At 45.2% G+C, this 72,089-nt stretch overlaps 1 long non-coding RNA gene across 1 annotated transcript; it reads left to right on the top strand.

The window, feature by feature from the left end:
• The first annotated feature begins 27,745 nt into the window (after window positions 1-27,745).
• On the top strand, window positions 27,746-70,309 carry LOC138247396 (uncharacterized). The gene is made up of 2 exons (XR_011194487.1): window positions 27,746-27,909; window positions 70,115-70,309. It is a non-coding gene; the product is annotated as an uncharacterized lncRNA (long non-coding RNA).
• Window positions 70,310-72,089: the final 1,780 nt, after the last annotated feature.

Genomic DNA, 72,089 nt, shown 5'->3' with positions numbered 1-72,089 from the left:
CTACGCCCCTCCACTCTATTCTGCACCACTCCACACCACAGTACCCTACAATGCACTACTCTACTTTACACCACACCATGCCACTGCACTCTAAACCACTGCACTCTGAACCACTGCACTCTTCAACACTGCACTCTACACCACACCGGTCTAGGCCACACCAATCTACTCTGTACAACTCCACTCTGTGCCAATGTACTTTAAGCCACTCTGCAACACTGCACTCTACACCACGGCAATCTATGCCAATACACTCTATGCCACTGCACTTTACTCTTTAACACTCAACTCTGTGTTCTTGCACTCTGCACCAATCCACTGCATGCCACTCTAATCTCTGTGCCAAAGCACTCCACTTTATGTCATTACACTCTATGCCACTCTAAGCAACTGAGCTGTACCCTGCACCTCTCCACTCTATGCCACTTCACTGTTCTCTGCAGCAATCTACTCTGTCACTGCACTGTACAAACTTCTCCTTCACTCTGCACCACTCCAGTCTCTGCCAATGCACTTATGCCACCTTACTCTTAACCACTGCACGATACGCCAATGCATTCTACACAACTGAACTCTGTCACTGCTCTCTACACCACCTCACTCTACACCACTGCACTCTATGCCACTGCACTTTATGCCAATACACTATATTCCAATGCACTTCACTCTGTAACACTAAACCCTATGCCTCTGCACTCTGCACCAATTCACTGTATGCCACTGTAATCTACTGTGCACCACTGCATGCCATTACACTCTATGCCACTCTACGCAACTGAGCTGTACCCTGCACCTCTCCACTCTATGCCACTTCACTCTTCTCTGCAGCAATCTACTCTGTCACTGCACTGTACAAACTTCTCCTTCACTCTGCACCACTCCAGTCTCTGCCAATGCACTTATGCCACCTTACTCTTAACCACTGCACGATACCCCAATGCATTCTACACAACTGAACTCTGTCACTGCTCTCTGCACCACCTCACTCTATGCCACTCCACTTTATGCCAATACATTATATTCCAATGCACTTCACTCTGTAACACTAAACCCTATGCCTCTGCATATGGCTCTGCCTCTGTATGCCACTGTAATCTACTGTGCACCACTGCATGCCATTACACTCTATGCCACTCTACGCAGCTGTACTGTACCCTGCACCTCTCTACTCCATGCCACTTCACTCTACTCTGCAACAATCTACTCTACGCCACTGCACTCTACAACACTCTACAACACTCTACTCCACTCTGCACCACTGCATGCTCTGCCACTGCACTCTACACCACGATACTCTTAGCCACTGCACTGTACGCCAATGCACTCTACAAATCTGCTCTCTGGCACTGCACTCTGTGCCACTGCACTCGAGCCTCCAGGTCTTGGGGAGCTGAACCATCGGTGTCCCTTCGACCCATGGCATCTCAACATAACTGGGCAGTTGTTGGTTGAACTCTCCCAGCTTCCTGGCCTAAGCCTGCAGCCCGTTTCTGAAAGTGATCTCTGGCTTTAAATAACATTGGGCAGCTGGGGCTATGTTAGCACTCTGCAACAGGCCGCCCCTGTGGGTTTAGGTTTGGTGCCACCTTGTGGCCCCCTTGTACTTACCTCACCAACAGACGATTGACCCCCGACTCGCTTTACCCACCTGTAAGCAGCACTGCAGCAGATACCTCCTGTCTCCATTGAATAGCATTGGGTGCCTAATGCTGTGTTGGCACTCTGCACCCAGCCGCCCCTGTGCCACTAAGGGCGTAAGTTTGATGCTCCCTTGTCCCCCCACCCCGGTGCTTGCCTCAACCCCCGTAGATCAACCTCTGCCACAGCTTGTACTTTGCTGGGAGCAGCGTGCCTTCAGCTCCCCCACCCCAGTCTCTATTGACTAACATCGGGCACCGACTCCGACTTTGACCTCTGCACCCAGCCGCCCCTGCGCCACTGTGGGTGCACCCTTGCTACCAACCTAAACCTTGCCTGATGCTGACCTAAAGCTCTGAAGACTGGGACCATAAGTCGTGTACTTATCTGTGAAATTGCATCATTGTTTCCCCCCTGTAGGGTAACATTGAAGAACTATGAAAATTGCACTGTCAATTTTTGAAACTAACTGCTTACATTATAACAAAGAGAGCCTGCTTTCTACACACAGCCACTCACAGACCCATAAAACCCCACCACACCCAGTCACAGAACCACATAGCCACGCACACAGCCACTCACACACCCATTCACACACACACACCCACTCACAGAGCTACTAAACCACTGCCACAGCCCCTCACAGACCCACACAGCCACTCAACCACTCAGACACCCATTCATACACCATCTCACAGACCCACAAAAACACTCACACCCCCCTACACATCCACACAACCACTTACACATGGCAGTACAACTTATATTAAAAATGTGTGAAATTCTCTACAAAACCATGGGCTACAGGGAACTTATACTTAGGGACGGAATAACAAACAAAACGAAAAGACTGAGGAAGAGATATACAGATAATCTGTCACTGAGGAAGAAAATAGACGCCTGTAAGATAATGGGTAGTTAATGTCTAGCAGTGATTTAAAGAGTTCTGAGGTGGACTCAGAACTGTGCACCCTTGCTATTTGCACTCTGACATTTTATAGAGCCTGCTGCAGGTGTCTGAACAGCGCTTTGGGCTCAGGCACTTTTTATTTTACAATTAAAGCACTGTTTGTGCCCTAAGGTAACTTTAACTCATGCTCTCGCAATGTTCTGCTAATAACCTCACACATTACATCACTTATGACATCTTCTATCACATCATTGATAATACCACTGCAATATTTGCAGTGAAATTATTGATGAGAAAACTGTACATGGCAGGGGCATGAGTTATAGTTACCTTAGGGCTCGAGTTATTGTTACTTGAGATAAGAATAACTATAACTATTGAATTTCTGTGTTTTTTTGTGTGCAAAACCTGAACCTAACTATAATGCCCCTGTAATCTTTGGTTTTTTTCAGTGCATAAAGTACACGACTATATTATACACAATCCTGCCGACCTCGTCCACTAATCGGGGCTGGTGCTTACGAACGGGTGTAGATCCGTTTACAATTTGTAATCCAAAAACCTTTAGAGAAATGTCACCAAAAGGAAAACTGCACTCAGCGTGTAATCATTTTATGGAAAGTTTTATTGTGCTATGCATTTAAACTCAGGAAGGGTGTTCGTCACGGCTTAGTATAAAGAATTGTGCCCGATTCACCGTAAATATATGTATATACAAACATTATAAACATAGAAAAAATACTTTCTCTTTGCCTTGTAAGAAACTAAGGGCCAGATGCAGGAAGAAAGCAAATTGCGACTTGCAATTTGCGAGTCCGTGCGACTCGCAAATTGCAAGTCGCAATTTGCTATGCAGAAAGGTGTCTCAGACACCTTCTGCAACTCGCAATGGGGTCGCAAAGACCCACCTCATAAATATTTATGAGGTGGGTCGCAGTTTGCGACCCCATTGCGAGTATAGGCACTCGCTAACATGGAGGCCTGCTGTAGTCAGCAGGCCTCCATGTTAGCGACCTGCTTTTAAATAAAGCAGTTTTTTTTTTTTTTTAAATGTAGCCCGTTTTCCCTAAGGGAAAACGAGCTGCATTTAAAAAAATCCGAAACCTTTTGTTTCGGTTTTTTCAGGGCAGGGAGTGGTCCCTTGGACCACTCCCTGCCCTGAAAAAATGTTTTGGGGTCCATTCACAAAGGGGAAGGGGTCCCATGGGGACCCCTTCCCGTTTGCAAATGGGTTACCATCCACTTCAAGTGGATGGTAACTGCGACTCCATTTGCGACCGCATACGCGGTCACAAATGGAATTGCATACCATTGCGAATCGCAAATAGGAAGGGAACACCCCTTCCTATTTGCGATTCGGAAATGCATTTTGCGAGTCGGATCCGACTCGCAAAATGCATTTCAACATAGCAAAGTGGCTTTTGCGAGTCGCAAACGGCGTTTTTCGCCGTTTGCGACTCGCAAAACCCTTGCTACATCTGGCCCTAAATTCATTAATTATAACAATAAATTAGGTCCCAAAAAAGTAATGATATAACGTGAATTCATTCATTTTCAATGGTAAAGTGACAAATCAAATTGCTTATTTTTCTTAGTTTTCTTCATCATTGAAAATTGACATTTTTTCTTAGGGTTACACCATCATACAATGATTTTTCCAAGAGAATTATCTATATATTGATACCTCCAAAAAAAGGGGGGCCAAATAGCCAAACTGAATTCTTTTAAATTTCACTGTATTTTATTGCAGACATATCAAAATTACACTTTCTATTCACATCACGAAAGCTAAAATGTAAGGCCCTAGTGGCCAAAATAATCCTGATAGATATCATTATATGACAACATTTTATTTTCAAATCTTTCAAATCACAAGAGGTCAAAAAAGCAAAGGGCTAGTGACCAAATAATCCCAATAAGCAGAATCGTGTTACATTGAAAACACATATCCAGATATTTCTAGTCACAAAAAAACACATTGTCCATACCAGATAACTTAAACTATCCCAAACAAATAACCCTAACAAATGTTATTATGTAAGGAAACATACACCACCCCTCAAAAGAGAAGAGGCAGAAGAGAAGGAAAATCACCCCAAGTTTAGATAAAGTGCAATAAATAACTCAAGACATACACAATTCCCAATTAAAAACATTTTTTTTTCTTTTCTGATTCAATAGAAGCATGTGTGAAATCCAGTCCGAAAAAATATATATATTAATGCTTAAAGAAATCACTAAGACAGAAGCAGCGGAGAGAAGGGAAGGGGGAATGGAAGATCAGAGGGAGAACTGCAATTAGAATAGTACTGCCACATCAGCCAATGTGTACATACAGTTCTTCATCCTCATTCAACCCTCTAGGAGATTTCCTACCAAGTAGTATGATGTATTCTGATTCCTTAATTCACAATCTCCTTTCTCTGTCTCGACCACATAGTCTTCTCAATCCTATCAATGCCAAAAAACATATATATATTCCAAATTTATCTGACCCTAGAGATGCCCAGTCTAGCTGGTCAGGGCTTGTGTGCAGGTATCACTGCAAAAATATCCACACAGATTTGCACTTGGCCAGGATAATGATGTGATCCATTGTACTTCACTTTCAGAATGTATTTCGACCATATTGGGTCTTGATCACATGGCCCATGGTGCTATAATGCACATTATAAACACGTAAGTATCATAGACACAGAAAACATACTTTCACCAAGCAATCCCTTTTCTCAGGTTCATAGTTAAATATATAAGCAAATACTCATCAACAACAAAAAAAAACACATTTGCCTTTTGTCAAATGCTCAAAAGATCGTAACAATTCCATATAAATAGCTTGACAGCAAATGTAAAATAACCTCACCCAATGTAAGAGAAATACAGTCAACTAAACATCCAACACACTTTCACTTTTGTGTGCTGCTGCTCCACTCTCAGCGTACATGGTTTACTCAAAACAGTTAATTGAATTGCTAGATACATTGTTTCCTCTCCATTTGTCTTGGCAACTTGAAAATACAAAGTATTCAAAAGGACAACTGAATAACAGCACTAGTAGCCTTACATCAAACGTAACCTCATTTTCAGTGCAACAGCTTCCCGCGGTCTTAAGTTTTGCAGCAGCTAACTTCTAAGTATACAAACATAAATCTTGAAATTTATCATACCAGGATCACATTGCAGTCGCTCCATGATTAAATTCTCTCCCTGTATTCTACCCATTCAGCTCTTGTTAATATCGGCTAAAGTAGCCACCCATAACTTAGCCCCGTAAAGATTGCAAGAGCATTACCCAGTTGTTCTTCGAGAGTGCACCTTGGTACTTATAAGCACCTTGTCCACATTGTAAGATATATAACTTGCAACAAACATTCCAGCACATCAAAATTTCTATCTGAAAAGTAAAAAGTAAATTGTAAATTATGAAACCTGAAAAAAGAACAACCTAAAAGGGAAATAAAGAAAAGTGGGAGGGGGAGGGGCAAAAATAAAAAAACAACTTATCTACCTATCCAAAAAACATTAACTCAGCAATTCTTAGACTACCACCCAGTGGTCAGAAAAAGGTGGGAAAATACCTGGTTCTGGGATAATACACCTGATTCTTTATAAAACCTCACACGTGTACGCATAATTCCTCATCTACATTCATCCCAGCTGTAGCTATGCACCAGGCTTGCAGGAAGAGTTTAGACTCTAATCCTTGTGTGCCTCATTAAAATGGTGTGCTGTACTATAGCTTGTGTCATTATTGGTGACTAGATGCTTCTTACCTAACAATTTTACCATTTCTCACCTGGGCTAACTATGACTGAATGATCAGTCTTACAAGTTATACATTTCCTAATATTCCACTACTTCCGAATGCGGGACAGTGTAACTGTATAAGCATTGCCACTGTACTTACACGCTTTAGACTGTCCATACCAGATGAAACCCTTTCATGTTTTCAACCAGTTCTGCTGCTATGGTGGAAGGAAGCTGTGTTTCTTTATGAAGTCAAGGAAGGATTAGTACCTACCCTCTCTTTCAATAGTGGGTCGTGTGTAAAAATGTCCCCTGTTTTATTTCAAGATCAGTCTGAATTCAATTGCAAAGCGAGTATACTTGGTAATGTACCGGACCGGTTCCTTACCAGTGTGCTCCTTTCGTCTGGTAGGCCTGAAAAAAGCCTCCTCTCTAGTAACATTGTCTGCTCTATTGTTTGTCTTTGAATCTCCGCATCATATCCAACTTTTGTCCTGTGATACCTCTCATCTGAGATACAGTTGCCTTTAGAGCGGAGAAATTCACTGTACGGGATGCTCTATCTGAAAGCTAGGTGATGACAACTACGAGAGTGCAGAATGGAGCTCCCTGCCTTGCGTTTTCTGAACAATACAGTTACTGTAGTCTGGTTCTGTACTGTAAGTCTAAGATCCAAGAAGTCGATTGGTACTTTAGTATAGTTCATAGTGAAGCTCAAATTAACATTGTTCAAATTCAGTTCTTCAGCAAATCGTTTTAGATCATTCTTCTGCCCATTCCAGATGCAAAAAATATCATCTATATATCGCAGACAAACAACAACCTTCTCGGTCCATATCCCCAGAACGCCTGTTCTCCCACCAGCCCATTACCAAGTTGGCATAGCTGTGGGCGAAACAGATGCCCATCGCTGCTCCCCATACCAAAACATACTAAAATGTATGATACTTCCCAGTTCAGGTGATTCATTTTATCCCTAAAAGTCAGTGGTGTCTCTGTCAGAAAATGAGACAAAGGGTAACAAAAATTGGTCCACATACACAGAAGTATTTCCAAGTAAGCTGTTCCTGGACACCACTATGAGTCTTCCAGTGGGGGCGGTTAACATTGTTTTTATGGAATTTAGGTAACATGTAAAGTGTAAGCACAACAGGTGTGTTAGTCTTTAAGTATTGAAACTTACCCCAATCAATTAACAACTTGTTGTGCTACTCCTTAATTTTCTCAAAATACCCATGTTGTAAGTCCACAAAGTAAGTCCTGTCAACTCTGACATAGCATGATTCATCTGCTATATGGCTCCTTAACATAACTCTCCCTTGACCTTAAAGCAACATTACCCCCTTTGTCAGCAAGTTTGATAACTATGTTATCATCCTTCTGTAGTGTACAAATAGTACCCATTGCTCTTTTGTCAAATTCCGAACACCGCCCCTTTTGCCACATAACTGTAAAATGTCTTTAGATACCAATTTTAAAAATAGATTTCAATATTGTCTCTAGGCATTTGTGGTACAACTTTGGACGGTTATCTAAATTCCGTAGTACTCAGTTCTTATACCAAACTCTTTGGGCAATTATGATAAAATCCCTGGACCAAGGGTTCACATTCATCCCTTCTAGAATGTGTGTCAATCGCTGTTGGATTGCTGGGATCACATAGGGTATGCAGTGATTCAATGTCATCAATAAGAAGATTGTATTTAGTAAAGGTAGGTGGGGTGTACCTTAGACAGGGCCAGAAGGTTGCTTGAGTGCATGCATTTTAAACAATTTCAATTTATGGGCAAACTTGAAAAATCCACTCTCATTTGTGGATGGTCATTGGGAAATGTGGGGCACAAAGAGAGTCCTGGTTGCACAACCTCCCTCTCAATATCCTACAGTTTGAGGACAAAGATTTATTATCGTTAACTGGTTTTTCACAGTCCTCTCTTACATCATTGTCACTTCCTCCAGCGCCCCTGTGTTGCCATAGCCATCTCGTTGCTTTTGCACTAGCTTTCCTCTTTATTTTCCCTTTTTTGAGCATTTTGAAAACACTTTTGTGGGTTTTTTTTTGTTTTACATTTTTTTTTTTTAAGTCTGTATTCTTTGGAAAAAGAGAACTTATTCCTCTGAGGTGGTATTGACTCATCACTTGAAGATACATCTGAGCTCGCATCAGTGTCATCTGCTCTTTTATCCATAGTTTGCAGTTTTTATCAGATGGAGTTAGTTTACATTTTCTGTCATGCAATTTATATGGAATTGTTATGATCTTTTGAACATTTGACACACAGCCAATGCGTCTTTTTTGTTTGTTTTGCTCATGAGTATTTGCTTGTATATTTATTTATTTACGAACCTGAGAAAGGGGATTGATTGGTGGAAGTATGTTTTCTGTGTCTATGATACTTACATGTTTATAATATGCAGTATAACACCACAGGTCATGTGGCCAAGACCCGATGTGGCCGAAATACGTTATGATGGTGAAATAAAACAGATCACATTACTGTCCCAGCTGGAATGACCCGTTATTGCATTCTTCATGAGTGCAAAACTGTGTGGATCTGTGTGTGTATATACACAGCTAGATAAATACACATATATTGAAAGTCAGATTTAAACATTTTAAGCAAACATAGAGGCTTTTTTTCTGTGTTACCTCTTTGCACTTTCAACAGCTTTGGTGGTTGGGCCCAATGGGAAAAGGCAAGACAAAGAGAGCTGGGGCGCAGGCTGCTCCTCTCTAACAAACCCGCTGGTTGTTTTTAGTATCAAATGCAGTGAAAAAATGAGCAGCCCCGAAACTCGGCCAACTGTTGTGCAAGTTCTTTTATGTAATAGATTTTAAAAGCACTGTCTTTCAATTAACTCAGGTCACTGCTTTGGATCTGGAAACAGAAACGCTGAGGCTCTAGAAGTCTGAAGTTGTATTTGTGTGCTATCAAATGAATGGCATAACAAGGCTGACATGATGGACCCAATGACCCGCCGAGATGGCGGAACGGAAGGTATTGATCAATCTATAGGCTAACCCATCAGAACCAGGGATACCACAAAATGTAAGATAAGACCAGTGTCTGTCCCGATAGGATCAAGACGTCGGAGATGACACCAACTGAGCCATTGTGTCCAGGCCAATCTGTACCTTTTATTGGTACTATCTACCCATGATTTTGCGGGTAGAGATGCGGTTTGTCGTGAAATGCCTGGGATTTTCCATCTTTCCCGGAATTCCTCCAGGCCATGTGATGGAGACATCCTTCCATCACCAGGTGATGATGATTTCCTTGTGGATCGAGTAGGAGATCTGGAAAGAGGGGTAGACGGATTGGAAAATCCCACAAAAGTTCCATCAGAACTGGAAACCAAACTTGAGATCTCCAAATGGGGGTGACCACTACCAAGTCCGCCCTCTGTCTCTGAGTTTGAGCTGCTATCTCATGATCAATGCGAATGGGGGAAAGGCATATCCCTTCTCCTGGCTCCAATCTTGTAGGAATGCATCTGTTGCTGTCACTAAGGAGTCCGGTTTCCAGCTGCAGTATCTGGCTAGCTGGTGATCCAGGCGCGAGGTGAACAGTTCCATGGAGAGAGGACCCCAACGGGATTGTATCCCCTGTCACCCCTGTGTGTGACATCTCTCAGGTGATGGGAATTCCAATCCGCCACTTGGTTTGATTTCCCTGGAAGGTGTTTTGCCATCACTGAAATTAGGTTGTCTAGGCAATAGGCCCAGAAGTCGCGTGCCAGATTTGATAGGCTTTCCGATTTGGTTCCCCCTAGATGGTTTATGTAGCGGACAGCCGCCACATTGTTCATTATCAACAACATGCAACACTGGGCCTTGTCCTTGGTCCAGCATTTCACTGCAATGAACCCCGCTGTGAGTTCAAGGCAGTTGATGTCAATGTCTTTTTCCCTGGATGACCAGCTTCCTCCTATAGACTAGTTGCCGCATCGGGCCCCCAAGCCCGAACCGCTGGCATCCGATTCTATGACCAGATCCAGTTGGGATCTGAAAATGGCTCGACCATTCCAGGCCTCCATAAGCAAGATCCACCACCTCAGCTCCTCTTTGGCTTTCTCCGACAGAGGAACCGATTGCAAACAAGTGAGACCCTTTTCCAGGTGAGAAATCTTTAGTTCCTGGAGGGCACTATAGTGGAGAGGGCCAGGAAAAGTAGCCTGTATGGAGGATGATAGGAGGCCTACAATTTGAGCAATCTGTCTCAGCAATGTCTGAAGTTTGGCTAGAGTCCTTTTCAATTTGTGTTGATTTTGGTGATAGAAGGCTTAGGGTGGTGTGGACTGAATCCACCACAAACCCCCAAAAACTGTATGGGCTGAACTGGAGAAAGGGACAATTTTGACTTGTTGACCATGAATCTGAGGGACTCCAGCAGGGAGATGGCCTGTTGCAGATGTCCCACCAGTCTCCTGGGACATTGATCTAACAAAAGGATTGTCAAACCAGGGCACACCATGAGAGTCCATTCCTTCTTGTCGTAGATATCAAGAAACAGTAGTTCAAGGTTAGTATAAGATAGCAGTTCTTTATTGTTCCTTCCAATAGTTCATGAGGAAAACAGACATCATAAGTCCAGGAATGCAACAGCAAACACATGTTTCGTCAACAAGACTTTTTCAAGGCCCGAGCATAGACATGCATACATAATGTCCAAGTTATGTTGTAGGTAAAATAGATAGTTCTAGTGCGGAGAAAAAACCTTAACAATGTGTAGAATATGTCCATAGACATCCGTCCTGTGAGACTAGATAGCCCAAACGACCATGATAAGCCTTAGGGCATGAGAACCAATGCATGTATGGTACAAATCAGATGTTGTCTACAGAAACAAGCATTCTGATCCCCTGAGATTGGAGATGTTACACCACCTGTTTCAACACCTCGATGAAGCACCACGGAAAGAAGGATAGCCCAGAAGGAAGAGAGGTAAATTTGACGGTTTTACTCTTCTACTAGAATTGAAGGAATCGCATGTGGGGAGTAATTGTCAGGTAGGCGTCCTTTAGATCCAGCTGCACCATTCAATCGTTCACTTGCAGGAGATCTCTGAGGAGGTGGATCCCTTCCATTTTGAAGTAGCGAAAAACTAGCCTCGTTGAATTTTTTAGGTTTCTTACCGGGCGCTGTTCCCCATTTCTCCTTTCTACAGGAAAGAGATTGCTGAGGAATCCACATGGGAGCAATCCAGGGCTTGAAAAATCCACTCGACCACTCACATTGGCGAGTCTTATTTGATCAGGTCAAGCTATTTTTTAAACTTACTCGTTCCTTCTGGCGAGTTGACACTGAACAGGTGTTCTGTTAGTTGAAAAGTGGAGGGGAAATAAAAGATGCCTTTAAATCTGGTTTACATGTTGATGTGCAAAGAATATGTTTTCTGAAACCCAATTTTTACAGATTGCTAATATACTATATAGTTTTATCAGTAAAGCTGCAAATTAGTGTAGAGGTTTGTAGACATTTCTTGGGAAGTTACTGTGTGTAGATGACAATATGTTAACACAACATGGTTTAGTAATATATTTATTAAAAATGAGTTTTTAGACAAACTCATGTCCTGATGGCAATGTTGTTAGTAAACTAAAATAAGTCCTAGGTTATGTGGGCTAGACCTCATGGGTATGTGTGCTAGATTCTTGTGATGTATGCAGCAAACTTTAGTCTACTTAATCAAACAAAAGGTACTGCAGAAATGTCGAGCTCACGTATTTGAAGGTGCAATCATTTGTGAGGATTAAGAAAAAGATGAGACTGTTAACTATTTGCCTAGGATCACACAGTACATTACAGATAGGTCGAATAGATTATTTATCAAATCAAATCAAATCATTAACATTTATAAAGCGCGCTACTCACCCGTGCGGGTCTCAAGGCGCTAGGGGGAAAGGGGGGGTTACTGCTGCTCGAAAAGCCAGGTCTTGAGGAGTCTCCGGAATGCGGAGTGGTCCTGGGTGGTCCTGAGGCTGGTGGGGAGGGTGTTCCAGGTCTTGGCTGCCAGGTAGGAGAAAGACCTCCCACCCGCCGTGTAGCGGCGGATGCAAGGGACGGCAGCGAGCGCGAGGCCGGTGGAACGGAGGAGATGGGTGGCGGCGTAGAAGCTGAGGCGTCGGTTGAGGTATTCCGGTCCCTTGTCGTGGAGGGCTTTGTGTGCGTGGGTGAGAAGTCGGAAGGTGATCCTTTTGCTGACTGGGAGCCAATGCAGGTGTCTCAGGTGTGCGGATATGTGGCTGTTGCGCGGTACGTCGAGGATGAGGTGTGCGGAGGCGTTTTGAATATGTTGCAGACGTTATTGGAGTTTTGCGGTGGGCCAAGCATAAAGGGTGTTGCCGTAGTCCAGGCGGCTAGTGACTAGGGCGTGGGTCACAGGTTTTTCTGGTGTCGGTGGGGATCCAGCGGAAGATCTTGCGGAGCATGCGGAGGGTGAGGAAGCAGTAGGAGGACACGGCGTTGACTTGTTTGGTCATGGTGAGAAGAGGGTCCAAGATGAAGCCGAGGTTGCGGGCGTGGTCTGAGGGGGTCGTTGCGGTGCCAAGGGCCGTGGGTTACCTGCAGGTCTAGTAACATTTTTATGATTTTTCGAGGCCTGCAATCAGGTACAAACAATCGCCCATTTTCCTCTAAAGTTGGGATATTCCCGTCTCCACTTAGGTCTCCTGCAAGGAAGAAAAATTTATAAGACGTGGTCTCAACATCAGAATTGGGGAACCATAAAACTCTAGGTGGAACCCCTGTACTGTCTGAAAAACCCATGCATCTGATGTCAGTTGTTTCCAATTGTGGTGAAACCTTGCCAATCTGCCCCCCAACCTGAGTCCCGGAAGGGATCGAACACTCACCTTAGGTAGAGTTACTGTAGGCCCCGTTCTTGAAGCCTCTTATAGAGCCTCTCTGGTGTGGATATCCCCATTGCCCTCTGCGAATTCCTTGATTGGAGGCATAGAAGGTACCTCTGCCAGTCGAGCGCCCCCTACCACGATCAGCTGAGACAAAAACATGAGGTGTGAAGACCCATTTCATCAATGTCTGGGCTTTATCTAGGGAAGTAAAGGTGTTTACCAAGTTCCCTAGTTATTGAATAAAGGGTTCCCCAAACAAACCCCCTTGGGCAACTGGTCCAGCCTCTGAAGACGCCAAATCACCCAATTTAGGATCAATTTTGATTAGAAGGGAACGGCGCCTCTCTGTAGATATAGTGCAATTTGCTTTCCCTAAAACAATAATGGCCTGTTGGGTCCAACCGGACAGAACCTCAGGAGATATAAGAGAGCCAAAGGCCCTGGTATTCTGCAGCAAAAAAAAAAACAGAAATTGGAGCCCAGAACAATGAGCAGAAGTAAGCAAAGTAAGGATCAGAAATATACGTAAGAAAGACTCCTGATGCCAGTCATGCCACATAATAAGGAAGTAGAAACATAAAAACATCTATGTACAACAAATTTAGGTCAATGTCAAGTACAGAGCATTACACAGACTAAGTGGTGTTGTGCGGGAGTACATGCATAACTGTCGCAGAGAGTGGGGGGGGAGAAAAGGGCTGGACAGTGGAGTCATCTGTTGGGAAAGAGTCATTCAAAAAGTTGCAATATCCTGAGCTACGGTGGATTGAAGAAGGGGAGCTTCAAGCAGGACAAATATTGTATTAAAGGACCCCAAACATGTTAAAATGTAAGGCCAGATAATCAAAACATTTTAGCAGTCGCAAATTCCCGGATTTGCAAAATCAGGCCGTTTGCGACTGCTAAAAAGCTGTTTGTCATGTTCGAATGCAAAATTGTGATTCGCTAACTTCTTACCGAATCACAATTTGGCATTGCACAGGAAGGAGCGTGTTTAGGGCGTCCCTTCCTAAATCCGAATCACAGTGGTATGTCTGAATGTTTTACGACCGAAATATGGTTGCAAAACATTTGCAGGTTACCACCAATTCCAAATTCTGCTTCCCCTTCGTGAATGTCTGTAAAAGCATTTTGTAAGCATTTTTTCCCACGGAACACTACCTACTCAAAAAATGAAAAGAAAACTTCTCATTTTCGTTTTTCAAATGCAGCCCATTTTCCTTCAAGGGAAATGGGCTGCATTTTAAAAAAGATTGCCTTATTTAAAAGCTATCACAGACATGGTGGCCTGCTTACCCCAGCAGGCCACCATCCCTGTGATTTTTTTGTGATTCCCAGTGGGTTGCAAACCGAGACCTACCTCATGATTATTAATGAGATCAGTCTATTTGCAAACCATGGTAATCGCAAATGAAACTCAAACGAGTTTCAAACATTTGAAATTTGATTTCCTTATTGCAATTCGTATAGAATCACAATTAGGAACTCGCAATTCAAAACGCATGTACATCTGGCTCTTAGTTTCTGTCCTACCTAGGTTGTGTGAACATTATTCCATTGCCAGCTCATGCCAGAGACAAGGGAGGGAGCATTTGTCTTCTTCCATATTAATGGTATAAGCTGCCATGCAGCATTAGCTTGTGGCTAACAAGCTTCCAATCTGCATGGGTTTTCACCTCAAGGGCAAGTGGTCGAATTCCCAAGATATCCATATCATAGGAGACACGACGGGGATAGTGTCCCATTGCTTGGGACACATTAAAGACACCATAGGGTATCTCAAGGATAACCATACCATAGGAGGCAGGAAGGGGATACCCTATGGTGGTTTTAATGTGTCCCAAGCAATGGAGCACTCTCTGTGCCAATATCTCCTTCCAGTAGGTGGTGTAGTGGATCCTATTTAGTTTTAATGGGAATCAGGAGTTTAGCTTAGCCTTCTGACTTGCAGGTCTGTGCCCCTGTCACCTAGTGACTTTTAACCTACTTAGCCTGCTCTGTTTTACCACATTTATTTAATTATTTCTTCCAAGATGGCTGCCTTGTTTATAGTTAGGTAGATGTTTTAGTTTCACCTTATCAGTGCCGCTCTGTAAAGGGGCCCCTATCAGCATCAAAGATAAATGAGATAGGTAGGTATTCACATTATGTACTTTCCTACTTTAGTGCAACAGTAACATAATGTACCTTTTCAGGGAATTGTTTATATAATTGCCGCCCCAAGCATGCCTTCTTATCTATTGTTTGGGAACATACCTGTGTCAAGGGTCCTACAAGATCTGTATAAATACAGCTCACAAAGACAAGATAATCAGAGGAATTCATACCAGATGCCATTGGCACTATCTATGCTACACATCACCTTAATGCTGACCAGGTCTTTGTGTCCCCTCGGAGTCTGATCTATAGACCTCATTCCAAGGTAATGAGGGTTGGGGGGCTTTTCTCATAGACATGGTACTGGCAGATTAGGTTTAACACACCTAGCTCTCTTTAGGTTAGAGATTAGGTTCATCATGCTCTGGTATTAGGGCCTACTTCACATCTATTCCACATTTTATGTTATTGCAAGATGGTGTATTCATGACTCTTGTTTTTACCATTCAGTTTCTTGCATTGTTCATTATCCTAATCATTGCAGCCCATGCAATATAAAGTAGATTGCAGTCTTGTTAATAAAACCTATTGAAACGTTACTGCATCTCTCTCATTGCCTGTGTGTATGACTGGGACATGTTGCACATGTGAGAAAAGGGTAATCTCCGTTTAACCACGACCTCCCTGAGATGTTGCCATATTTTACTATCCCAACAGCAGTCAAAGGTACTTAAGGCCTGATTTAGATTTCGGCGGATGGACTACTCCATCACAACGGTGACGGATAGCCAGTCTACAAAATATAAATCCCATTATATCCTATGGGATTTATATTTCAGGGGATGGGCTATCCGTCACCATGGTGAAGGAGTAACCTGTCCACCAAAATCTAAATCAGGCCTTACATTCTTTGTTTGCACGAGGGCCCATTGCATCCTATCTGTGGTACTGAATCACATGATTTTTATGTAATTGAGTCCTCACTACTACTGTGACACATCCTGTGCTCTGCAAGAAGCCCAATTCAAGCAATTGCCCATTACTTGTTACAGGCACCATTTGGAACTGTCCAGTTTTCCACACACTGCTTACAGCACCCTGTTTAGAAAAGATTATCATAAAATACCCCTCGCAGTTTACTTTGCCCCACTTTGAAAAATGAACAACTGAAATCCTCCTTCACATGACATATAGGTAACGGTGTGCTTGGCAATACATTGTGTGATTGAAAAAAAAATGTTAATATTGGACAGAGTTCTCTGTGGCAGTAGAAAAGTAAGGTGTCCCAGGCCATAGAGAAACCAAGAATAATGGGCCCACTTCACCGATGGTTGGGTTGTAGGATACCATAATAATCAGGGTTCAGTAGGGCTCTCAGTGCTGTAGGTCCTGGTATTAGTACACCTGCTGCGCTGTTGACAGTTACATCCCTGCCCTGTGGTGGCCACCCAAGAATACTGCACTATGTAATGTCCTAAACAAAACATACAATCCAATTTTAAAGTGCACAAAATATTGTCACAGCACTCGCCACACCAACTGTTTAAAGAAAATGTAAAAGGAAGTGCCTCTGAAACATAACATAATCTCAGTTATCAAATATTATTTGGAGCTACTGACTCTAACCATGAACTGTCACAAGTTGGTGCACATGTATATGAAATATGTGAAAATTAGCAAAATTGAGGCTTACGAATAGGGCAGAAAAATTAATGCACATACGAGCACCCTATAGAACCTCTTTTGCTTAGTGCTAATGACCAGAGGTCAGTGATGTGTGATGTCACTGGTGGAGATGAGGAAACGTATGCTACATCAAGCAGGCCAAGTAAGGAGTTGGTAAACAGTGTGAACTCAACTATAAACTTTAACCGCAAAGCCAAATGTTTGCATACTTTAGTTATGAAAAATCTTTAATAATGTGGACTTATTTAGGAGTAATACCACTTCTTGTCAGCGTGAACCCTCCAATTCACTAAATTGAAATAAGGTCAACTCTGTGGTAGCTATAGCACAAAGCAGACAGGCTTTATTTAGGGAAATGTGTAACATATTTATGCAGGACCAAAAAAGGAAAAAGGTCAAAACACAAAACAATAAAAATCCCAAACCAAATTGGAATAACAAAGTAAAATGTAATAAACAATAGGACATCAAAACAACAAAAGTCCAATAAGGAGACTCGAAGATATGATATATCACGTTTTAAATAGAAATAATGTTGAAAATCAAAAGTGTTAATGATAGTCTGTGGGACCGGTAGAGCGAGACCGAGGTACAATTTGAGGTCGACTGCGATGGAGCTCTGGTCAGATATAACAAGTGGATTGGTCTTGGTGAAAAATATGGAAGTCAAAAAGTTTGAAAGAGTTTCAAAATCACACTTTGTAAAGGGACTTTATCATTATTTGAAGAGAAGTGTTGACATTATCTTCTACATTCCAATACAGAAAGAGAATTTGTCACTTTTTGAGAAGAAAAATTCTCCCTGAACGTGCCACCCCTGAAATTGTAGACGTCCCCGTGGAACCGAGTGTTGACACTTGAAGCAGGTTGGTCCCGCTGGAGCCCAGGAACTTTGTAGCTTTCTCCCTGAAAATTGTTCAAGTCCCAGATAGGACTTAGTCGTATTTTTAGGAGATGCTCTGAGCCTTGACCGTAACAAAGCTGAAATTCAGTCCTATGCTGTGGAACTACTTGTCAGACAGTTTTTGCGGCAAGACCTCCTGAAAGTTTAGTTCTCTGGAGCAAAAGTTTTCAAATGTTCCCAGACTTTCTTCTGGTGCCGCTAAAACCACAGGAATACACTTTTAAGGCCCCCAGAATCTCAGGGGAAAGCACTTAGAGACTCTATGGGTGTTAGGCAGAGGCCAACAGCAAAGTATAGAGGACGTCCAGTTGCCACTGATCAGCTGAGCACCTTACAGAAGAAGGCCTTTTGGAGCTTGTTGTGTCCCAGTATCCACAAATAAGGTAAGCCAACTGACCATCGTATTTCACATATTTGTCCTAAGTACAAGAGGGAGCAGGTCAAGTCTTTCAGGGCTTCTGTCAGGTTACAGACAGCAGGCCAGTCCTCTTCTCATGGTCTACAGGTCCAGAACGTATCCTGAGGATGACAGCCTGGGGTGCCACATTTATGCCTGGCACCAGCTAGTGCATGGTTGGTAACTTTTGGGCACTTCTTATAAATACGGTAAAAGTTCCTGAGGACAACCCTTTCCACTTGTTCAGAAGTTCCTGTTTGCCCTACTACAAACAATCCCACAGTTCTTCTCCCTTTCTGCAGAGCCTGTTTGCCCACACATAGGTGTCAAGGATGTAATTAGCAGTGCCCTCCTCCATGGTCACTCAAAACCGGTTCTGGGGATAGCTTTGCTCCCACTGGGGTTGGTTCCGTCCTGAGTATGTGGGAAAAGGGTGGGCCTTTCCAGGGGCCACCTAACATTGCTTGTGAAAAGACAGGTGCCTTTGAAGTGACTCTCCTGTGTCCAGCCAGGCTGGCTTTTCTGCCAGGGGAAGAATACACCTCCCACTCCCAGAACATTGTTTCTGCCCTGGGAGCAGTTTCGTTTTCACACCTCTTTCTCACCTAATTTAGACCAAGTACAGGCTGACAGTTGCTGGAGCTTTAATGCAAATTAGCCTCCAGCATCTTCAGGCATTGTAAAGATAACTTTCTAAAAGTTACATCTTCTATATATTTAATAGAAATCTGGCTTTACTATTAGATTGTATTTTTATTAAATATAAAAATAAATCTTGGAATTGAGCCTGTAACTGATAAAGGTCAAAAGTTATGGATGAAAGTGTATAATCTATACTTTGACTTTTTCTATGTGCCAGGTACAGCCTGACCAGTGACAGTGTTGTTTTGAGTCTCATCGCTAGGGGAACATGCCATTTCTAATGTCACACATTTTTCACTCTAAATAGTATGGACTCTACTTTCTGGGCAGCAAGGTGCACATTGGGGTGATGTATTTAATATGTAAAATCAGGGTTTCCTACCTCACAAAAGGGTGATTGTTAAATGTCTGTGCAGCAAGGTTTAGTCTGCTTCTGCCAGGCTATACAGGGTAGGCCATGTTTTCATTGTCACTGTAGTTGATGGCACATAGGTGCTGCATTCCACAGGTGGCACTTAACTTTCCATGCAAGAGGTTTAATTCTACACCATGTACTGACCGTATAGGAAAGGTTAGCGGGGTAAGGTGCACGGAGTTCGAAGTCCATCAAAATTAGGATCCATTAAAATATGAAAAACCTGGGGTGATGCATAATTGGCAGTAACTGGAGCTGAATTTATATTATGACCACTCAGTGGAACCGTCTCTTGTGTTCTAAGTGGCCAGCTCTAAATCTATCCATGGATGCTTTTGTGCCCTACTTTTCTGTAGTACTTAGAGGAATATGTCTAGGTTTCTACATGAGGTGGGAATTCATCACTTTTCATATGGTACAACATAAATTGAAATGTGGGATGTATTTTAGGCATATTTTCATTATTTTCATAGAGGAAACAAAGTTTCTTGTAACCTTTTAAATGCATGCATGTTGAAGCAGGTTCTGAGTTCGTTTAAAAAGCAAGTGCAATAGGGGACCAGTTGCCCATGGATCATGCTTTAGGAAGGTGTAAACCAAGAGCCACAAAATTGCTAGAGTAGAAACTCACTTATGAATACATCTGAGTAGAGTAAGAGTAAATTGAAGGGTGTCGTGCAAAAAAAAGTGCACGGGCAACAGGTAGAATGGACCACGAACAAACTATAAAACCTTAAAATTCAACAATATACAATGCCTTAAAACAGTCCTCTCAGGAATGTTGCCATATGCCAATGCTGAGTGCATAGCTAGTGGTATATCACTTTTTGATGTATTTGACTTAATGAATTTAAAGCAGTAATTTGACTGACTAGTGTGTAGCATTTAATTGACTTGATCATTACTGACTTGTGTTACATGTGGCTTAGCAAGGTCTCTAAATATAATATCAGTTAATTTCAAGAAAGTCACTCTCAGGGAAACTGCAGTTTAATGCCCATATTATGTTATGCATAGCTCATGTGTTCCCATAGCAGTAAATAGTGGGTAATATTGTAAAAGGGTGATTGACCTATAAAAAAACGTGCTTTATTTGCTAAAAGGAGTTAATTGCAACTTTTTTTCTTTTTAATTTTCATTTATTGCATTTTCAAAGTAGTATGACACAGAACAAGAAACAACTCAGATGCGTCAGGCAGAATGACCAAAGAGCAGGCTGTAAAAATCACATCAGATATTAGAACCTGATGAATAGTCACATCGCACCCATCAACGATGTTACCTGCAATACATTTCCATGCAAACAAAATGCAGGCAGACAAGAGGCAAATAGCCCGATTATGCATGTCCCCATCAGCAATGGGAAACAAAGGAATGAGAAAGGATAACCAGAGAAGAGAGAAAAAAAGAGAAACAGGAAGAAAGAAGGAAGTCCTCACATTTATCACAGCCAATCGGAGCAAGCAGAGCGTATTCTCATTGGAACAGAGGAGGAAGGAGGGAGGGGGAAGGAGGAGAGGGGGTGCAACAAAACAGGCAGCACTAAACACCAGTTGCCTTCCCACCATTCTGCTGCCCACATTCAAGGAAGGTTCGCAGAGGGGACCACACATCCCTTGGTCGAGAGCTGGGTGACATCAGCTCCCAATAAGTTGCTAGTTGCTCCTGGCAGTACGCAGCATCCCGCAGCCAATCCTGGTGACAAGGTGCCTGCCCTCTTCCCCAGCACATCGCCACTCTGCGCTTCACCAGCACCAAACGTAACCCCACTAATCTCCTTTTCTCAGGGGGAATCTGTCCAACATAACCCAGAAGAGCAAGTTTAGGGGACCTCTGTAATTTAAACCCGACCATATCCTCCAGCGCACTCAGCACATCTGTCCAGAAGCCCCCCAGGACCCCGCAGCCCCACGCCAGGTGCAGGAAATCTGCCCCCAGCGCCGTGCACCTGTCGCATCTGTCATCAGACCAGATGCCCATCTTCTTAAGGCAACGCTTCGTGTAATACAAGCGGTGCAGAAATTTTAAATGCAATAAGCGTAACCTGTAATTGGGGAAGAGCTCCCGCATGTGCGCACAGCAATATCACCATACATCATCTGACAGGGTCTCCCCGACATCCGACTCCCACTTCGCTCTTGCCCTAGACCATGGGTACTCACAAACATTTTCTCAGGAGCCGCACTGTTTGGTCTGTGATGTGACTGAGGGCCGCATTGATGCCAGCAGGGTGGCGGTCGGAGGGCTGGTGGTGGGGAGAGGTAGTGGTAAAGTGGTTGTAGAGAAGCGTATACATCTAGTGTCTGAATTGCACAACGTGAAACCAGAAACAGGTATAAATTCCGGCTTCTCCACTTAACCAAATTGTGTGATCCTAGGCAAATGTTTTATTTCACTTTACCTCCTTTATTCCTTTTTCTTCATCATCACATACAAAGACCTTGAAATACCTCATCAGAATGTATGCTGTATAAAACTTTGTGTCTGATTTAATAAACTATAACGTTGTTCATGTATAATAGAAACACAGGCGTCCCAAAGAATTCACATAACAACTCACTTGCCTCTTAGTTCACAATTCACATTGTTGTCAGAGTCTTGAGCAGAGGGGGGAATGATAGTTTCTAAATTCTTGTTTGAAAACTATCACTTTAAAAAAAAATACTTCACAATGCAGTGATATCATCTTGTGTACTAAGGTGAAGCGGTTCTGCAGGTTAATGAAATCCACTTTTTAAATGTCAGTCAGATCATACTTTTATACATTTGCTGCAAAATGTCTTTAATAATAAAGGTGTTTCTAAAGTTCAGAGGTCCTAGACACCCTAGTTACTCCCTTTCTTGAACTTCAAATACCCTCCAAATACATACTTTCCTGTTTCTTTAATTTTTTTTTAGTGCTAGTGCCGAGTCGAATAAACAGCAGCAGAGTGCTGCTGTTGACCTGGGGGCCGCATGTAAATGGCAGAAGGGCTGCATGCGCCCCCCGGGCCATACTTTGAGTATTACTGCCCTAGATGATGCCACGGGTGCAGTCGTCTGCATACACACATACAAGCTTGTAATGAGGCAGCGGGGAGATGAGGACCTATACAGTAACTCCAAGACGCGGCTCGTTAGACGTGCCGTAGGGAAATCAGGGTACCTGGATCGCAGGAATTCCCTGATCTGAAGGTTAGTGAGCCGAAACTGCATGGTATCACATGGCGCACAAGGCGCAGCTTCAGAAGAAATAAATGAGTTCTCAGGATACCAGGAACCCAGAGTCGTCAGATGCAATTCGGACAAATGCTCATCCAGCCGGCCACCTCCTAATACACGTGGGTGCACAACGTCTCGCACCGGCGCTGAGGGTGCAAATGGCACCCTGGCTCTAGCCTGCCACAGAAGCACCTGCCAGGCCCGCACCATGCATGTCACCGTATCCATGCCCCGCGACCCAGAGCTAGGCTTGTCATGTAGCACTCCAGACAGTCAGGCGGGCCAAATCGAGTCTTGTTCTGGAGCCAAGTGCGGTAAATATTTTATGGGGTGCATCCAGAAATGCGCATAATGGGCCTGTGCACAATTATAATGGAGTTCCAAATCTGGAGCAGCCAATCCTCCCGGCTCGACTGGCAGCATGAACGTCTCCCATGATATCCTGGGCTGCTTACCGGCCCAAACCAAGGATATAAGTAGAGACCTAAGTCTTCTCCGGAAGCTGGAAGTGAGCACGAGAGGGCTGTTGGTAAACAGATAGAGAAATTTGGGCAGGACCATCATCTTCACAATAGCTATAGGGCCAGTCAGCGAAAGAGGTAAGGAGTGCCACACCCCGACCTTGTCTTCCAGCCACCCAATAGCCCTACCGTAGTTGGCTGACTATAATTCATCTAGCTCCCTGGACACCCAGATGCCCAAATAACGGACCGGGCCATCGGCCCAGCTCAGAGGATATCTTGAGCAATATTGCACTGTGGTGGCTTTGCTACTATCTTATTATCCAGATTTATAAGCGACAATGGCCTATACGAGTCACAAGAGCACGGGTCCTTACACGGCTTCAGTATAGTAACTATGAGGGCCTCAAGCAATGACAGCGGCAGGGTGCCACACTCAAGCGCCTCGGCACACACATCTAGTAAATGCGGGGCCAACAAGTCTGCATATTCCTTATAAAAGGCCACAGTGAGCTCATCTAGGCCGGGAGCCTTATCTCCAGGCAGGCTGTGGATGACCTGTACTATATCCTCAACAGAGAACGGTGAGTCCAGATATTGCCGGTGCGTGTTATCCAGCCAGAGCATGCTGACATCCTCAAAATATTCTGTATTGGACTCTATGCCCGGTTGCTCCAAAGCAGAATAAAGGGAAGCATAGACCCCAGTCAGCACCTGCCTGTCCTCGTCATCACCCGCCGACGGTCGCCAGCAGAGTCAAATAGTTTCACAATATAATTTGCAGCCCATGGTTGACGCAGCATTTATGCCAGCGTTCTACCAGTCCGCTCGCCCTCTCCATACCGTCTCACTTTAGCCTCTCTACCCAGAAAGCAGAGCTCACGAAGCGCTGCCTCCTCATACTCCGACAGCCTCTCCCGGAAATCAGCCAGGAGGGCATTAGACATGCCGGCGTATAGTCGTTTCTCCAACGCAATTACCTGGGCCTCCAGATCAGCCAGTTCCCAGTGTATCGCCCTGAGCACGCCATGTTGTTTAGCTAAACAAATCCCCCGGATCACCACCTTGAATGCCTCCCACAGGGTGCCAGACGACGAAACTGAGCCCTTATTAACCGCAAAGTACTCCTTTATAGCCGCTCGCACCTTCTCTCTAAAGACTGGATCTTTCAATGCATTACGCAGTAGTCTCCACAAAAAATCATGGCGCGTGCCCCCAGGAATCCCCAGCTTTAGAAGAACCGGAGAATGGTCCGACAAGGTTTGAGGCATGTGTTCAATAGTCTCCGTCCAGAGCTCCACGTCTCTGGTACCAAGCCATCTATCAATCTGTGACCAGCTGTTATGGACTGTGTTAACGCATGTTCCCTCTCAATCAGCGCCATGTTTTACCCTCCATAAATCTACCCCAGCACCCTCCGTCATGATTCGAGCAAGCAGCCCGTGGCCGCCACATGCTGAGGTCGCGCCCTACTCTCACGATCCGCCACTGCATCCAGAACCACATTGAAGTCACCAACCCACAATATTGCCCACAGCCCCAAGGAGCACATCAAGCGCCACACCCCCTCAAAGAACTGCGGGCCATCCACATTGGGACCGTATACGGACACCAGACGGAACGGTCTGTCATGCAGTGTACCATGCAGAAGGACATAACGACCTTGTGGGTCTATAACCACTTTCTCAGTACTCCATTGCAGTCCCCTTCTAATCAAAATGGTAACCCCTCGCACATAGCTCGAATACACAGCCAGAAGACACTCCCCAATCCAGCCAGCCCTTACCCTGTGTTTCGTGGCAGCAGTCAGGTGAATTTCTTGAAGCATACAAACATCTACCGCATGACGCTGCAGAGATCAATTGCATCTTTTGCCCATCGTTCAGCCCCCGAACATTCCAGGTCATACAGTTCCCATATGTCACCTCCCTAGGAGCTATCATAGCAAATGCCTCGGCTGCACCACAGCCATTTCACACCTAGTCACAATGTGAAACAGCGTCAAGGACAGGGAAATACAGAGATACAAAGGTAAAGAGAAAGCAAAGAGTGCAATAATCAACAAGACAACAACCACCCCCTGCCCACGCTGATCCCCCAATTGAGCCAGCCCTACAAATTCCCCCGCACCCAGACACATGTCCCACAACATATCAACAAGCAACTTGATTGGACTCATCCAGTGGGTCGTCAGTGTGGCCGTCTATTATCCACCCTGATTTGGATGGGTGGGTAGGAGCCCTCACGGCACCAGTTATACAACGAGACAGGCTTCACTGAGGACCGAGGCTCAATAGAGGCCCAACAGGCCCCAAATTGCAGTTCAGGGCCACAGGCGTCTTCCAACAACAAATTGCTTTCAGTCATTATCACTAAGAGTGTGGCCACCTCAGCCAGCACCCTGCGAGCTGTCCGGGGTCGCCTTTTTAGGACAGTTTTGGCATAGTTGATTGCCAGTTTCAGGTCAGTAAAAAAGTGTAGCTTGCCCTTGTGCTGTACCCGCAATTTGGCCGGATAAATGAGGGAATATTTGGCATCCGTCTGGCTCAAAGTGCGTTTGGCTGGGAGGAACACCCTGCGAGCCACCTGCACCCTCGGGGTGTAGTCTGAGAAGATGTTGAGCTCATTGTTGTTATAAATCACGGGACGGCGCTCTCTAGCTAGCTGAAGTATTGTGTCGCTATCCCTATAGTTCAATAGGCGCACGATGACTGGACGCACCGGCTTCCCAGGCTGTGGTCTTGGCCCAAGCTACCTGTGGGCCCGCTCCACCACCAGCACCTGGGAGAGTTCACCAGGAAAGAGCGCAGACAACATAGGCGGTCATTCTGACCGCGGTGGGCGGCGGTAGCCGCCCGCCATGCGATCACCGCCATTTGGCTGCTCCGCGGTCAAAAGACCTCGGCGGCCATTCTGGCTTTCCCGCTGGGCCGGCGGGCGCCCGCCGGCCCAGCGGGAAAGGCCCTGCAACATAGAAGCCGGCTCCGAATGGAGCCGACGGTGTTGCAGGGGTGCGACGGGTGCAGTTGCACCCGTCGCGATTTTCACTGTCTGCTAAGCAGACAGTGAAAATCATGCTGGGGCCCTGTTAGGGGGCCCCACAACACCCGTTCCCGCCATCCTGTTCCTGGTGGTAAAAACCGCCAGAAACAGGGTGGCGGGAAGGGGGTCGGAATCAGCGCCGCCATGGAGATTCAGCCCAGACAGGGGAAATCCGTCGGGAAACCGCCAGATCCCCTTTTCTGACCGCGGCTTTACCGCCGCGGTCAGAATGGGCAGGGAAGCACCGCCAGCCTGTTGGCGGTGCTTCCGTGGTCCTCCACCCTGGCGGTCGATGACCGCCAGGGTTGGAATGACCCCCATAGTCTCCACATAGTCCTCCATGCGCCCCATGGCTGTTGATTCCGGTAGACCCAAAATACAGATATTATTGCGGTGGGAGCGGGCTTCAAGGTCCTCGTTCTTGCTCCGGATTACCTCTAACACGTGTTCCATTTGCAGTAGCTTCTCCCCGTCTCCATGTCGACCGTCAGAGGTACGAGATTCCAACTGCTCAAGGCGAGCATCATGGCCATCCACCCTTTCTTTTAAACGATCCATTTGTTCGGTCAAGTGATCTAACTTGGCATCAATCCTGGCCAATCTGTGCTTAAGGTCCAAAAACATAGTCTTCACTGAGGTCAACAGAGTGTCTTCTTGCAGCAGATCATCCGCTGACCTGCCAGCTTGACTGCATTTCTTTTTTCCCCTCAAACGTGAGCTTGGGTTTCTTCTGGGCCAACTTCCCCATCCTATAAAGAACTCGCCCCAGAAAGGGGGATGGGGAGGCGCGTCGTCCAAAAAATGCTGTTGAAGGTCCCAAACGTGCGCTAATCACTGCCCCACTGCGGCCAGCAGCTCGAACGGGGGGGCGTCCAACCCCCCCATGCACCCACAGGCGAGTATCTGCACACAGCAGCACCCCTTGTCAACAAACCCCCAGATGTCGCTGGCCCGCTCTGTCAACAAAGGGGTCAGAAGTCAGTGATTGGCTTCTCTTCTCCTGTTCCCATCATCAGCTTCGTCAGGTAACTTTTTAGTTGCAATCCTAGCTGCAGTCAGTGCAGCCATTGTTGAATCCTGGGAACATCTTCTCATGCATCAAATCTACAAAGTATAAACTTCTAGTACAGGACGCTTCAACTTGCAGTTCTCATGAGAACGTTTTAGACATTTACAAATCGCTTGGTCAGCGTCGTGTGACCAATAGACAATATTAATTCTCTGCTTTCACAAAACACGAACATTAATTTAGGCCATGGAGCTTAACATGAGGCTCTGTCAACTAGGCCCCTAATCTCAGGATAAATCAACGTCTACTATATTTATACAAATACATAACATTAATATATTAGTAGGGTCCACTAACACATTTTATTCTACATGTGCACGTTATTTGAACTATAAATGTGAATTCTTTATTAATTGTCGTACGCGTTATGGTGGTCACTCAAGTAGGCATATTCTCCAAGACACCCCATTTTCTCATGTAAAGTCTTAGCCATTAATCAATGCAAATTTGTTAGTAATTAATTCAGCTTTCACACACACAGCTCAAAAAGACACGGCCACTGCGGCAGCGTCATAGCACCTTTTGGTCTCCTCTATAGACATGCTGCACAGCATCGCTAAAAGCCTTTGGAAATACCATGGGCCTCCAAAAATTTATTGGCTTTGCCAATGCTTGTCAGTGAAAGTAGACCACTGTAATTGGACCTCTTGAGTTTCCGTAGTTAGAAGTATTTTCTTCCTCCTAAATCACTTCCTGTGATTTGTTTACTCCCTTAGTTAATAACTGCGGCTCTAGGTGAACTATTGTTCCTGCTCTCGTTCTCTTCTGAGCCTGAAGCACTGCACAGGAACGAATGGCAGCCGCTGTGTACTGGATGATTTCAGTTTTTCTGTTTCTGTTTACTAGTAAGTTTTGAATAAGTGCTACCCTAGTATTTAAAAACGATCGCGCACCCGACGCACGTCGTTTTCTGATACAAAATATGAGAGAAAATTATTGAATGCATAGTTATCTTCCTGATGTTCGGCGTTTTACCTAGATATGACTAAGCCGTTTTGCTTCAGAAGGATTTAATCAACAGGACAACGGACGCGAATAACCGGAATATAAATTAACTGTTTATCTTTTGCAATGATAAATCGTTTGCAGTGATATCACTAGTAGTGTCATGTAAGTGGAGAGGCAGGGCTTAGTGAGGGGTGGGGCATCGAGCCCCTTACCCTGTAATCAGTTGTAACGGGGCTTCCAACAATGCGGGGCCAATGAGAAGGATTTGTACCATCCCCCACAAAAACAAGCATTGGCAAAGCCAATAGGTGTCGCCTATACACGAGCGATTGGCTTAGTCATGTTGTATATCGGTGTGACTGCTGTTGAGCATGGCTAAGGTATTGCTGTGGAGTATCTTAGCGTGGACTAGGTGAATAGAAAGTCTTAGAGTTGAGTAGAGAAGTGGGTCAGTGGCAGAGAGTGGAGTGGCGTGGGGTGGAATAGGGTGGAGTGGGTTGGAGTAAATTGAGGTAAGTGGGTGGATTAAAGTAGAGTTGGGTGGATTGGGGTAGAGTGGGTGGATTGAGTGGTGTAGATTGGAATGGGGTGGATTGAAGTGGGGTGGGTGGATTGGATTTAAGTGATAGGACTAGGGTGGGGTGGATTGGACTGAGGTAGTTTTGAGTGGGGTGAATTGGAGTGGGGTGGACTGGAGTGGGGTAGATTGGAATCACTGGACTGGAGTTTGGTGGCTTGGAGTGGAGTGGGGTGAACTTTAGTGGGGTGGATTGCACTGGAGCGGATTGGATATGGAATGAATTGGATGAATATGGTGAATTGGACTGGAGTGTGGTGAATTGGACTGGAGTGAGGTGGATTGGACTGGGCTGGAGAGGGGTGGATCGGACTGGACTGGGGTGGAACTGAGTGGTGTGGAACTGAGTGGTGTGGAATTGATTGGGGTGGAATTGATTGGGATGGATTGAATTGGGTGGGGTGGGGTGATTTGGATTGGGGTGAAGCAGATTGGATTGGGGTGAAGTGGGTGGGAGGGGGGTGGAGTGGGTTGGGGTGGATTGGAGTGGAATTGATTGGATTTTTGGGGTGGGTTGAAGTAGGGTGGCCTGGATGTGAGTATGGTAGATTGTGGTGGATTGGACTGGAGTAGGTTGGAATGGAATGGGGTGGATTGGAATGGGGTGGGGTGGATTGGATTGGGGTGGGTTGCTGTGGGTTGGATTAAGGTGGTGTGGGTGGTTTTTAATTGGAGTGGGGTGGATTAAGGTGGATTGAATTAGACCATGAAGTACAATTTTTGTTATTTCTGAAGTGTGTTGGAAACAAATAGTTTAATATGATCAAAATGTATCATTAAAGTAGGTGATGCAATTTACACACATTTTCGTCTGCGCACTGTAGTAAAACTGTATGTTTGTGCAAATGTAATGGGCATGTCAATTGAAAATGTGTTGTCTGTAATGGCAGTGTGCTACCACACCAGGAATATTCAACTACGCCCCTCCACTCTATTCTGCACCACTCCACACCACAGTACCCTACAATGCACTACTCTACTTTACACCACACCATGCCACTGCACTCTAAACCACTGCACTCTGAACCACTGCACTCTTCAACACTGCACTCTACACCACACCGGTCTAGGCCACACCAATCTACTCTGTACAACTCCACTCTGTGCCAATGTACTTTAAGCCACTCTGCAACACTGCACTCTACACCACGGCAATCTATGCCAATACACTCTATGCCACTGCACTTTACTCTTTAACACTCAACTCTGTGTTCTTGCACTCTGCACCAATCCACTGCATGCCACTCTAATCTCTGTGCCAAAGCACTCCACTTTATGTCATTACACTCTATGCCACTCTAAGCAACTGAGCTGTACCCTGCACCTCTCCACTCTATGCCACTTCACTGTTCTCTGCAGCAATCTACTCTGTCACTGCACTGTACAAACTTCTCCTTCACTCTGCACCACTCCAGTCTCTGCCAATGCACTTATGCCACCTTACTCTTAACCACTGCACGATACGCCAATGCATTCTACACAACTGAACTCTGTCACTGCTCTCTACACCACCTCACTCTACACCACTGCACTCTATGCCACTGCACTTTATGCCAATACACTATATTCCAATGCACTTCACTCTGTAACACTAAACCCTATGCCTCTGCACTCTGCACCAATTCACTGTATGCCACTGTAATCTACTGTGCACCACTGCATGCCATTACACTCTATGCCACTCTACGCAACTGAGCTGTACCCTGCACCTCTCCACTCTATGCCACTTCACTCTTCTCTGCAGCAATCTACTCTGTCACTGCACTGTACAAACTTCTCCTTCACTCTGCACCACTCCAGTCTCTGCCAATGCACTTATGCCACCTTACTCTTAACCACTGCACGATACCCCAATGCATTCTACACAACTGAACTCTGTCACTGCTCTCTGCACCACCTCACTCTATGCCACTCCACTTTATGCCAATACATTATATTCCAATGCACTTCACTCTGTAACACTAAACCCTATGCCTCTGCATATGGCTCTGCCTCTGTATGCCACTGTAATCTACTGTGCACCACTGCATGCCATTACACTCTATGCCACTCTACGCAGCTGTACTGTACCCTGCACCTCTCTACTCCATGCCACTTCACTCTACTCTGCAACAATCTACTCTACGCCACTGCACTCTACAACACTCTACAACACTCTACTCCACTCTGCACCACTGCATGCTCTGCCACTGCACTCTACACCACGATACTCTTAGCCACTGCACTGTACGCCAATGCACTCTACAAATCTGCTCTCTGGCACTGCACTCTGTGCCACTGCACTCGAGCCTCCAGGTCTTGGGGAGCTGAACCATCGGTGTCCCTTCGACCCATGGCATCTCAACATAACTGGGCAGTTGTTGGTTGACCTCTCCCAGCTTCCTGGCCTAAGCCTGCAGCCCGTTTCTGAAAGTGATCTCTGGCTTTAAATAACATTGGGCAGCTGGGGCTATGTTAGCACTCTGCAACAGGCCGCCCCTGTGGGTTTAGGTTTGGTGCCACCTTGTGGCCCCCTTGTACTTACCTCACCAACAGACGATTGACCCCCGACTCGCTTTACCCACCTGTAAGCAGCACTGCAGCAGATACCTCCTGTCTCCATTGAATAGCATTGGGTGCCTAATGCTGTGTTGGCACTCTGCACCCAGCCGCCCCTGTGCCACTAAGGGTGTAAGTTTGATGCTCCCTTGTCCCCCCACCCCGGTGCTTGCCTCAACCCCCGTAGATCAACCTCTGCCACAGCTTGTACTTTGCTGGGAGCAGCGTGCCTTCAGCTCCCCCACCCCAGTCTCTATTGACTAACATCGGGCACCGACTCCGACTTTGACCTCTGCACCCAGCCGCCCCTGCGCCACTGTGGGTGCACCCTTGCTACCAACCTAAACCTTGCCTGATGCTGACCTAAAGCTCTGAAGACTGGGACCATAAGTCGTGTACTTATCTGTGAAATTGCATCATTGTTTCCCCCCTGTAGGGTAACATTGAAGAACTATGAAAATTGCACTGTGTCAATTTTTGAAACTAACTGCTTACATTATAACAAAGAGAGCCTGCTTTCTACACACAGCCACTCACAGACCCATAAAACCCCACCACACCCAGTCACAGAACCACATAGCCACGCACACAGCCACTCACACACCCATTCACACACACACACCCACTCACAGAGCTACTAAACCACTGCCACAGCCCCTCACAGACCCACACAGCCACTCAACCACTCAGACACCCATTCATACACCATCTCACAGACCCACAAAAACACTCACACCCCCCTACACATCCACACAACCACTTACACATGGCAGTACAACTTATATTAAAAATGTGTGAAATTCTCTACAAAACCATGGGCTACAGGGAACTTATACTTAGGGACGGAATAACAAACAAAACGAAAAGACTGAGGAAGAGATATACAGATAATCTGTCACTGAGGAAGAAAATAGACGCCTGTAAGATAATGGGTAGTTAATGTCTAGCAGTGATTTAAAGAGTTCTGAGGTGGACTCAGAACTGTGCACCCTTGCTATTTGCACTCTGACATTTTATAGAGCCTGCTGCAGGTGTCTGAACAGCGCTTTGGGCTCAGGCACTTTTTATTTTACAATTAAAGCACTGTTTGTGCCCTAAGGTAACTTTAACTCATGCTCTCGCAATGTTCTGCTAATAACCTCACACATTACATCACTTATGACATCTTCTATCACATCATTGATAATACCACTGCAATATTTGCAGTGAAATTATTGATGAGAAAACTGTACATGGCAGGGGCATGAGTTATAGTTACCTTAGGGCTCGAGTTATTGTTACTTGAGATAAGAATAACTATAACTATTGAATTTCTGTGTTTTTTTGTGTGCAAAACCTGAACCTAACTATAATGCCCCTGTAATCTTTGGTTTTTTTCAGTGCATAAAGTACACGACTATATTATACACAATCCTGCCGACCTCGTCCACTAATCGGGGCTGGTGCTTACGAACGGGTGTAGATCCGTTTACAATTTGTAATCCAAAAACCTTTAGAGAAATGTCACCAAAAGGAAAACTGCACTCAGCGTGTAATCATTTTATGGAAAGTTTTATTGTGCTATGCATTTAAACTCAGGAAGGGTGTTCGTCACGGCTTAGTATAAAGAATTGTGCCCGATTCACCGTAAATATATGTATATACAAACATTATAAACATAGAAAAAATACTTTCTCTTTGCCTTGTAAGAAACTAAGGGCCAGATGCAGGAAGAAAGCAAATTGCGACTTGCAATTTGCGAGTCCGTGCGACTCGCAAATTGCAAGTCGCAATTTGCTATGCAGAAAGGTGTCTCAGACACCTTCTGCAACTCGCAATGGGGTCGCAAAGACCCACCTCATAAATATTTATGAGGTGGGTCGCAGTTTGCGACCCCATTGCGAGTATAGGCACTCGCTAACATGGAGGCCTGCTGTAGTCAGCAGGCCTCCATGTTAGCGACCTGCTTTTAAATAAAGCAGTTTTTTTTTTTTTTGAAATGTAGCCCGTTTTCCCTAAGGGAAAACGAGCTGCATTTAAAAAAATCCGAAACCTTTTGTTTCGGTTTTTTCAGGGCAGGGAGTGGTCCCTTGGACCACTCCCTGCCCTGAAAAAATGTTTTGGGGTCCATTCACAAAGGGGAAGGGGTCCCATGGGGACCCCTTCCCGTTTGCAAATGGGTTACCATCCACTTCAAGTGGATGGTAACTGCGACTCCATTTGCGACCGCATACGCGGTCACAAATGGAATTGCATACCATTGCGAATCGCAAATAGGAAGGGAACACCCCTTCCTATTTGCGATTCGGAAATGCATTTTGCGAGTCGGATCCGACTCGCAAAATGCATTTCAACATAGCAAAGTGGCTTTTGCGAGTCGCAAACGGCGTTTTTCGCCGTTTGCGACTCGCAAAACCCTTGCTACATCTGGCCCTAAATTCATTAATTATAACAATAAATTAGGTCCCAAAAAAGTAATGATATAACGTGAATTCATTCATTTTCAATGGTAAAGTGACAAATCAAATTGCTTATTTTTCTTAGTTTTCTTCATCATTGAAAATTGACATTTTTTCTTAGGGTTACACCATCATACAATGATTTTTCCAAGAGAATTATCTATATATTGATACCTCCAAAAAAAGGGGGGCCAAATAGCCAAACTGAATTCTTTTAAATTTCACTGTATTTTATTGCAGACATATCAAAATTACACTTTCTATTCACATCACGAAAGCTAAAATGTAAGGCCCTAGTGGCCAAAATAATCCTGATAGATATCATTATATGACAACATTTTATTTTCAAATCTTTCAAATCACAAGAGGTCAAAAAAGCAAAGGGCTAGTGACCAAATAATCCCAATAAGCAGAATCGTGTTACATTGAAAACACATATCCAGATATTTCTAGTCACAAAAAAACACATTGTCCATACCAGATAACTTAAACTATCCCAAACAAATAACCCTAACAAATGTTATTATGTAAGGAAACATACACCACCCCTCAAAAGAGAAGAGGCAGAAGAGAAGGAAAATCACCCCAAGTTTAGATAAAGTGCAATAAATAACTCAAGACATACACAATTCCCAATTAAAAACATTTTTTTTTCTTTTCTGATTCAATAGAAGCATGTGTGAAATCCAGTCCGAAAAAATATATATATTAATGCTTAAAGAAATCACTAAGACAGAAGCAGCGGAGAGAAGGGAAGGGGGAATGGAAGATCAGAGGGAGAACTGCAATTAGAATAGTACTGCCACATCAGCCAATGTGTACATACAGTTCTTCATCCTCATTCAACCCTCTAGGAGATTTCCTACCAAGTAGTATGATGTATTCTGATTCCTTAATTCTCAATCTCCTTTCTCTGTCTCGACCACATAGTCTTCTCAATCCTATCAATGCCAAAAAACATATATATATTCCAAATTTATCTGACCCTAGAGATGCCCAGTCTAGCTGGTCAGGGCTTGTGTGCAGGTATCACTGCAAAAATATCCACACAGATTTGCACTTGGCCAGGATAGTGATGTGATCCATTGTACTTCACTTTCAGAATGTATTTCGACCATATTGGGTCTTGATCACATGGCCCATGGTGCTATAATGCACATTATAAACACGTAAGTATCATAGACACAGAAAACATACTTTCACCAAGCAATCCCTTTTCTCAGGTTCATAGTTAAATATATAAGCAAATACTCATCAACAACAAAAAAAAAAACATTTGCCTTTTGTCAAATGCTCAAAAGATCGTAACAATTCCATATAAATAGCTTGACAGCAAATGTAAAATAACCTCACCCAATGTAAGAGAAATACAGTCAACTAAACATCCAACACACTTTCACTTTTGTGTGCTGCTGCTCCACTCTCAGCGTACATGGTTTACTCAAAACAGTTAATTGAATTGCTAGATACATTGTTTCCTCTCCATTTGTCTTGGCAACTTGAAAATACAAAGTATTCAAAAGGACAACTGAATAACAGCACTAGTAGCCTTACATCAAACGTAACCTCATTTTCAGTGCAACAGCTTCCCGCGGTCTTAAGTTTTGCAGCAGCTAACTTCTAAGTATACAAACATAAATCTTGAAATTTATCATACCAGGATCACATTGCAGTCGCTCCATGATTAAATTCTCTCCCTGTATTCTACCCATTCAGCTCTTGTTAATATCGGCTAAAGTAGCCACCCATAACTTAGCCCCGTAAAGATTGCAAGAGCATTACCCAGTTGTTCTTCGAGAGTGCACCTTGGTACTTATAAGCACCTTGTCCACATTGTAAGATATATAACTTGCAACAAACATTCCAGCACATCAAAATTTCTATCTGAAAAGTAAAAAGTAAATTGTAAATTATGAAACCTGAAAAAAGAACAACCTAAAAGGGAAATAAAGAAAAGTGGGAGGGGGAGGGGCAAAAATAAAAAAACAACTTATCTACCTATCCAAAAAACATTAACTCAGCAATTCTTAGACTACCACCCAGTGGTCAGAAAAAGGTGGGAAAATACCTGGTTCTGGGATAATACACCTGATTCTTTATAAAACCTCACACGTGTACGCATAATTCCTCATCTACATTCATCCCAGCTGTAGCTATGCACCAGGCTTGCAGGAAGAGTTTAGACTCTAATCCTTGTGTGCCTCATTAAAATGGTGTGCTGTACTATAGCTTGTGTCATTATTGGTGACTAGATGCTTCTTACCTAACAATTTTACCATTTCTCACCTGGGCTAACTATGACTGAATGATCAGTCTTACAAGTTATACATTTCCTAATATTCCACTACTTCCGAATGCGGGACAGTGTAACTGTATAAGCATTGCCACTGTACTTACACGCTTTAGACTGTCCATACCAGATGAAACCCTTTCATGTTTTCAACCAGTTCTGCTGCTATGGTGGAAGGAAGCTGTGTTTCTTTATGAAGTCAAGGAAGGATTAGTACCTACCCTCTCTTTCAATAGTGGGTCGTGTGTAAAAATGTCCCCTGTTTTATTTCAAGATCAGTCTGAATTCAATTGCAAAGCGAGTATACTTGGTAATGTACCGGACCGGTTCCTTACCAGTGTGCTCCTTTCGTCTGGTAGGCCTGAAAAAAGCCTCCTCTCTAGTAACATTGTCTGCTCTATTGTTTGTCTTTGAATCTCCGCATCATATCCAACTTTTGTCCTGTGATATCTCTCATCTGAGATACAGTTGCCTTTAGAGCGGAGAAATTCACTGTACGGGATGCTCTATCTGAAAGCTAGGTGATGACAACTACGAGAGTGCAGAATGGAGCTCCCTGCCTTGCGTTTTCTGAACAATACAGTTACTGTAGTCTGGTTCTGTACTGTAAGTCTAAGATCCAAGAAGTCGATTGGTACTTTAGTATAGTTCATAGTGAAGCTCAAATTAACATTGTTCAAATTCAGTTCTTCAGCAAATCGTTTTAGATCATTCTTCTGCCCATTCCAGATGCAAAAAATATCATCTATATATCGCAGACAAACAACAACCTTCTCGGTCCATATCCCCAGAACGCCTGTTCTCCCACCAGCCCATTACCAAGTTGGCATAGCTGTGGGCGAAACAGATGCCCATCGCTGCTCCCCATACCAAAACATACTAAAATGTATGATACTTCCCAGTTCAGGTGATTCATTTTATCCCTAAAAGTCAGTGGTGTCTCTGTCAGAAAATGAGACAAAGGGTAACAAAAATTGGTCCACATACACAGAAGTATTTCCAAGTAAGCTGTTCCTGGACACCACTATGAGTCTTCCAGTGGGGGCGGTTAACATTGTTTTTATGGAATTTAGGTAACATGTAAAGTGTAAGCACAACAGGTGTGTTAGTCTTTAAGTATTGAAACTTACCCCAATCAATTAACAACTTGTTGTGCTACTCCTTAATTTTCTCAAAATACCCATGTTGTAAGTCCACAAAGTAAGTCCTGTCAACTCTGACATAGCATGATTCATCTGCTATATGGCTCCTTAACATAACTCTCCCTTGACCTTAAAGCAACATTACCCCCTTTGTCAGCAAGTTTGATAACTATGTTATCATCCTTCTGTAGTGTACAAATAGTACCCATTGCTCTTTTGTCAAATTCCGAACACCGCCCCTTTTGCCACATAACTGTAAAATGTCTTTAGATACCAATTTTAAAAATAGATTTCAATATTGTCTCTAGGCATTTGTGGTACAACTTTGGACGGTTATCTAAATTCCGTAGTACTCAGTTCTTATACCAAACTCTTTGGGCAATTATGATAAAATCCCTGGACCAAGGGTTCACATTCATCCCTTCTAGAATGTGTGTCAATCGCTGTTGGATTGCTGGGATCACATAGGGTATGCAGTGATTCAATGTCATCAATAAGAAGATTGTATTTAGTAAAGGTAGGTGGGGTGTACCTTAGACAGGGCCAGAAGGTTGCTTGAGTGCATGCATTTTAAACAATTTCAATTTATGGGCAAACTTGAAAAATCCACTCTCATTTGTGGATGGTCATTGGGAAATGTGGGGCACAAAGAGAGTCCTGGTTGCACAACCTCCCTCTCAATATCCTACAGTTTGAGGACAAAGATTTATTATCGTTAACTGGTTTTTCACAGTCCTCTCTTACATCATTGTCACTTCCTCCAGCGCCCCTGTGTTGCCATAGCCATCTCGTTGCTTTTGCACTAGATTTCCTCTTTATTTTCCCTTTTTTGAGCATTTTGAAAACACTTTTGTGGTTTTTTTTTTGTTTTACATTTTTTTTTTTTAAGTCTGTATTCTTTGGAAAAAGAGAACTTATTCCTCTGAGGTGGTATTGACTCATCACTTGAAGATACATCTGAGCTCGCATCAGTGTCATCTGCTCTTTTATCCATAGTTTGCAGTTTTTATCAGATGGAGTTAGTTTACATTTTCTGTCATGCAATTTATATGGAATTGTTATGATCTTTTGAACATTTGACACACAGCCAATGCGTCTTTTTTTTTTGTTTTGCTCATGAGTATTTGCTTGTATATTTATTTATTTACGAACCTGAGAAAGGGGATTGATTGGTGGAAGTATGTTTTCTGTGTCTATGATACTTACATGTTTATAATATGCAGTATAACACCACAGGTCATGTGGCCAAGACCCGATGTGGCCGAAATACGTTATGATGGTGAAATAAAACAGATCACATTACTGTCCCAGCTGGAATGACCCGTTATTGCATTCTTCATGAGTGCAAAACTGTGTGGATCTGTGTGTGTATATACACAGCTAGATAAATACACATATATTGAAAGTCAGATTTAAACATTTTAAGCAAACATAGAGGCTTTTTTTCTGTGTTACCTCTTTGCACTTTCAACAGCTTTGGTGGTTGGGCCCAATGGGAAAAGGCAAGACAAAGAGAGCTGGGGCGCAGGCTGCTCCTCTCTAACAAACCCGCTGGTTGTTTTTAGTATCAAATGCAGTGAAAAAATGAGCAGCCCCGAAACTCGGCCAACTGTTGTGCAAGTTCTTTTATGTAATAGATTTTAAAAGCACTGTCTTTCAATTAACTCAGGTCACTGCTTTGGATCTGGAAACAGAAACGCTGAGGCTCTAGAAGTCTGAAGTTGTATTTGTGTGCTATCAAATGAATGGCATAACAAGGCTGACATGATGGACCCAATGACCCGCCGAGATGGCGGAACGGAAGGTATTGATCAATCTATAGGCTAACCCATCAGAACCAGGGATACCACAAAATGTAAGATAAGACCAGTGTCTGTCCCGATAGGATCAAGACGTCGGAGATGACACCAACTGAGCCATTGTGTCCAGGCCAATCTGTACCTTTTATTGGTACTATCTACCCATGATTTTGCGGGTAGAGATGCGGTTTGTCGTGAAATGCCTGGGATTTTCCATCTTTCCCGGAATTCCTCCAGGCCATGTGATGGAGACATCCTTCCATCACCAGGTGATGATGATTTCCTTGTGGATCGAGTAGGAGATCTGGAAAGAGGGGTAGACGGATTGGAAAATCCCACAAAAGTTCCATCAGAACTGGAAACCAAACTTGAGATCTCCAAATGGGGGTGACCACTACCAAGTCCGCCCTCTGTCTCTGAGTTTGAGCTGCTATCTCATGATCAATGCGAATGGGGGAAAGGCATATCCCTTCTCCTGGCTCCAATCTTGTAGGAATGCATCTGTTGCTGTCACTAAGGAGTCCGGTTTCCAGCTGCAGTATCTGGCTAGCTGGTGATCCAGGCGCGAGGTGAACAGTTCCATGGAGAGAGGACCCCAACGGGATTGTATCCCCTGTCACCCCTGTGTGTGACATCTCTCAGGTGATGGGAATTCCAATCCGCCACTTGGTTTGATTTCCCTGGAAGGTGTTTTGCCATCACTGAAATTAGGTTGTCTAGGCAATAGGCCCAGAAGTCGCGTGCCAGATTTGATAGGCTTTCCGATTTGGTTCCCCCTAGATGGTTTATGTAGCGGACAGCCGCCACATTGTTCATTATCAACAACATGCAACACTGGGCCTTGTCCTTGGTCCAGCATTTCACTGCAATGAACCCCGCTGTGAGTTCAAGGCAGTTGATGTCAATGTCTTTTTCCCTGGATGACCAGCTTCCTCCTATAGACTAGTTGCCGCATCGGGCCCCCAAGCCCGAACCGCTGGCATCCGATTCTATGACCAGATCCAGTTGGGATCTGAAAATGGCTCGACCATTCCAGGCCTCCATAAGCAAGATCCACCACCTCAGCTCCTCTTTGGCTTTCTCCGACAGAGGAACCGATTGCAAACAAGTGAGACCCTTTTCCAGGTGAGAAATCTTTAGTTCCTGGAGGGCACTATAGTGGAGAGGGCCAGGAAAAGTAGCCTGTATGGAGGATGATAGGAGGCCTACAATTTGAGCAATCTGTCTCAGCAATGTCTGAAGTTTGGCTAGAGTCCTTTTCAATTTGTGTTGATTTTGGTGATAGAAGGCTTAGGGTGGTGTGGACTGAATCCACCACAAACCCCCAAAAACTGTATGGGCTGAACTGGAGAAAGGGACAATTTTGACTTGTTGACCATGAATCTGAGGGACTCCAGCAGGGAGATGGCCTGTTGCAGATGTCCCACCAGTCTCCTGGGACATTGATCTAACAAAAGGATTGTCAAACCAGGGCACACCATGAGAGTCCATTCCTTCTTGTCGTAGATATCAAGAAACAGTAGTTCAAGGTTAGTATAAGATAGCAGTTCTTTATTGTTCCTTCCAATAGTTCATGAGGAAAACAGACATCATAAGTCCAGGAATGCAACAGCAAACACATGTTTCGTCAACAAGACTTTTTCAAGGCCCGAGCATAGACATGCATACATAATGTCCAAGTTATGTTGTAGGTAAAATAGATAGTTCTAGTGCGGAGAAAAAACCTTAACAATGTGTAGAATATGTCCATAGACATCCGTCCTGTGAGACTAGATAGCCCAAACGACCATGATAAGCCTTAGGGCATGAGAACCAATGCATGTATGGTACAAATCAGATGTTGTCTACAGAAACAAGCATTCTGATCCCCTGAGATTGGAGATGTTACACCACCTGTTTCAACACCTCGATGAAGCACCACGGAAAGAAGGATAGCCCAGAAGGAAGAGAGGTAAATTTGACGGTTTTACTCTTCTACTAGAATTGAAGGAATCGCATGTGGGGAGTAATTGTCAGGTAGGCGTCCTTTAGATCCAGCTGCACCATTCAATCGTTCACTTGCAGGAGATCTCTGAGGAGGTGGATCCCTTCCATTTTGAAGTAGCGAAAAACTAGCCTCGTTGAATTTTTTAGGTTTCTTACCGGGCGCTGTTCCCCATTTCTCCTTTCTACAGGAAAGAGATTGCTGAGGAATCCACATGGGAGCAATCCAGGGCTTGAAAAATCCACTCGACCACTCACATTGGCGAGTCTTATTTGATCAGGTCAAGCTATTTTTTAAACTTACTCGTTCCTTCTGGCGAGTTGACACTGAACAGGTGTTCTGTTAGTTGAAAAGTGGAGGGGAAATAAAAGATGCCTTTAAATCTGGTTTACATGTTGATGTGCAAAGAATATGTTTTCTGAAACCCAATTTTTACAGATTGCTAATATACTATATAGTTTTATCAGTAAAGCTGCAAATTAGTGTAGAGGTTTGTAGACATTTCTTGGGAAGTTACTGTGTGTAGATGACAATATGTTAACACAACATGGTTTAGTAATATATTTATTAAAAATGAGTTTTTAGACAAACTCATGTCCTGATGGCAATGTTGTTAGTAAACTAAAATAAGTCCTAGGTTATGTGGGCTAGACCTCATGGGTATGTGTGCTAGATTCTTGTGATGTATGCAGCAAACTTTAGTCTACTTAATCAAACAAAAGGTACTGCAGAAATGTCGAGCTCACGTATTTGAAGGTGCAATCATTTGTGAGGATTAAGAAAAAGATGAGACTGTTAACTATTTGCCTAGGATCACACAGTACATTACAGATAGGTCGAATAGATTATTTATCAAATCAAATCAAATCATTAACATTTATAAAGCGCGCTACTTACCCGTGCGGGTCTCAAGGCGCTAGGGGGAAAGGGGGGGTTACTGCTGCTCGAAAAGCCAGGTCTTGAGGAGTCTCCGGAATGCGGAGTGGTCCTGGGTGGTCCTGAGGCTGGTGGGGAGGGTGTTCCAGGTCTTGGCTGCCAGGTAGGAGAAAGACCTCCCACCCGCCGTGTAGCGGCGGATGCAAGGGACGGCAGCGAGCGCGAGGCCGGTGGAACGGAGGAGATGGGTGGCGGCGTAGAAGCTGAGGCGTCGGTTGAGGTATTCCGGTCCCTTGTCGTGGAGGGCTTTGTGTGCGTGGGTGAGAAGTCGGAAGGTGATCCTTTTGCTGACTGGGAGCCAATGCAGGTGTCTCAGGTGTGCGGATATGTGGCTGTTGCGCGGTACGTCGAGGATGAGGTGTGCGGAGGCGTTTTGAATATGTTGCAGACGTTATTGGAGTTTTGCGGTGGGCCAAGCATAAAGGGTGTTGCCGTAGTCCAGGCGGCTAGTGACTAGGGCGTGGGTCACAGGTTTTTCTGGTGTCGGTGGGGATCCAGCGGAAGATCTTGCGGAGCATGCGGAGGGTGAGGAAGCAGTAGGAGGACACGGCGTTGACTTGTTTGGTCATGGTGAGAAGAGGGTCCAAGATGAAGCCGAGGTTGCGGGCGTGGTCTGAGGGGGTCGTTGCGGTGCCAAGGGCCGTGGGTTACCTGCAGGTCTAGTAACATTTTTATGATTTTTCGAGGCCTGCAATCAGGTACAAACAATCGCCCATTTTCCTCTAAAGTTGGGATATTCCCGTCTCCACTTAGGTCTCCTGCAAGGAAGAAAAATTTATAAGACGTGGTCTCAACATCAGAATTGGGGAACCATAAAACTCTAGGTGGAACCCCTGTACTGTCTGAAAAACCCATGCATCTGATGTCAGTTGTTTCCAATTGTGGTGAAACCTTGCCAATCTGCCCCCCAACCTGAGTCCCGGAAGGGATCGAACACTCACCTTAGGTAGAGTTACTGTAGGCCCCGTTCTTGAAGCCTCTCATAGAGCCTCTCTGGTGTGGATATCCCCATTGCCCTCTGCGAATTCCTTGATTGGAGGCATAGAAGGTACCTCTGCCAGTCGAGCGCCCCCTACCACGATCAGCTGAGACAAAAACATGAGGTGTGAAGACCCATTTCATCAATGTCTGGGCTTTATCTAGGGAAGTAAAGGTGTTTACCAAGTTCCCTAGTTATTGAATAAAGGGTTCCCCAAACAAACCCCCTTGGGCAACTGGTCCAGCCTCTGAAGACGCCAAATCACCCAATTTAGGATCAATTTTGATTAGAAGGGAACGGCGCCTCTCTGTAGATATAGTGCAATTTGCTTTCCCTAAAACAATAATGGCCTGTTGGGTCCAACCGGACAGAACCTCAGGAGATATAAGAGAGCCAAAGGCCCTGGTATTCTGCAGCAAAAAAAAAAACAGAAATTGGAGCCCAGAACAATGAGCAGAAGTAAGCAAAGTAAGGATCAGAAATATACGTAAGAAAGACTCCTGATGCCAGTCATGCCACATAATAAGGAAGTAGAAACATAAAAACATCTATGTACAACAAATTTAGGTCAATGTCAAGTACAGAGCATTACACAGACTAAGTGGTGTTGTGCGGGAGTACATGCATAACTGTCGCAGAGAGTGGGGGGGGAGAAAAGGGCTGGACAGTGGAGTCATCTGTTGGGAAAGAGTCATTCAAAAAGTTGCAATATCCTGAGCTACGGTGGATTGAAGAAGGGGTGCTTCAAGCAGGACAAATATTGTATTAAAGGACCCCAAACATGTTAAAATGTAAGGCCAGATAATCAAAACATTTTAGCAGTCGCAAATTCCCGGATTTGCAAAATCAGGCCGTTTGCGACTGCTAAAAAGCTGTTTGTCATGTTCGAATGCAAAATTGTGATTCGCTAACTTCTTACCGAATCACAATTTGGCATTGCACAGGAAGGAGCGTGTTTAGGGCGTCCCTTCCTAAATCCGAATCACAGTGGTATGTCTGAATGTTTTACGACCGAAATATGGTTGCAAAACATTTGCAGGTTACCACCAATTCCAAATTCTGCTTCCCCTTCGTGAATGTCTGTAAAAGCATTTTGTAAGCATTTTTTCCCACGGAACACTACCTACTCAAAAAATGAAAAGAAAACTTCTCATTTTCGTTTTTCAAATGCAGCCCATTTTCCTTCAAGGGAAATGGGCTGCATTTTAAAAAAGATTGCCTTATTTAAAAGCTATCACAGACATGGTGGCCTGCTTACCCCAGCAGGCCACCATCCCTGTGATTTTTTTGTGATTCCCAGTGGGTTGCAAACCGAGACCTACCTCATGATTATTAATGAGATCAGTCTATTTGCAAACCATGGTAATCGCAAATGAAACTCAAACGAGTTTCAAACATTTGAAATTTGATTTCCTTATTGCAATTCGTATAGAATCACAATTAGGAACTCGCAATTCAAAACGCATGTACATCTGGCTCTTAGTTTCTGTCCTACCTAGGTTGTGTGAACATTATTCCATTGCCAGCTCATGCCAGAGACAAGGGAGGGAGCATTTGTCTTCTTCCATATTAATGGTATAAGCTGCCATGCAGCATTAGCTTGTGGCTAACAAGCTTCCAATCTGCATGGGTTTTCACCTCAAGGGCAAGTGGTCGAATTCCCAAGATATCCATATCATAGGAGACACGACGGGGATAGTGTCCCATTGCTTGGGACACATTAAAGACACCATAGGGTATCTCAAGGATAACCATACCATAGGAGGCAGGAAGGGGATACCCTATGGTGGTTTTAATGTGTCCCAAGCAATGGAGCACTCTCTGTGCCAATATCTCCTTCCAGTAGGTGGTGTAGTGGATCCTATTTAGTTTTAATGGGAATCAGGAGTTTAGCTTAGCCTTCTGACTTGCAGGTCTGTGCCCCTGTCACCTAGTGACTTTTAACCTACTTAGCCTGCTCTGTTTTACCACATTTATTTAATTATTTCTTCCAAGATGGCTGCCTTGTTTATAGTTAGGTAGATGTTTTAGTTTCACCTTATCAGTGCCGCTCTGTAAAGGGGCCCCTATCAGCATCAAAGATAAATGAGATAGGTAGGTATTCACATTATGTACTTTCCTACTTTAGTGCAACAGTAACATAATGTACCTTTTCAGGGAATTGTTTATATAATTGCCGCCCCAAGCATGCCTTCTTATCTATTGTTTGGGAACATACCTGTGTCAAGGGTCCTACAAGATCTGTATAAATACAGCTCACAAAGACAAGATAATCAGAGGAATTCATACCAGATGCCATTGGCACTATCTATGCTACACATCACCTTAATGCTGACCAGGTCTTTGTGTCCCCTCGGAGTCTGATCTATAGACCTCATTCCAAGGTAATGAGGGTTGGGGGGCTTTTCTCATAGACATGGTACTGGCAGATTAGGTTTAACACACCTAGCTCTCTTTAGGTTAGAGATTAGGTTCATCATGCTCTGGTATTAGGGCCTACTTCACATCTATTCCACATTTTATGTTATTGCAAGATGGTGTATTCATGACTCTTGTTTTTACCATTCAGTTTCTTGCATTGTTCATTATCCTAATCATTGCAGCCCATGCAATATAAAGTAGATTGCAGTCTTGTTAATAAAACCTATTGAAACGTTACTGCATCTCTCTCATTGCCTGTGTGTATGACTGGGACATGTTGCACATGTGAGAAAAGGGTAATCTCCGTTTAACCACGACCTCCCTGAGATGTTGCCATATTTTACTATCCCAACAGCAGTCAAAGGTACTTAAGGCCTGATTTAGATTTCGGCGGATGGACTACTCCATCACAACGGTGACGGATAGCCAGTCTACAAAATATAAATCCCATTATATCCTATGGGATTTATATTTCAGGGGATGGGCTATCCGTCACCATGGTGAAGGAGTAACCTGTCCACCAAAATCTAAATCAGGCCTTACATTCTTTGTTTGCACGAGGGCCCATTGCATCCTATCTGTGGTACTGAATCACATGATTTTTATGTAATTGAGTCCTCACTACTACTGTGACACATCCTGTGCTCTGCAAGAAGCCCAATTCAAGCAATTGCCCATTACTTGTTACAGGCACCATTTGGAACTGTCCAGTTTTCCACACACTGCTTACAGCACCCTGTTTAGAAAAGATTATCATAAAATACCCCTCGCAGTTTACTTTGCCCCACTTTGAAAAATGAACAACTGAAATCCTCCTTCACATGACATATAGGTAATGGTGTGCTTGGCAATACATTGTGTGATTGAAAAAAAAATGTTAATATTGGACAGAGTTCTCTGTGGCAGTAGAAAAGTAAGGTGTCCCAGGCCATAGAGAAACCAAGAATAATGGGCCCACTTCACCGATGGTTGGGTTGTAGGATACCATAATAATCAGGGTTCAGTAGGGCTCTCAGTGCTGTAGGTCCTGGTATTAGTACACCTGCTGCGCTGTTGACAGTTACATCCCTGCCCTGTGGTGGCCACCCAAGAATACTGCACTATGTAATGTCCTAAACAAAACATACAATCCAATTTTAAAGTGCACAAAATATTGTCACAGCACTCGCCACACCAACTGTTTAAAGAAAATGTAAAAGGAAGTGCCTCTGAAACATAACATAATCTCAGTTATCAAAGATTATTTGGAGCTACTGACTCTAACCATGAACTGTCACAAGTTGGTGCACATGTATATGAAATATGTGAAAATTAGCAAAATTGAGGCTTACGAATAGGGCAGAAAAATTAATGCACATACGAGCACCCTATAGAACCTCTTTTGCTTAGTGCTAATGACCAGAGGTCAGTGATGTGTGATGTCACTGGTGGAGATGAGGAAACGTATGCTACATCAAGCAGGCCAAGTAAGGAGTTGGTAAACAGTGTGAACTCAACTATAAACTTTAACCGCAAAGCCAAATGTTTGCATACTTTAGTTATGAAAAATCTTTAATAATGTGGACTTATTTAGGAGTAATACCACTTCTTGTCAGCGTGAACCCTCCAATTCACTAAATTGAAATAAGGTCAACTCTGTGGTAGCTATAGCACAAAGCAGACAGGCTTTATTTAGGGAAATGTGTAACATATTTATGCAGGACCAAAAAAGGAAAAAGGTCAAAACACAAAACAATAAAAATCCCAAACCAAATTGGAATAACAAAGTAAAATGTAATAAACAATAGGACATCAAAACAACAAAAGTCCAATAAGGAGACTCGAAGATATGATATATCACGTTTTAAATAGAAATAATGTTGAAAAGCAAAAGTGTTAATGATAGTCTGTGGGACCGGTAGAGCGAGACCGAGGTACAATTTGAGGTCGACTGCGATGGAGCTCTGGTCAGATATAACAAGTGGATTGGTCTTGGTGAAAAATATGGAAGTCAAAAAGTTTGAAAGAGTTTCAAAATCACACTTTGTAAAGGGACTTTATCATTATTTGAAGAGAAGTGTTGACATTATCTTCTACATTCCAATACAGAAAGAGAATTTGTCACTTTTTGAGAAGAAAAATTCTCCCTGAACGTGCCACCCCTGAAATTGTAGACGTCCCCGTGGAACCGAGTGTTGACACTTGAAGCAGGTTGGTCCCGCTGGAGCCCAGGAACTTTGTAGCTTTCTCCCTGAAAATTGTTCAAGTCCCAGATAGGACTTAGTCGTATTTTTAGGAGATGCTCTGAGCCTTGACCGTAACAAAGCTGAAATTCAGTCCTATGCTGTGGAACTACTTGTCAGACAGTTTTTGCGGCAAGACCTCCTGAAAGTTTAGTTCTCTGGAGCAAAAGTTTTCAAATGTTCCCAGACTTTCTTCTGGTGCCGCTAAAACCACAGGAATACACTTTTAAGGCCCCCAGAATCTCAGGGGAAAGCACTTAGAGACTCTATGGGTGTTAGGCAGAGGCCAACAGCAAAGTATAGAGGACGTCCAGTTGCCACTGATCAGCTGAGCACCTTACAGAAGAAGGCCTTTTGGAGCTTGTTGTGTCCCAGTATCCACAAATAAGGTAAGCCAACTGACCATCGTATTTCACATATTTGTCCTAAGTACAAGAGGGAGCAGGTCAAGTCTTTCAGGGCTTCTGTCAGGTTACAGACAGCAGGCCAGTCCTCTTCTCATGGTCTACAGGTCCAGAACGTATCCTGAGGATGACAGCCTGGGGTGCCACATTTATGCCTGGCACCAGCTAGTGCATGGTTGGTAACTTTTGGGCACTTCTTATAAATACGGTAAAAGTTCCTGAGGACAACCCTTTCCACTTGTTCAGAAGTTCCTGTTTGCCCTACTACAAACAATCCCACAGTTCTTCTCCCTTTCTGCAGAGCCTGTTTGCCCACACATAGGTGTCAAGGATGTAATTAGCAGTGCCCTCCTCCATGGTCACTCAAAACCGGTTCTGGGGATAGCTTTGCTCCCACTGGGGTTGGTTCCGTCCTGAGTATGTGGAAAAAGGGTGGGCCTTTCCAGGGGCCACCTAACATTGCTTGTGAAAAGACAGGTGCCTTTGAAGTGACTCTCCTGTGTCCAGCCAGGCTGGCTTTTCTGCCAGGGGAAGAATACACCTCCCACTCCCAGAACATTGTTTCTGCCCTGGGAGCAGTTTCGTTTTCACACCTCTTTCTCACCTAATTTAGACCAAGTACAGGCTGACAGTTGCTGGAGCTTTAATGCAAATTAGCCTCCAGCATCTTCAGGCATTGTAAAGATAACTTTCTAAAAGTTACATCTTCTATATATTTAATAGAAATCTGGCTTTACTATTAGATTGTATTTTTATTAAATATAAAAATAAATCTTGGAATTGAGCCTGTAACTGATAAAGGTCAAAAGTTATGGATGAAAGTGTATAATCTATACTTTGACTTTTTCTATGTGCCAGGTACAGCCTGACCAGTGACAGTGTTGTTTTGAGTCTCATCGCTAGGGGAACATGCCATTTCTAATGTCACACATTTTTCACTCTAAATAGTATGGACTCTACTTTCTGGGCAGCAAGGTGCACATTGGGGTGATGTATTTAATATGTAAAATCAGGGTTTCCTACCTCACAAAAGGGTGATTGTTAAATGTCTGTGCAGCAAGGTTTAGTCTGCTTCTGCCAGGCTATACAGGGTAGGCCATGTTTTCATTGTCACTGTAGTTGATGGCACATAGGTGCTGCATTCCACAGGTGGCACTTAACTTTCCATGCAAGAGGTTTAATTCTACACCATGTACTGACCGTATAGGAAAGGTTAGCGGGGTAAGGTGCACGGAGTTCGAAGTCCATCAAAATTAGGATCCATTAAAATATGAAAAACCTGGGGTGATGCATAATTGGCAGTAACTGGAGCTGAATTTATATTATGACCACTCAGTGGAACCGTCTCTTGTGTTCTAAGTGGCCAGCTCTAAATCTATCCATGGATGCTTTTGTGCCCTACTTTTCTGTAGTACTTAGAGGAATATGTCTAGGTTTCTACATGAGGTGGGAATTCATCACTTTTCATATGGTACAACATAAATTGAAATGTGGGATGTATTTTAGGCATATTTTCATTATTTTCATAGAGGAAACAAAGTTTCTTGTAACCTTTTAAATGCATGCATGTTGAAGCAGGTTCTGAGTTCGTTTAAAAAGCAAGTGCAATAGGGGACCAGTTGCCCATGGATCATGCTTTAGGAAGGTGTAAACCAAGAGCCACAAAATTGCTAGAGTAGAAACTCACTTATGAATACATCTGAGTAGAGTAAGAGTAAATTGAAGGGTGTCGTGCAAAAAAAAGTGCACGGGCAACAGGTAGAATGGACCACGAACAAACTATAAAACCTTAAAATTCAACAATATACAATGCCTTAAAACAGTCCTCTCAGGAATGTTGCCATATGCCAATGCTGAGTGTATAGCTAGTGGTATATCACTTTTTGATGTATTTGACTTAATGAATTTAAAGCAGTAATTTGACTGACTAGTGTGTAGCATTTAATTGACTTGATCATTACTGACTTGTGTTACATGTGGCTTAGCAAGGTCTCTAAATATAATATCAGTTAATTTCAAGAAAGTCACTCTCAGGGAAACTGCAGTTTAATGCCCATATTATGTTATGCATAGCTCATGTGTTCCCATAGCAGTAAATAGTGGGTAATATTGTAAAAGGGTGATTGACCTATAAAAAAACGTGCTTTATTTGCTAAAAGGAGTTAATTGCAACTTTTTTTCTTTTTAATTTTCATTTATTGCATTTTCAAAGTAGTATGACACAGAACAAGAAACAACTCAGATGCGTCAGGCAGAATGACCAAAGAGCAGGCTGTAAAAATCACATCAGATATTAGAACCTGATGAATAGTCACATCGCACCCATCAACGATGTTACCTGCAATACATTTCCATGCAAACAAAATGCAGGCAGACAAGAGGCAAATAGCCCGATTATGCATGTCCCCATCAGCAATGGGAAACAAAGGAATGAGAAAGGATAACCAGAGAAGAGAGAAAAAAAGAGAAACAGGAAGAAAGAAGGAAGTCCTCACATTTATCACAGCCAATCGGAGCAAGCAGAGCGTATTCTCATTGGAACAGAGGAGGAAGGAGGGAGGGGGAAGGAGGAGAGGGGGTGCAACAAAACAGGCAGCACTAAACACCAGTTGCCTTCCCACCATTCTGCTGCCCACATTCAAGGAAGGTTCGCAGAGGGGACCACACATCCCTTGGTCGAGAGCTGGGTGACATCAGCTCCCAATAAGTTGCTAGTTGCTCCTGGCAGTACGCAGCATCCCGCAGCCAATCCTGGTGACAAGGTGCCTGCCCTCTTCCCCAGCACATCGCCACTCTGCGCTTCACCAGCACCAAACGTAACCCCACTAATCTCCTTTTCTCAGGGGGAATCTGTCCAACATAACCCAGAAGAGCAAGTTTAGGGGACCTCTGTAATTTAAACCCGACCATATCCTCCAGCGCACTCAGCACATCTGTCCAGAAGCCCCCCAGGACCCCGCAGCCCCACGCCAGGTGCAGGAAATCTGCCCCCAGCGCCGTGCACCTGTCGCATCTGTCATCAGACCAGATGCCCATCTTCTTAAGGCAACGCTTCGTGTAATACAAGCGGTGCAGAAATTTTAAATGCAATAAGCGTAACCTGTAATTGGGGAAGAGCTCCCGCATGTGCGCACAGCAATATCACCATACATCATCTGACAGGGTCTCCCCGACATCCGACTCCCACTTCGCTCTTGCCCTAGACCATGGGTACTCACAAACATTTTCTCAGGAGCCGCACTGTTTGGTCTGTGATGTGACTGAGGGCCGCATTGATGCCAGCAGGGTGGCGGTCGGAGGGCTGGTGGTGGGGAGAGGTAGTGGTAAAGTGGTTGTAGAGAAGCGTATACATCTAGTGTCTGAATTGCACAACGTGAAACCAGAAACAGGTATAAATTCCGGCTTCTCCACTTAACCAAATTGTGTGATCCTAGGCAAATGTTTTATTTCACTTTACCTCCTTTATTCCTTTTTCTTCATCATCACATACAAAGACCTTGAAATACCTCATCAGAATGTATGCTGTATAAAACTTTGTGTCTGATTTAATAAACTATAACGTTGTTCATGTATAATAGAAACACAGGCGTCCCAAAGAATTCACATAACAACTCACTTGCCTCTTAGTTCACAATTCACATTGTTGTCAGAGTCTTGAGCAGAGGGGGGAATGATAGTTTCTAAATTCTTGTTTGAAAACTATCACTTTAAAAAAAAATACTTCACAATGCAGTGATATCATCTTGTGTACTAAGGTGAAGCGGTTCTGCAGGTTAATGAAATCCACTTTTTAAATGTCAGTCAGATCATACTTTTATACATTTGCTGCAAAATGTCTTTAATAATAAAGGTGTTTCTAAAGTTCAGAGGTCCTAGACACCCTAGTTACTCCCTTTCTTGAACTTCAAATACCCTCCAAATACATACTTTCCTGTTTCTTTAATTTTTTTTTAGTGCTAGTGCCGAGTCGAATAAACAGCAGCAGAGTGCTGCTGTTGACCTGGGGGCCGCATGTAAATGGCAGAAGGGCTGCATGCGCCCCCCGGGCCATACTTTGAGTATTACTGCCCTAGATGATGCCACGGGTGCAGTCGTCTGCATACACACATACAAGCTTGTAATGAGGCAGCGGGGAGATGAGGACCTATACAGTAACTCCAAGACGCGGCTCGTTAGACGTGCCGTAGGGAAATCAGGGTACCTGGATCGCAGGAATTCCCTGATCTGAAGGTTAGTGAGCCGAAACTGCATGGTATCACATGGCGCACAAGGCGCAGCTTCAGAAGAAATAAATGAGTTCTCAGGATACCAGGAACCCAGAGTCGTCAGATGCAATTCGGACAAATGCTCATCCAGCCGGCCACCTCCTAATACACGTGGGTGCACAACGTCTCGCACCGGCGCTGAGGGTGCAAATGGCACCCTGGCTCTAGCCTGCCACAGAAGCACCTGCCAGGCCCGCACCATGCATGTCACCGTATCCATGCCCCGCGACCCAGAGCTAGGCTTGTCATGTAGCACTCCAGACAGTCAGGCGGGCCAAATCGAGTCTTGTTCTGGAGCCAAGTGCGGTAAATATTTTATGGGGTGCATCCAGAAATGCGCATAATGGGCCTGTGCACAATTATAATGGAGTTCCAAATCTGGAGCAGCCAATCCTCCCGGCTCGACTGGCAGCATGAACGTCTCCCATGATATCCTGGGCTGCTTACCGGCCCAAACCAAGGATATAAGTAGAGACCTAAGTCTTCTCCGGAAGCTGGAAGTGAGCACGAGAGGGCTGTTGGTAAACAGATAGAGAAATTTGGGCAGGACCATCATCTTCACAATAGCTATAGGGCCAGTCAGCGAAAGAGGTAAGGAGTGCCACACCCCGACCTTGTCTTCCAGCCACCCAATAGCCCTACCGTAGTTGGCTGACTATAATTCATCTAGCTCCCTGGACACCCAGATGCCCAAATAACGGACCGGGCCATCGGCCCAGCTCAGAGGATATCTTGAGCAATATTGCACTGTGGTGGCTTTGCTACTATCTTATTATCCAGATTTATAAGCGACAATGGCCTATACGAGTCACAAGAGCACGGGTCCTTACACGGCTTCAGTATAGTAACTATGAGGGCCTCAAGCAATGACAGCGGCAGGGTGCCACACTCAAGCGCCTCGGCACACACATCTAGTAAATGCGGGGCCAACAAGTCTGCATATTCCTTATAAAAGGCCACAGTGAGCTCATCTAGGCCGGGAGCCTTATCTCCAGGCAGGCTGTGGATGACCTGTACTATATCCTCAACAGAGAACGGTGAGTCCAGATATTGCCGGTGCGTGTTATCCAGCCAGAGCATGCTGACATCCTCAAAATATTCTGTATTGGACTCTATGCCCGGTTGCTCCAAAGCAGAATAAAGGGAAGCATAGACCCCAGTCAGCACCTGCCTGTCCTCGTCATCACCCGCCGACGGTCGCCAGCAGAGTCAAATAGTTTCACAATATAATTTGCAGCCCATGGTTGACGCAGCATTTATGCCAGCGTTCTACCAGTCCGCTCGCCCTCTCCATACCGTCTCACTTTAGCCTCTCTACCCAGAAAGCAGAGCTCACGAAGCGCTGCCTCCTCATACTCCGACAGCCTCTCCCGGAAATCAGCCAGGAGGGCATTAGACATGCCGGCGTATAGTCGTTTCTCCAACGCAATTACCTGGGCCTCCAGATCAGCCAGTTCCCAGTGTATCGCCCTGAGCACGCCATGTTGTTTAGCTAAACAAATCCCCCGGATCACCACCTTGAATGCCTCCCACAGGGTGCCAGACGACGAAACTGAGCCCTTATTAACCGCAAAGTACTCCTTTATAGCCGCTCGCACCTTCTCTCTAAAGACTGGATCTTTCAATGCATTACGCAGTAGTCTCCACAAAAAATCATGGCGCGTGCCCCCAGGAATCCCCAGCTTTAGAAGAACCGGAGAATGGTCCGACAAGGTTTGAGGCATGTGTTCAATAGTCTCCGTCCAGAGCTCCACGTCTCTGGTACCAAGCCATCTATCAATCTGTGACCAGCTGTTATGGACTGTGTTAACGCATGTTCCCTCTCAATCAGCGCCATGTTTTACCCTCCATAAATCTACCCCAGCACCCTCCGTCATGATTCGAGCAAGCAGCCCGTGGCCGCCACATGCTGAGGTCGCGCCCTACTCTCACGATCCGCCACTGCATCCAGAACCACATTGAAGTCACCAACCCACAATATTGCCCACAGCCCCAAGGAGCACATCAAGCGCCACACCCCCTCAAAGAACTGCGGGCCATCCACATTGGGACCGTATACGGACACCAGACGGAACGGTCTGTCATGCAGTGTACCATGCAGAAGGACATAACGACCTTGTGGGTCTATAACCACTTTCTCAGTACTCCATTGCAGTCCCCTTCTAATCAAAATGGTAACCCCTCGCACATAGCTCGAATACACAGCCAGAAGACACTCCCCAATCCAGCCAGCCCTTACCCTGTGTTTCGTGGCAGCAGTCAGGTGAATTTCTTGAAGCATACAAACATCTACCGCATGACGCTGCAGAGATCAATTGCATCTTTTGCCCATCGTTCAGCCCCCGAACATTCCAGGTCATACAGTTCCCATATGTCACCTCCCTAGGAGCTATCATAGCAAATGCCTCGGCTGCACCACAGCCATTTCACACCTAGTCACAATGTGAAACAGCGTCAAGGACAGGGAAATACAGAGATACAAAGGTAAAGAGAAAGCAAAGAGTGCAATAATCAACAAGACAACAACCACCCCCTGCCCACGCTGATCCCCCAATTGAGCCAGCCCTACAAATTCCCCCGCACCCAGACACATGTCCCACAACATATCAACAAGCAACTTGATTGGACTCATCCAGTGGGTCGTCAGTGTGGCCGTCTATTATCCACCCTGATTTGGATGGGTGGGTAGGAGCCCTCACGGCACCAGTTATACAACGAGACAGGCTTCACTGAGGACCGAGGCTCAATAGAGGCCCAACAGGCCCCAAATTGCAGTTCAGGGCCACAGGCGTCTTCCAACAACAAATTGCTTTCAGTCATTATCACTAAGAGTGTGGCCACCTCAGCCAGCACCCTGCGAGCTGTCCGGGGTCGCCTTTTTAGGACAGTTTTGGCATAGTTGATTGCCAGTTTCAGGTCAGTAAAAAAGTGTAGCTTGCCCTTGTGCTGTACCCGCAATTTGGCCGGATAAATGAGGGAATATTTGGCATCCGTCTGGCTCAAAGTGCGTTTGGCTGGGAGGAACACCCTGCGAGCCACCTGCACCCTCGGGGTGTAGTCTGAGAAGATGTTGAGCTCATTGTTGTTATAAATCACGGGACGGCGCTCTCTAGCTAGCTGAAGTATTGTGTCGCTATCCCTATAGTTCAATAGGCGCACGATGACTGGACGCACCGGCTTCCCAGGCTGTGGTCTTGGCCCAAGCTACCTGTGGGCCCGCTCCACCACCAGCACCTGGGAGAGTTCACCAGGAAAGAGCGCAGACAACATAGGCGGTCATTCTGACCGCGGTGGGCGGCGGTAGCCGCCCGCCATGCGATCACCGCCATTTGGCTGCTCCGCGGTCAAAAGACCTCGGCGGCCATTCTGGCTTTCCCGCTGGGCCGGCGGGCGCCCGCCGGCCCAGCGGGAAAGGCCCTGCAACATAGAAGCCGGCTCCGAATGGAGCCGACGGTGTTGCAGGGGTGCGACGGGTGCAGTTGCACCCGTCGCGATTTTCACTGTCTGCTAAGCAGACAGTGAAAATCATGCTGGGGCCCTGTTAGGGGGCCCCACAACACCCGTTCCCGCCATCCTGTTCCTGGTGGTAAAAACCGCCAGAAACAGGGTGGCGGGAAGGGGGTCGGAATCAGCGCCGCCATGGAGATTCAGCCCAGACAGGGGAAATCCGTCGGGAAACCGCCAGATCCCCTTTTCTGACCGCGGCTTTACCGCCGCGGTCAGAATGGGCAGGGAAGCACCGCCAGCCTGTTGGCGGTGCTTCCGTGGTCCTCCACCCTGGCGGTCGATGACCGCCAGGGTTGGAATGACCCCCATAGTCTCCACATAGTCCTCCATGCGCCCCATGGCTGTTGATTCCGGTAGACCCAAAATACAGATATTATTGCGGTGGGAGCGGGCTTCAAGGTCCTCGTTCTTGCTCCGGATTACCTCTAACACGTGTTCCATTTGCAGTAGCTTCTCCCCGTCTCCATGTCGACCGTCAGAGGTACGAGATTCCAACTGCTCAAGGCGAGCATCATGGCCATCCACCCTTTCTTTTAAACGATCCATTTGTTCGGTCAAGTGATCTAACTTGGCATCAATCCTGGCCAATCTGTGCTTAAGGTCCAAAAACATAGTCTTCACTGAGGTCAACAGAGTGTCTTCTTGCAGCAGATCATCCGCTGACCTGCCAGCTTGACTGCATTTCTTTTTTCCCCTCAAACGTGAGCTTGGGTTTCTTCTGGGCCAACTTCCCCATCCTATAAAGAACTCGCCCCAGAAAGGGGGATGGGGAGGCGCGTCGTCCAAAAAATGCTGTTGAAGGTCCCAAACGTGCGCTAATCACTGCCCCACTGCGGCCAGCAGCTCGAACGGGGGGGCGTCCAACCCCCCCATGCACCCACAGGCGAGTATCTGCACACAGCAGCACCCCTTGTCAACAAACCCCCAGATGTCGCTGGCCCGCTCTGTCAACAAAGGGGTCAGAAGTCAAAGGAAGAAAAAAGGGGGGGGGGGGGGTCGCTCGTCCGTCGCCTACCTCCCCCCCTCTCCAAATAGCCACAATACAAGTAAGTGTTCTCCGGGAACTGGAACAATCCTGTGGCTCCCCCGCCAGATAGGTCGCTCCCACTTTGAGGACTGGGGGGCACTCAACGCAATGGTCCCAGGCCCACCGCCCGCCGCGGGGCAGGTAGCACACACCGCTCCAGGGCCAACACTCAAGCCCCCAGTGCACTGGTTCACTCACCTGCGGGGCCCGCGGCCCGACTGTCATGCCAAACAGGCCCCGCAGACATCTAATGCCAGAGTCTCTAGCGCGGTTTAAAGCACTCAGCCGCAGAGCCTCCAGTCACCTAATGCCGGAGTCTCTAGTGGGGCTTAAAGCACTCAGCCGCAGAGCCTCCAGTCATCCTCGGGGGGGCTGCCTCCGCAACTCGCCTCCGAGCACCCCCATCTAACACCAAGGCGCGCCAAACCGCAGCCCACACCAGCCGTGCACAGCGGCGGGCGCCGCATCCAGGCCCCGAGCACAGACCTCCAGCTGCTGGCACACACACACGCAGGGCCCGCGGCCCTAGCGCCACCACCGATTCAGCCCTGCAGGTATCTAATGCCAGAGGCTCGGGCGGCGAAAGGGCATACAGCCTCAGTGCCTCCAATCTCTGTCCTCAGAGGGAGGGGGCATCTCCAATCTTCACTCCGCCCATTATCCCCCCTTGTCCTCCAACAGGATGAGCTCTGCAGTGGCCCACACGAGGCGTGCACAGGGCCAGGCAACACACTCACGGGCTTCTACCGCCGGGCCAGCTCCATTTCTTTGGTTTGTGGCTCCCTAGGGCTTCTCGACATGAAGCAAGTGTAGAATAACATCTCGGGTAGCCGATCCGTCAGGCTTTTGGACGGATTTATGCCCCTGCCCTGCAGAGCCTCACGACGTGACGGACATCTTGCAGGGTGGCCAGGCCATGGCCCGTTAATTGCAACTTTATGAGATTGTTTGCACCTCCATAATGTAGCAGCACCAGATTTCTAAAAGGATGGAAATTTATATTTTCTGTACAGTGCCTACCATTTCTTCCATTAGCAAGCGACTAGAAAATGCCTGTGTACTTCAAGAAATAAAAAATCAAAGTCCCTGTAACTCAACAGGCTGCTGTCTTTGGAAAATTACCAGAAGGAACCCTGATAGGTGTACATGATTTAATCACTGCACATTTCTCCATCCTGTGTAAGAAGAAATCAGCAGTAGTAAACCTCAATGCCAAGGGTGGAGAGTGGGTAGATAAAGTATGAGTTGCATCAAAAGTGTGTGAATGCCCTACAGCCAGAAAATGACATTTGAAAAGCAACCATCCTAAACCACTTCTAGAGCATTAGATAATGGATTCATATCCCTGGTATGTAAAATGAGTATAGAAGTGGGATCCAACCACCTCGTTCTGTTCCAGCTACAAGTTGATGTTGTCCAAATTTAGTAGCTGCTGTGAGACCAAAGATGACCTTTGCCTGACAGCCAGTCATCCAGAGGTGAGCAGACATCACCTAAAGTCTGTACCATGTTCAGAAGAAGCTGTGGATCTGCCCAGTGCCTAGACGTCTGCCTGCTCAGAGAGGGAAGAACGGTGCCTGCCTATGAAGGAGGAGAACCTCAGCCACGTACCCAGTGGGAGGAACAACCAGAAGAGGCTGACATGAGAAGGGGTGTGTGCTTGGTGCCGCCCCAAAATGAGAGGGAACCTTCCCAACCTCCCTGCGTGGTTCATTTGGCCAGGTTCATGATTCAACATAAACTTTCATTGTGAGTGTGCCATCCGGTGTCTTCGCCATGAGCTGAGGGGTGTGCCTACTGCCTTCAATCAATTGTGTGCCCAGACTTCATCACCAATGCATCCAGGGACTTCCTCGATGGCCTAGAGGCCACAATTACCAAGGAAGGATGACTGCTGATCTCATCTTGCTGGCCAGCAACTCCACCATGATCTGAGCACTCTGTTTGTTGCAACTACAATATGGTACTCGGAAGTTTCATGGCTGCTATTTGATTTTTTGGATATCAGTAAAGAAAGTCGAGATTGTCTGGTAAACACAAAGTCAAGTATTAGGTTACCTCACTCTTTAAATCTCATCAGGAGCAAACGAATAACAACTGTAACATGTCTTGAAAAAATAATACTACTCCCATGATTTTTGTATTAGACATAAACAAAAATCCCCACCCACAGAATGCCCCTCACTGTCCATAACCTCACTGACAAGCTCCATTCCTTCCTCATTTCTCATTTCTTTGATACACATGCTCCTACGTCTTCAACAACTTGCCTTCACTTCATTGAAGTGAACTTTACGTTCTTTTAATGAATGAAAACTACTAACATGAAACATTTCACTCCATCCACTCCACTCATTCTGTCACCTGCTTAGCTCCTACAAAAAAAACACACTGAAAAAGAAATAATCTTGGTGGAAAGACAGACAGAGCCGTCTCCATAGGTCTTTCACCATGTAACCACAAGTCTGTCGTCCTTCCCATGTACACATTATCTGACAGATATTTAAAATGAATTTAATGCAATATAAAACATCTAGTAACTTTGATCCAGACATCCCAGCCTTTCTGTCAAGCAGGGTAATAGTCACCTGTGTGTCTTTAACAATGTTCACAAAATCACAGTTCTATGACAAGGGAGGCTTCTGTTATGCTGCTCAAAGCTTACTCAACAGATTGGCAGCTGCTCCTTCAATGGGTTGAAATAAAAATCCCTTAAAGACTGAGTCGCCTGACCAGCCTGCTGCCTTCATAATGTCCTCTAAACATGTATCTACATAGGAGCTTGTCTCATCATTGCTAGAATTAATAATATCTTCCTGGGTGCTTCGGCCCCTGTCCACGTTGTTCATTTACCCACCTGGATATGTACCGTATGTTGTGGAGCTGCCCATTCCAATTTGACTTCTGTGACGATATTCTCTGGGCTCTTGCACTGACGTTTTGGAAGGGATGTACCCTGGGACTATTCAAACAACACTAACATGACAGCGCAGCCTCCTGCTTTCCCAATTTAGGACTCTTCCTGGCCAACAGGTCAATCGCTACACGATAGAAAGCAGCCACCGCCCCCTTGCCTGCATCTTAGCTTACTGCAGTGTTGAGTTGGGCCCAAGCGGAAAGTAAAGCCCTTGATCGGGAAGAAGTGAAAGGTCTTCTTAAACATCCAATCACTGAAGACTGGGATGGGTTCTGAACAACTCTGGAGGGAAAAATCCAGAGTCCACTTCCTACTCCTTGAACAAAGGCTAGATAGCATACACAAGTTGGCCCCTTGTTTGGGGAAGCCTTGTTGCACGGATCCCCCCACAGGTATCCCTGATAGTGGTTTGTTCTGCACCCCTAAACGGTGTGTTCTAGAAGAATTCCCTCCTGCAGAGTAGGCAAGGCGAACACGCTAGCCACCCCTTACTTGAGGTTTGTGAGGCGATCCCTGTAGGAAGCTGCCTCTTTATATAGTTTATCAAAAAGAGGTATCCTGTGTAAAGAGTCCAGGTATCCCTTATAGGTTGACAGAGGCTTGCTCTAGCAATCCCAAGGTGCTCTCTCTAGGGCAGTGTGATCAAGGCTTATCAGAGAGTGGTTTTAGACATTCTTTGCACACACAGAGTCAATAAATGATCCACACACTGAATAAGGAGATCCACACCAATTAAAAAAAATAACAAGTATTTTTATATATATTTTGAAACCAAGAACTTTGTAAACAGGTAAATACTTTTTATGAATAGACTTTTTACAGTTTTAACGATGTTAGCCAACAGTGCGTTTGTGTGTGTAATGGTTTCCTAAGGGAGAAAACATTCACTGCATTAGTATACTTGTGATGCGCTTCCGTGGGACACCATTTGGTCATGAGCTGGTAGGGGAACAAGAACCAAAGTTCCACCAGCAGATCAGTCATATCTGCCTTAGTGAGTCTGGGTGCAGAGGTGCTGGATGAGTTGGTAGCCTTGCGAACTACAAGGTAGAAAGAAAAGGGGCCACCTCGAAATAGGTTGCAGAGGGAAGCAAGTTCGGAGGCTTCCAGCGGGCAAGCAGTTGATTTCCCTAGGCCCGGGCCAGGCGTCTCGGGTGCAGTGTGTTTGTCGTCGGTCAGGACCTGCAAGGGGGACAAAAGCAGGACTGCTGGGCCACTCTCAAACTTGGCCTCTGTGGTTCCGATGTCCCTCGTCGGCTGTTTGTCGATGAAGTCGTTGGAACCCAGACTGGACTTTCAACAAGCTTTGATTACCGCAACTATCCGGCACCTCAAGTATTGGTAGAGACGGGCTCATGGAGATTATGGCATCTTCAGACTTGGCAGAAAGATGGATCAGACCTCTGGGAGAGTGCTGACCTTCTCCTGGGCAGCTACTGCTAGGTGGACACCAGCTTCTTTAAATTCGATGTTACGATCGGTGCCTGCAGGCTGTAGGTGAGTTGCTCCTCTACTCCAAGGGAGATGCTGGCTGCTTGGCAAAGTGCTAGTAACCCTCCTGGGCTTGTCTGATGGGGCATGTCTGAAATGGACCACCTCAACAGTTTGGACGTTTCACCTTTCATTTGCATTAGCCATGTTAGAGGCCTGTGGTCAGTTTGAACAAGTAAGTGAGTACCAAACAAGTATGGTCTCACCTTCTGCAGGGCCCAAACCACACCAAAGGCTTCCCTCTCAATGGCACTCCAATGCCCCAGTCTGGGTAGTAACCTTCTAATGAAAGTAACAGACTGTTCGTGGCCATCATCATTGGTGTGGGATAGGACTGCTCCTATCCCATGATTACAGGCATCAGTCTTTACTATGAACTGCTTAGAATAATCTGGAACTTTTAGAATGGGTGCTGAGCACATTGTTTTTTTCACGGTGTCAAAAGCCTTTTGACAGCTCACTGTCGAGTTGACCTTCTTTAGCATTTTCTTGGTAGTCCATTCTGTGTTTGGTGCCACAATGGTTCCATTCCCCTTCAAAAACCTCCTGTAGTATCCAGTCAAACCAAAGAATGTTCTGATTTGAGTCTGGGTGGTTGGAGATACCCATCTCACAATAATCTGGATCTTGGATTGTAAGGATTGAACTTGGCCTCCACCTACAAGGTGGCCCATGTATACAACCGGGCCCTGCCCAATCTGGCACGTGCTTGCCTTGATAGTGAGGCTTGCACTCTGTAGAATCTCCATGTTCTTGCCAAGGTGGATCAAGTGATCCTTCCAATGGGAGCTATAGACAGCAGTATCATCAAGATATACTGCACTAAAATACTTAAACCTAGCCAAGACTTTGTTCCCCAAACGTTTTCAAGGGCGCAGGGACATTCTTCATCCCAAAGTGACCTGATTTTTCTGTTTTAATCTTTTTATTAGTTTTGTAGTTATACAGTACAATTATGCCGTAGGATACATGTACTATATTCAGTAGGAGCAGAGCAACATATCTTATAGCTCAAATAACACATTGTTACAGGTACATTATGTTGACGATACTTTGATGTACACATTTAGGTTAACAACAGTAACTCTGTTCTGTATGGTAACCTTTGGATCCTAAGTCCAATGAGGTCACATTTTTAAAGTTTTCATCGTAATATGGTAGACGTTTTCACTCTATGGCAGCTCCTACGATACAATAATCTGATTCTGTGTGTCAAGATAAGGCAACATGCCATTGAAAATAGTGCTTGTCATACTGGCAGATCCATTCACTTTAATGAACTTATAACCATAATAAAATATTAACACAACATAATCGACCCAGCTTCATAACGACCCTCAACCGAAACCAAAGTGAACTAATAATGTGCATCTGGGGTCAAGAAAGCTGATTTCTCTTTTGCTTCTGGGGTCAAACCAATGTGCCAGTATACTGATGTCAAATCAAAGGCACTGTGAAATTTGGCTGCCCCCATCCTGTTAATTAATTTATCAGCTATCAGATAGGGTGTGCATCTGTCTTGGTGATAGCATTGAGACCTCTATAGTACACACAAAACCTCAGCTGTGGTTTACCATCCTTGGAATGGGGCTTGGGGACTGAGACCACTGGGCTAGCAGTGGGACTTTGAGAGGGCTCAATCACCCCTAACTCCAGTATCTTGCTGACTTCTGCTTTGATGCTTTCCTTAATTTGGTCAGATTGTTTGTGTATTTTGATTTTTACAGGTGGGCTGTCTCCAGTTTCCACATCATGGGTACACCAGGATGCCTGAGCAGAGGTTAGGGAAAAGAGCCCAGCATACTGGCTCAGAACTTGTCTGCAATCAACTGGCTGTTGGCCATAGGGTGTGTCCGAGAAGACAATTCCTTCATCTGTCCAATCTTTAGGACTGTGGGAGAGGTCAGGGATAGGCTCACTCTCTTCTTCCTGATAGAAAGAAGAGGTGGTGCTGGTGGTCATCAGTGACCACCACCATGGCCACATCAGCACTGTCACAGTAAGCCTTCGGGGTTTACATGGATTACCCTGTGAGGGCTGTGCAAGTGCCTAGATCAACCAAGTAGGTGATATTACCTTTCCTCTCAACGATAGGTAGGGCCACTCCATTTGTCCTGGAGGGCCCTTGGTGCTACAGGCTCCAACACCCATGCCTTCTACCCTGGTTGGAACTCCAACAGTTTTTTTAAAACCAAACTTTATTGTCATTTATATATTCAGGCATATCAAGGTACTTCAGTAGATATCCAGCAGTAGGGTGTGTGGCGATTACACATATTTCTAGGATCTTCATCGTACAATGGGTTACTGCTATTTATCATGTAGCTAATGCAATTCTGATAATTCCAAACATTCCCCTTCCCACCCTCCCCTCTAACAGTTATCTGCCATTCTGGACGTTGATGGACAAAGTGTGAGGTATCTATCCTTACAAATGTTATTCAGTGGGATTGATTGTGAATGGGCTATTAGTTTCGGCTGGAGTAGTCATCATTCTAGGGCTGAAACTATTGAACTGTCTCACCTGTGTGAGGATGTGGGGGCAGGTATCTTGGTAAGAGAGGAGAGGTAGGGGTTAGAGTCTCTGGCGGAGGTGCATGCTAGCCCTGTGATCATTTGGTTCTGACAGTGTTCGCCCTCATCTTTACTGTCTCCCCCCTGGAATGCCTCCAGCAAGGCGTCCCGTTCCATTGAGATCGGCCTCCGATGTATTCCTCTATATTCCTCATGCCGAAATGCTGCGCTTTCCTCTCGCCCCCAATGTGTCACCTACTCATGCCAGTGGGCAACTGGGGGGACCCACTGAGATTTCCAGCATCTAGTCAGTAGTCGCTTTGCCAACAGTAAAGCTAGGTCGGCAAAGCGTGAGGTCACTTTAGAGCTTTAGGGTCTAGGGTATAAGCCTAATATGCACTGTGCTAGTGTGCACCATTGGTCATTGCTCATCAGTTCTGATAATGTGCCCCAATGCTTTACCAGTATTCCATAACTGCAGGGAAAGACCATAGCATGTGTGCAAGATCCACTTAGGAAGTGTGACATCGGGGGCAGCACGATGATGCTATAGGGAACATAGCATTGAGTTTAAATGGTGTAAGGTATGCTCGATGGAATATTGAGAATTGTATACATTTAAATCAGGAGTTACAAGATATCTTTTTAGAGTATTGTAAAAGAAACATCCTTTCTTCCTTAGTGAGCTCCCTATTGAGATCAGTTTCCCATTTAGTTTTAAGCGACTATAGTGCTATGAGTCCTCTGTAGGTGTTCTTGGCAACCCGTAGGCTCACACAAAGTCTGAGTGAGGCATTAATATGCTATCCTCAAATAAGTCACACAGAGAATGCACCCCCTCCTGCTGCCAATCATGCAGCTTATTGTCCGTCAGAGTACTAGAGAGAGTGGGGAGTCCACACAGTGGTACATTTGTGGCATTGGATGTCGGGGAAGCTGTGTATTGTAAGGCACCCGTCCAGAAAGCCAGGGCTATGCACAATAATAGTGTAGTTCCTGCCGGTGGCAGGGGGGTCTGGGCACAATAATCTTTGTAGCAGACCCTGGCGTAACATTGAGATGGTGTAGTTAATGTGCTGTAAGTTATGGCTGGCTGTTAGAAATGGGGTCTTTGGTTGGCAGTCAAGTTACCCCCTGTCCAAGCAAGGACCCTCTCTCTAGTCAGGGTAAGTCAGACCCAATCTGAATTATCCTGTGCCCACCCTCTGGTAGCTTGGCACTCAGCAGTCAGCCATAACTTGGAAGGCAATGTGTAAAGTATTTGTGCAATAAATCATGCAATAACACAGTGTAAACACCATATAGAATATCTATCTGAGTAGATTAAGGTAAGAACGATCAAGATTTGATAAACACAAGTTGAAATTTCACTTCTGTAATGATAAATAGAGTCTGATAGTTACTAAAAACAACAATGGTCTCTTGCAAAGTACCTGGTTTACGTCTAAATTATCTACACGGGACCGCAGAGGAGGAGATGCATGGAAAACGCGGGGGTGCGGCAGTTTCTCTGGGCGCACACAGACGATGCTTCGTTGCTTTTCCACACAGCAAGTTCTTTGCATCAATTTTTGGCATGCAGACTTGGATCCTCTTCAGGTTGCTGGGTAATTGGACACTCGGGGATGAAGCAGAGAAATCCTGGGCATGCAGGACAGAGTCACAGGAGCTGTGTCGAACTGGCAGGTTCTGCGTTGATTCCTCTCGCAGGAAGTCGGGCTGCGTCGTTCTGGCTCAGGGATGCATCGATCCAGTGGCCCGTGCGTCGAAGTTCTGGTCACAATGCTGGCGCTGTGTCGATCTCCACTCAGGGAGTCTGGCTGTGTTGTTCTGGTTCCACGTTGCAGAGATTTTCTCACTGCAGGGCAGGCTGTGTGTTGATTCCGGCAGGCTGTGCGTCAATTTTTGCCACACAAGAAGTTCTTTGTAGAGATGAAGTCTTTTTGGCCCTGAGACTTCAGGAAACCGAAGGCAAGCTCAATCCAAGCCCTTGCAGAGCACCTCTCAACAGAGCCAGAGGGCAGCAAGGCAGTAGGGCAACAGCAAGGCAGCAGTCCATTTACAGCAAATCAGTCCGGTGAGTCCTTTGGGCAGCCAGGCAGCTTCTCTTAGCAGGTTCGGGTTCAGAGTTCCTTTCCCAGTAGGTACCTTGTCAAGAAGTGTCTGATTTGGTATGGTCAGAGATCCAGTTTAAATACCCAAATGTGCATTTGAAGTGGGGCAGATTTCAAAGAGTGGCTTAGAAGTGCACAAGGTCCCCTTTCAGTTCCATCCTGTCTGCCAGTATCCCAGTAGGGGAATTGGCAGTCCATTGAGTGAGGGCAGGCCACTGTCCTTTGACATGTAAGTGTCAGTCCCTCCACCCTCCCAGCCCAGGAAGACCCATTTAGTATGCAGATGTGTGCAGGTGTGACGGAGCATCCTGTGTTTGGGGTTGTCTGGGTGAAATGCACAAGGGAGCTGTCAACTAACCCAGCCAGACGTGGATTGTAAGGCACAGAAGGATTTAAAGGCAGAGAAATGCTCACTTCCTAAAAGTGTCATTTCTAAAATAGTATTATTAAATCCAACTTCACCAATCAGCAGGATTTTGTATTACCAATCTGGCCATACTAAATATGACCCTGTTACACTTTTCAGATCAGAATCTACCACTCAAACAGTATATGAGAGTAGCCCTAATGTTCGCCTATGAACGGAGCAGGCCTCACAGCAGCAAAAAACAAATTTAGGAGTTTTACACTACCAGGACATATAAACTACACAGGTATATGTCCTGCCTTTTAACTTCATAGCACCCTGTCCTATGGGTTACCTAGGGCCTACCTTAGGGGTGACTTATATGTAGAAAACGGGGAGTATAAGGCTTGGCAAGTACTTTTAAATGTCAAGTTGAATTGGCAGTGAAACTGCACACACAGGCCTTGCAATGGCAGGCCTGAGACATGGTTAAGGGGCTAAAAAGTTGTGAAGAAAAGGGGGGAAAATTATAGGGATAGGCGCTAACAGAATATCACCAAAACATTACTTTAACAATAGATAGTAAATACGGTGCTACCGAACGGAGGGTCCTCCCAGCACCTCCAGTGTTTCCCCAATAGGAAAAACCAAACTGATTCAAAAGGCCAGGGCACTCGTATGAAATAAGATAAGAGTCTGTACAGTTAGGTTCTTGGTCTTTGGAAAATCAATATATAATCCAAACAGAGTTAAAGTTCAGTGTCTTTTTTCTTGTGGGAGGTTTTCATACATGTTCATCAGATCAGAAAGATTCCATATGTGGTCATCAGAACAACATCCAACAGCCAACACGTGTTTCGTCTCCAAGAAATTAATCTCATTGACTTCCTCAGGGCAAAATATAAGTAAGGTGTTAACATGAATAGATGGCTTATCCTAATCAAGTAAAACTCTTCAAGATAATGTGCGATCAATAGAGAAAGAGTAGTGGGAATCATGTGACGAGGGCAAAACACTATTATCCCCGAGTCTTCGTGAGGGAGTGCTCATAAGTCAGCACGTATGGATCCAAAATCTTTTACGGTGTGATCTATAAACAAAACAGTTCTTTTGGGTAAATTTTTGTGTTGGGGGTGCTGTGTCTTGCTCCCCGATAATTAAGCTGGCGTGTATGTAGAGAAAAAGGACGTGTAAGCCCTCTGTCTCATCTAGAGGTATAAGGTATAGAAGAGACACAGAGTAAGGTCTCAGGAGTGTGTGTGAAACTCCTCGGTATGACGGGGGAGTGTGTGAAACTCCTCGGCATGACAGGGTAGTGTGTGTGAAACTCCTCGGCATGACGGGGGGGTGTGTGAAACTCCTCGCATGATGGGGGAGTGTGTGTGAAACTCCTCGGCATGACGGGGGAGTGTGTGTGAAACCGAAGACCAAGAACCTAACTGTACAGACTCTTATCTTATTTCATACGAGTGCCCTGGGCTTTTGAATCAGCATGGTTAAGGGGCTACTTATGTGGGTGGCACAATCAGTGCTGCAGGCCCACAAGTAGCATTTAATCTACAGGCCCTGGGCACATGTAGTGCACTTTACTAGGGACTTATAAGTACATTAAATAAGCCAATTGGGTATGAGCTAATGTCACCATGTTTTAAAGGAGAGAGTATATACACTTTGCGCACTTTACCACTGCTAACCATTGCTAGAGTCCTAAAACCAGCAAAAACAGTGTCACAAAGTGGAGGGAGGCAGGCAAAAAGTTGAGGGTGACCACCCTAAGGCTGTCAGGTCTAACACCGGCCAACCAGTATGCCAAATCACTGCAACTGTCCAGCTATGCAATATGCCTTAAAGTCTGGAGCGCCCATGCCCCCTTCATTGTCTGGCAGTTGCAGTTTTGCATGACTAATTTTGCGACGGACGCTACCCCAGATCAGGTCAATTAACATTGAGTTCAGTGTGGGGAACACCAGGTCGGCACTAGTATTGGCAAATTTACTAAATAGTATAGCAGTCGGGAGTACTGCCATTTTTGCCAGGGCCAGGCAGCCCAAAACTGATAGGGGCAGCATGGACGCAAAGCCCACTTGCGATCGAAGTGCCGTAATAGCTTGCATTAGGTTCCCATCCAGTACATCGATCTGTTCACGGTACACCTGGATGCCGAGATAGCGGAAGGAACAAGGTGCCACTATGATTGTCTGGGGTCCAAACTAAACCAAGGGTTCTCTGTAGGTAGCATTAAAGGAAAATGCATATGATTGGTCGATATTGATCATGAAACCAGAGATCACCAAACTTGGACAGCAGCTGGGCCGTATCACACAGGTCTCCCCACAGATCCCTGTAGTAGAGGATCATGTTGTCTGCATAAAGAGATATCAAGTGAATTGTGCAATTATTTAAGACACCCCACCTATAGGCCCCTCAGGGAACATGCTGCACAAGTGGCTTCATCACCAATACAAACAGAAGTGGAACAGTGGGCATCCCTTTTGGATCCCACGATATATCTGGTAATGGGCTGATATACGTAACCCCGTCCTCGTTCTGGCAGTGAGTTCTGTAAATAACAACTGTACCCATTTGACATATTCCATGGGTATTTCAAATGCAGTAATCACTGCGAGCACATAGTACCAGCTGATAGTATTAAATGCTTGCCAAATGTAAAGGGAGAGGCATCAAGCATGGGGGTGGTGCATTTTAGCTGCATCCATTATTTGGAACAGCCTGCATATATTTAAGGAGGTATTATGGCCGGGTACAAAACCAGACTTGTCTGTGTGTAGTAAATGAGGAAGTAGTGGGAGTAGGTGGCATGCCAACACTTTACTAAGGACCTTGTATTCTGTATTTAATATTGAGAGGGGCCTGTATGAGGACATATCATCGTGTGGCCTGCTCGGTTTAAGGAGAGAAGGTACGAGTGGTTCACTAGTTGTTGGGGGAAGTGTCCTTTTTTCCAGGGAGGCATTGTGCAGTCTCTCGAGGTGAGGGAACAGTTACTCAGCATAAGTGAAATACAATTCCACTGGTAGCCGATCAGAGCCCCGTGTTTTGTTATGGACAGGTTCCCTAATCGCCTCACAGATCTCAGTTGTTGAGATAGGGACTTTTAGGATCTTCCTACCAGATGCCAACACTTTGGGCAGTGCCATTTGGTTTAAGAATGATGTTATGACTGCTGGAATGGAGGACGGCAGAGCAGTATATAAATCAGTGTAATAATTTTGGAAGGCAATATTGATCCCAATCAGTACCAAGGTGTGGGGTGTGTATTGAAAGGACACGAGTAGGTGACTGTTCTGGTTTAATCAACCTGGCAAGTAGTGTGCTTGCTTTGTCTGCCTCTGTATGCATTCTTTGAGTATAAGCTCTATAATTTATGACCCTGAGGCATTCGCAGAGCTCAGCATAGCTTACCCGGGGATCGTGTAGCTGGGCTGCATCAGTTGGGTGTTGTGTCGCTGCTTCCTCCAGTGGGCCCAACTTGTTTTCTATTTGTGTAAGTTTCCTCAGTATCTCTCCTTGTGCACTCACCAATATGGCAATGGATGTCCTGTGTATCACTACCTTGAAGGCCTCCCATTCAATCAATGCAGAGGAGGCTGTGCCAGTGTTTTCAGAAAAGTATGTATCGATTGCTGAAGCAATTATCTCTTGGACCACCATGTCTTCTAATAGTGTGGATTGGAAGCCCCAGGTGGAGTTTGGGGTTGGTTACCGGCCCCACGACAGTGTGATTTCTAGTGGGTTATGGCCAGATAATGTCTTACCCAGGTACGTTGCATGAGTGATTTTGGGCTGCAGGCAGGAAGCGCACAGGAATCTCTCTAGGCGGAAGTGTTCATGTGGGGGAGAATAGAACGAATAGTCTCCTGAGTCTGTATTATGGCTATGCCACACATCCGCGAGGTCCCAACCCTCGACCCACTGTCACAGTGCCTTGGCCTGCCGTGCGGGTGCAGCATTTGGTAATTGGGGATGCGAACGGTCTGTATGAATAACCAGCACTGCATTACAATCCACCCAGAACCCATGGAAGATGCGCCCAATTGATAAGATTGCGGATAGGTGGGAGAGGAATATGTCTTCTCCAACCTACTATACCCATTGGCACGGGTGATACGGTGGTGGCTTTGAAACTTTTATGAACCTCTACTTACCACGTTGTTTCTACCTTTTCTTGAGGATGCTTGTGGCGGCCGTCTCCTGGTACCTTTAAAAGGGAGCAAAGACAAGAAGAGAAGATTACCAACTACGGGAACCCTAATGTCAGAAACAGCACCGGAATAAGATGCCTAGCCTAATAGAGATGGAATAATTTTGCTGCAGTATTATCTTGTTTGTTGTGAGACTCTAAATAAACACCAAACTTCACAAACAGACCAAGCCTCCTGAGCCGTATTTCCACCCTTCCCTCCCACACCCGCCCTCTGAGATTAAAGTGGCTTCTTTGTGCTCTCTAATCTGGTCAGGGCACACCAATGATCCCATCTGGAGACTTACCACCCCAGTGGTAACTGGTATGCACTAGAGGAATCCTTTTTGGGACAAGAAGAGTCCTTAAATTGGTGTCCATTGGCTTTGCAATTAAAACACCAAGCCTTTTTGGGAACCCAGTGTTTACCCTGGTACCTACCCTTTGATTGGGAAGTGTCTGTGGGCCCACCCTCCTCAACAGGTTTTTGGGGCCTTTAAATGACTCTTTACCTTTTTCTTTAGACTCACCTGCATCTTTACATTGGCTGGGTTAGCAACCCCTTTCTTTTGGTCACCCCTTCCATGAGACTTTTTGGACACCGCAGTCTTCATCCAATGGTCAGCCTTCTTGCTCAACTTCTGGGAGGTGGGGTCAAACCTAGGCCCACCAGGTATTGATGCAATTCTTCGGAAGTACAGTTACTTAACGAGTGCTCTTGTCATGACCTTAACGCTTCTTACCGCTGTAATCTGCTAGTCTCTGGGCACCACCAGGTTTCTTGCTTGTTCTGGAGTGACCAAGGTAGGGGCGACCCTTTCCAGTAGCCACGGTGCTGCTGATAATGGAACACCAAGCAGGCCGTAACCTCCAAAGGAAAAAAACAAAACTTGGGAAAAACCTCAGATCAAGGAACTCCTGAAAAAAGATAAAAAGAAAAGAAAAAGTAAGGCACAAAAAGTCTGGAACAAAAACTGCAGACAGGGAAGAGCAGGTGAAGTCCAGAATCACAGGATACAGGAGCAAGAAGCACAACCGGAATGGAAGTGTTTGCAGTGCAAGGAACAGAAGACCAACTGTGCTTATGTACTGACAAACAGGAAGAAAATGGAAAAATAGCCGTAGTATAAAAAGTGGGGAGCAAGGCATGCAGGGAAAGAAACACAGACTCCTGGGAAAGAGAAAATATGGACAACAGGTAAGAAAATTTAGGGAGTTAAAAGGTGGGTGCAGCGTGAAACAGAGCCCAAAGAGAAAGTTTCAGGTCGTGCTGCCGCCCAAAAAAACAGGTCACGACCCTAAAAGCAGCCCACGGCAGAAACGTCCATCCGAGACACGGACTGACGATCTGACCGCGGCCTGCAAGTGGGACGCCGCCGGTCTTCATAATGTCACAGCTCTTTCTTAAGTAAATTACAGAGCCCACCATAGTCTTCCACCTTACTTCCTTTTAACCAGCCACCTAGTGTTTTGACTGAAAAACCTACAAAATCAAACTCAAGGTTTTGTGGGCCTCCTTAAACTTAATTATATTCTCCCCACTTGTCACTCTAAAGCCCTCAAACCTTCATAAGGTCATAGGACTCGGCCTCTTCCTCACTCAGTGTCAGGTGTCTATCCCTGCACTTGCCTGAGAAAAGCTCCCAAAGTAGAGAGCCCTAATACTTTTGGTTGAGCTTTCTCATTTTACAAGCCCTCTCAAAGGCTATAAACCATTTGGTGACATGATCACCCTCAACCTTTTAGGGTCGAAAGATTTCTCCCTATTCATTTTGTTGCTGCCACCATTCAAGGGTAGTAGACCCAATTCAGCCCTTTCTCCTTCTATGGCCAACATTTTGGTCTTAAGGGCTTCTCTTTTGGCTAGTGTCTCTCCAGCTCCAAGTCTGGATCTTCTTGTTCTTCTTTGGGGCTGGAGGAGCCTGGCGTACCCCCAGGTACAAATTTGGGGTAGAGGTTTCTATT

The sequence above is a fragment of the Pleurodeles waltl genome, chromosome 7 (genome assembly GCF_031143425.1).
Source record: "Pleurodeles waltl isolate 20211129_DDA chromosome 7, aPleWal1.hap1.20221129, whole genome shotgun sequence".
NCBI lineage: Eukaryota > Metazoa > Chordata > Amphibia > Caudata > Salamandridae > Pleurodeles > Pleurodeles waltl.
The sequence above is the reverse complement of the archived record's forward strand: the minus strand, read 5'-3'. Positions and strand labels throughout refer to the sequence as shown.